Raw genomic sequence first — 72,089 nt, forward strand, 5'->3', positions numbered from 1 at the left:
TGTGGCTAACAATGCACTTACGTACCAGTGAGAGTAGACGGAATGGTCAAATCAAGGTTGCACGAACACCTTTCTTTTTCTATAATAGACTACTTGACAGATCTGCCTATTTCACTACATTGAAGTGCGGCTGATACGTAGCGCTACATGTTGGGGTCCACAAGCTTTATTGAAAAGGGGCACATACCTCGTGGCCCATCTCCAGTGACGCAAATGCTCGTCACGGAAGTTCATTTCAGCTTCGCACACACCTAGTTTTGTATACGCAGTTATGCATGTGGAAATGAGCTTGGTTGAAGAGAAGCACATGGCAGTGACACCTATGCGGTGACCGAGATTTACGTCAAAGAGTTACAATAATCTGGAACTAGCCTGCTTTCATCTATTCCCTGATGCAAGCCTGGCGGAGCCCGTCTTTTGAAGAAAAGCACATGAAAACTGTCTCCTTTTCAGTTACACTGATTGCCGTTACATACGTTCACGAAATTGTGGCACGTACCGTCTCGGCAACGCATTTAAATGAGGTAACATTGACTTTATGAAAGATCTACATGTAATCAGCGAAATACAGCCATAAAGCAGGTTCGTGTGAATGGGTCAGCTAAGAGAGGCGCATATGCATGTCACATACCTAGGACACAACCTGTTCCGCCTATAGGCTAGTAATGCCGTTTCGCCACGAAAACAGCCCCTCATTACTGATATAGTGAGGGGATAGTGGATGGCCCGATGGTACATGTAGGCGAGAAAGCAGAGAAAATCCACGAACTGCCCATAATGATGTCAAACCGTCGCTTTCGTGACGACCCCCAGATATTCAGCTAATAGCTCTACAACCTGGGCCAAGCACACATTAAACCCGCAGTGCTGGAGAAACGCTGCCCACCTACCTGGACTCATCACATTCATATGCCTGTATAACCTTACTCTGTCACCCTTCGGGGTAGCCGAGTACCTAAGGCGCTAGTATACTCGGCTCGAAATTGCGGGCTAATCCCCGGCTCCGGAGATTGCAGTTTGAATGGAGGCACACTGCGAAGACGCCCGTGTGCATCGTAGCGCACGTTAAAGATCCCCAGTTGGGCAAAATTCTCCGTAGACCTCCACTGCGGCGTCCCTGTGACGTAAAACCACCCCCCCCCCCCTATTGGCGATAAAACTATCGTTACTCTACCCCGTTTTTTCCGAAACTATACTTTTCTCGAGCTTGTTAAAAAAACGCCTATTTTTTTGCCACAGCGATCGGCCCATGCGGCTAACAATGACCTTACGTACCAGTGAGAGTAGACGGAATGGTCAAATCAAGGTTGCACGAACACCTTTCTTTTTTTATAATAGACTACTTGACAGATCTGCCTATTTCACTACATTGAAGTGCGGCTGATACGTAGCGCTACATGTTGGGGTCCACAAGCTTTATTGAAAAGGGGCACATACCTCGTGGCCCATCTCCAGTGACGCAAATGCTCGTCACGGAAGTTCATTTCAGCTTCGCACACACCTAGTTTTGTATACGCAGTTATGCATGTGGAAATGAGCTTGGTTGAAGAGAAGCACATGGCAGTGACACCTATGCGGTGACCGAGATTTACGTCAAAGAGTTACAATAATCTGGAACTAGCCTGCTTTCATCTATTCCCTGATGCAAGCCTGGCGGAGCCCGTCTTTTGAAGAAAAGCACATGAAAACTGTCTCCTTTTCAGTTACACTGATTGCCGTTACATACGTTCACGAAATTGTGGCACGTACCGTCTCGGCAACGCATTTAAATGAGGTAACATTGACTTTATGAAAGATCTACATGTAATCAGCGAAATACAGCCATAAAGCAGGTTCGTGTGAATGGGTCAGCTAAGAGAGGCGCATATGCATGTCACATACCTAGGACACAACCTGTTCCGCCTATAGGCTAGTAATGCCGTTTCGCCACGAAAACAGCCCCTCATTACTGATATAGTGAGGGGATAGTGGATGGCCCGATGGTACATGTAGGCGAGAAAGCAGAGAAAATCCACGAACTGCCCATAATGATGTCAAACCGTCGCTTTCGTGACGACCCCCAGATATTCAGCTAATAGCTCTACAACCTGGGCCAAGCACACATTAAACCCGCAGTGCTGGAGAAACGCTGCCCACCTACCTGGACTCATCACATTCATATGCCTGTATAACCTTACTCTGTCACCCTTCGGGGTAGCCGAGTACCTAAGGCGCTAGTATACTCGGCTCGAAATTGCGGGCTAATCCCCGGCTCCGGAGATTGCAGTTTGAATGGAGGCACACTGCGAAGACGCCCGTGTGCATCGTAGCGCACGTTAAAGATCCCCAGTTGGGCAAAATTCTCCGTAGACCTCCACTACGGCGTCCCTGTGACGTAAAACCACCCCCCCCCCCTATTGGCGATAAAACTATCGTTACTCTACCCCGTTTTTTCCGAAACTATACTTTTCTCGAGCTTGTTAAAAAAACGCCTATTTTTTTGCCACAGCGATCGGCCCATGCGGCTAACAATGACCTTACGTACCAGTGAGAGTAGACGGAATGGTCAAATCAAGGTTGCACGAACACCTTTCTTTTTCTATAATAGACTACTTGACAGATCTGCCTATTTCACTACATTGAAGTGCGGCTGATACGTAGCGTTACATGTTGGGGTCCACAAGCTTTATTGAAAAGGGGCACATACCTCGTGGCCCATCTCCAGTGACGCAAATGCTCGTCACGGAAGTTCGTTTCAGCTTCGCACACACCTAGTTTTGTATACCCAGTTGTGCATGTGGAAATGAGCTTGGTTGAAGAGAAGCACATGGCAGTGACACCTATGCGGTGACCGAGATTTACGTCAAAGACGTACAATAATATGGAACTAACCTGCTTTCATCTATTCCCTGATGCAAGCCTGGCGGAGCCCGTCTTTTGAAGAAAAGCACATGAAAACTGTCTCCTTTTCAGTTACACTGATTGCCGTTACATACGTTCACTAAATTGTGGCACGTACCGTCTCGGCAACGCATTTAAATGAGGTCACATTGACTTTATGAAAGATCTACATGTAATCAGCGAAATATAGCCATAAAGCAGGTATCTTGTCAAATGGGTCAGCTAAGAGATGCGCCTATGCATGTCACATACCTAGGACAGAACCTGTTCCGCCTATAGGCTAGTAATGCCGTTTCGCCATGAAAACAGCCCCTCATTACTGATATAGTGAGGGGATAGTGGATGGCCCGATGGTACATGTAGGCCAGAAAGCAGAGAAAATCCACGAACTGCCCATAATGATGTCAAACCGTCGCTTTCGTGACGACCCCCAGATATTCAGCTAATAGCTCTACAACCTGGGCCAAGCACACATTAAACCCGCAGTGCTGGAGAAACGCTGCCCACCTACCTGGACTCATCACATTCATATGCCTGTATAACCTTACTCTGTCACCCTTCGGGGTAGCCGAGTACCTAAGGCGCTAGTATACTCGGCTCGAAATTGCGGGCTAATCCCCGGCTCCGGAGATTGCAGTTTGAATGGAGGCACACTGCGAAGACGCGCGTGTGCATCGTAGCGCACGTTAAAGATCCCCAGTTGTGCAAAATTCTCCGTAGACCTCCACTACGGCGTCCCTGTGACGTAAAACCACCCCCCCCCCTCTATTGGCGACAAAACTATCGTTACTCTACCCCGTTTTTTCCGAAACTATACTTTTCTCGAGCTTGTTAAAAAAACGCCTATTTTTTTGCCACAGCGATCGGCCCATGCGGCTAACAATGACCTTAGGTACCAGTGAGAGTAGACGGAATGGTCAAATCAAGGTTGCACGAACACCTTTCTTTTTCTATAATAGACTACTTGACTGATCTGCCTATTTCACTACATTGAAGTGCGGCTGATACGTAGCGCTACATGTTGGGATCCACAAGCTTTATTCAAAAGGGGCACATACCTCGTGGCCCATCTCCAGTGACGCAAATGCTCGTCACGGAAGTTCATTTCAGCTTCGTACACACCTAGTTTTGTATACCCATTTATGCATGTGGAAATGAGCTTGGTTGAAGAGAAGCACATGGCAGTGACACATATGCGGTGACCGAGATTTACGTCAAAGAGTTACAATAATCTGGAACTAGCCTGCTTTCATCTATTCCCTGATGCAAGCCTGGCGGAGCCCGTCTTTTGAAGAAAAGCACATGAAAACTGTCTCCTTTTCAGTTACACTGATTGCCGTTACATACGTTCACTAAATTGTGGCACGTACCGTATCGGCAACGCATTTAAATGAGGTCACATTGACTTTATGAAAGATCTACATGTAATCAGCGAAATATAGCCATAAAGCAGGTATCGTGTCAAATGGGTCAGCTAAGAGAGGCGCATATGCATGTCACATACCTAGGACACAACCTGTTCCGCCTATAGGCTAGTAATGCCGTTTCACCACGAAAACAGCCCCTCATTACTGATATAGTGAGGGGATAGTGGATGGCCCGATGGTACATGTAGGCGAGAAAGCAGAGAAAATCCACGAACTGCCCATAATGATGTAAAACCGTCGCTTTCGTGACGACCCCCAGATATTCAGCTAATAGCTCTACAACCTGGGCCAAGCACACATTAAACCCGCAGTGCTGGAGAAACGCTGCCCACCTACCTGTACTCATCACATTCATATGCCTGTATAACCTTACTCTGTCACCCTTCGGGGTAGCCGAGTACCTAAGGCGCTAGTATACTCGGCTCGAAATTGCGGGCTAATCCCCGGCTCCGGAGATTGCAGTTTGAATGGAGGCACACTGCGAAGACGCCCGTGTGCATCGTAGGGCACGTTAAAGATCCCCAGTTGGGCAAAATTCTCCGTAGACCTCCACTACGGCGTCCATGTGACGTAACCCACCCCCCCCTATTGGCGATAAAACTATCGTTACTCTACCCCGTTTTTTCCGAAACCATACTTTTCTCGAGCTTGTTAAAAAAACGCCAATTTTTTTGCCACTGCGATCAGCCCATGTGGCTAACAATGCACTTACGTACCAGTGAGAGTAGACGGAATGGTCAAATCAAGGTTGCACGAGCACCTTTCTTTTTCTATAATAGACCACTTGACTGATCTGCCTATTTCACTACATTGAAGTGCGGCTGATACGTAGCGCTACATGTTGGGGTCCACAAGCTTTATTCAAAAGGGGCACATACCTCGTGGCCCATCTCCATTGACGCAAATGCTCGTCACGGAAGTTCATTTCAGCTTCGCACACACCTAGTTTTGTATACCCAGTTATGCATGTGGAAATGAGCTTGGTTGAAGAGAAGCACATGGCAGTGACACATATGCGGTGGCCGAGATTTACGTCAAAGAGTTACAATAATCTGGAACTAGCCTGCTTTCATCTATTCCCTGATGCAAGCCTGGCGGAGCTCCTCTTTTGAAGAAAAGCACATGAAAACTGACTCCTTTTCAGTTACACTGATTGCCGTTACATACGTTCACTGAATTGTGGCACGTACCGTCTCGGCAACGCATTTAAATGAGGTTACATTGACTTTATGAAAGATCTACATGTAATCAGCGAAATATAGCCATAAAGCAGGTTCGTGTCAAATGGGTCAGCTAAGAGAGGCGCATATGCATGTCACATACCTAGGACACAACCTGTTCCGCCTATAGGCTAGTAATGCCGTTTCACCACGAAAACAGCCCCTCATTACTGATATAGTGAGGGGATAGTGGATGGCCCGATGGTACATGTAGGCGAGAAAGCAGAGAAAATCCACGAACTGCCCATAATGATGTCAAACCGTCGCTTTCGTGACGACCCCCAGATATTCAGCTAATAGCTCTACAACCTGGGCCAAGCACACATTAAACCCGCAGTGCTGGAGAAACGCTGCCCACCTACCTGGACTCATCACATTCATATGCCTGTATAACCTTACTCTGTCACGCTTCGGGGTAGCCGAGTACCTAAGGCGCTAGTATACTCGGCTCGAAATTGCGGGCTAATCCCCGGCTCCGGAGATTGCAGTTTGAATGGAGGCACACTGCGAAGACGCCCGTGTGCATCGTAGCGCACGTTAAAGATCCCCAGTTGGGCAAAATTCTCCGTAGACCTCCACTACGGCGTCCCTGTGACGTAAAACCACCCCCCCCCCTATTGGCGATAAAACTACCGTTACTCTACCCCGTTTTTTCCGAAACTATACTTTTCTCGAGCTTGTTAAAAAAACGCCTATTTTTTTGCCACAGCGATCGGCCCATGCGGCTAACAAGGACCTTACGTACCAGTGAGAGTAGACGGAATGGTCAAATCAAGGTTGCACGAACACCTTTCTTTTTCTATAATAGACTACTTGACAGATCTTCCTATTTCACTACATTGAAGTGCGGCTGATACGTAGCGCTACATGTTGGGGTCCACAAGCTTTATTGAAAAGGAGCACATACCTCGTGGCCCATCTCAAGTGACACAAATGCTCGTCACGGAAGCTCATTTCAGCTTCGCACACACCTAGTTTTGTATACCCAGTTGTGCATGTGGAAATGAGCTTGGTTGAAGAGAAGCACATGGCAGTGACACCTATGCGGTGACCGAGATTTACGTCAAAGACGTACAATAATATGGAACTAGCCTGCTTTCATCTATTCCCTGATGCAAGCCTGGCGGAGCCCGTCTTTTGAAGAAAAGCACATGAAAACTGTCTCCTTTTCAGTTACACTGATTGCCGTTACATACATTCACTAAATTGTGGCACGTACCGTCTCGGCAACGCATTTAAATGAGGTCACATTGACTTTATGAAAGATCTACATGTAATCAGCGAAATATAGCCATAAAGCAGGTATCGTGTCAAATGGGTCAGCTAAGAGATGCGCATATGCATGTCACATACCTAGGACACAACCTGTTCCGCCTATAGGCTAGTAATGCCGTTTCGCCATGAAAACAGCCCCTCATTACTGATATAGTGAGGGGATAGTGGATGGCCCGATGGTACATGTAGGCCAGAAAGCAGAGAAAATCCACGAACTGCCCATAATGATGTCAAACCGTCGCTTTCGTGACGACCCCCAGATATTCAGCTAATAGCTCTACAACCTGGGCCAAGCACACATTAAACCCGCAGTGCTGGAGAAACGCTGCCCACCTACCTGGACTCATCACATTCATATGCCTGTATAACCTTACTCTGTCACCCTTCGGGGTAGCCGAGTACCTAAGGCGCTAGTATACTCGGCTCGAAATTGCTGGCTAATCCCCGGCTCCGGAGATTGCAGTTTGAATGGAGGCACACTGCGAAGACGCCCGTGTGCATCGTAGCGCACGTTAAAGATGCCCAGTTGTGCAAAATTCTCCGTAGACCTCCACTACGGCGTCCCTGTGACGTAAAACCACCCCCCCCCCCTCTATTGGCGACAAAACTATCGTTACTCTACCCCGTTTTTTCCGAAACTATACTTTTCTCGAGCTTGTTAAAAAACGCCTATTTTTTTGCCACAGCGATCGGCCCGTGCGGCTAACAATGACCTTACGTACCAGTGAGAGTAGACGGAATGGTCAAATCAAGGTTGCACGAACACCTTTCTTTTTCTATAATAGACTACTTGACTGATCTGCCTATTTCACTACATTGAAGTGCGGCTGATACGTAGCGTTACATGTTGGGATCCACAAGCTTTATTCAAAAGGGGCACATACCTCGTGGCCCATCTCCAGTGACGCAAATGCTCGTCACGGAAGTTCATTTCAGCTTCGTACACACCTAGTTTTGTATACCCATTTATGCATGTGGAAATGAGCTTGGTTGAAGAGAAGCACATGGCAGTGACACATATGCGGTGACCGAGATTTACGTCAAAGAGTTACAATAATCTGGAACTAGCCTGCTTTCATCTATTCCCTGATGCAAGCCTGGCGGAGCCCGTCTTTTGAAGAAAAGCACATTAAAACTGTCTCCTTTTCAGTTACACTGATTGCCGTTACATACGTTCACTAAATTGTGGCACGTACCGTCTCGGCAACGCATTTAAATGAGGTCACATTGACTTTATGAAAGATCTACATGTAATCAGCGAAATATAGCCATAAAGCAGGTATCGTGTCAAATGGGTCAGCTAAGAGAGGCGCATATGCATGTCACATACCTAGGACACAACCTGTTCCGCCTATAGGCTAGTAATGCCGTTTCACCACGAAAACAGCCCCTCATTACTGATATAGTGAGGGGATAGTGGATGGCCCGATGGTACATGTAGGCGAGAAAGCAGAGAAAATCCACGAACTGCCCATAATGATGTCAAACCGTCGCTTTCGTGACGACCCCCAGATATTCAGCTAATAGCTCTACAACCTGGGCCAAGCACACATTAAACCCGCAGTGCTGGAGAAACGCTGCCCACCTACCTGGACTCATCACATTCATATGCCTGTATAACCTTACTCTGTCACCCTTCGGGGTAGCCGAGTACCTAAGGCGCTAGTATACTCGGCTCGAAATTGCGGGCTAATCCCCGGCTCCGGAGATTGCAGTTTGAATGGAGGCACACTGCGAAGACGCCCGTGTGCATCGTAGGGCACGTTAAAGATCCCCAGTTGGGCAAAATTCTCCGTAGACCTCCACTACGGCGTCCATGTGACGTAACCCACCCCCCCCTATTGGCGATAAAACTATCGTTACTCTACCTCGTTTTTTCCGAAACCATACTTTTCTCGAGCTTGTTAAAAAACGCCAATTTTTTTGCCACAGCGATCAGCCCATGTGGCTAACAATGCACTTACGTACCAGTGAGAGTAGACGGAATGGTCAAATCAAGGTTGCACGAGCACCTTTCTTTTTCTATAATAGACCACTTGACTGATCTGCCTATTTCACTACATTGAAGTGCGGCTGATACGTAGCGCTACATGTTGGGGTCCACAAGCTTTATTCAAAAGGGGCACATACCTCGTGGCCCATCTCCATTGACGCAAATGCTCGTCACGGAAGTTCATTTCAGCTTCGCACACACCTAGTTTTGTATACCCAGTTATGCATGTGGAAATGAGCTTGGTTGAAGAGAAGCACATGGCAGTGACACATATGCGGTGGCCGAGATTTACGTCAAAGAGTTACAATAATCTGGAACTAGCCTGCTTTCATCTATTCCCTGATGCAAGCCTGGCGGAGCCCCTCTTTTGAAGAAAAGCACATGAAAACTGTCTCCTTTTCAGTTACACTGATTGCCGTTACATACGTTCACTAAATTGTGGCACGTACCGTCTCGGCAACGCATTTAAATGAGGTTACATTGACTTTATGAAAGATCTACATGTAATCAGCGAAATATAGCCATAAAGCAGGTTCGTGTCAAATGGGTCAGCTAAGAGAGGCGCATATGCATGTCACATACCTAGGACACAACCTGTTCCGCCTATAGGCTAGTAATGCCGTTTCACCACGAAAACAGCCCCTCATTACTGATATAGTGAGGGGATAGTGGATGGCCCGATGGTACATGTAGGCGAGAAAGCAGAGAAAATCCACGAACTGCCCATAATGATGTCAAACCGTCGCTTTCGTGACGACCCCCAGATATTCAGCTAATAGCTCTACAACCTGGGCCAAGCACACATTAAACCCGCAGTGCTGGAGAAACGCTGCCCACCTACCTGGACTCATCACATTCATATGCCTGTATAACCTTACTCTGTCACCCTTCGGGGTAGCCGAGTACCTAAGGCGCTAGTATACTCGGCTCGAAATTGCGGGCTAATCCCCGGCTCCGGAGATTGCAGTTTGAATGGAGGCACACTGCGAAGACGCCCGTGTGCATCGTAGCGCACGTTAAAGATCCCCAGTTGGGCAAAATTCTCCGTAGACCTCCACTACGGCGTCCCTGTGACGTAAAACCACCCCCCCCCTATTGGCGATAAAACTATCGTTACTCTACCCCGTTTTTTCCGAAACTATACTTTTCTCGAGCTTGTTAAAAAAACGCCTATTTTTTTGCCACAGCGATCGGCCCATGCGGCTAACAATGACCTTACGTACCAGTGAGAGTAGACGGAATGGTCAAATCAAGGTTGCACGAACACCTTTCTTTTTCTATAATAGGCTACTTGACAGATCTGCCTATTTCACTACATTGAAGTGCGGCTGATACGTAGCGCTACATGTTGGGGTCCACAAGCTTTATTGAAAAGGGGCACATACCTCGTGGCCCATCTCCAGTGATGCAAATGCTCGTCACGGAAGTTCATTTCAGCTTCGCACATGCCTAGTTTTGTATACCTAGTTATGCATGTGGAAATGAGCTTGGTTGAAGAGAAGCACATGGCAGTGACACCTATGCGGTGACCGAGGTTTACGTCAAAGACGTACAATAATCTGGAACTAGCCTGCTTTCATCTATTCCCTGATGCTAGTCTGGCGGAGCCCGTCTTTTGAAGAAAAGCACATGAAAACTGTCTCCATTTCAGTTACACTGATTGCCGTTACATACGTTCACTAAATTGTGGCACGTACCGTCTCGGCAACGCATTTAAATGAGGTTACATTGACTTTATGAAAGATCTACATGTAATCAGCGAAATATAGCCATAAAGCAGGTTCGTGTCAAATGGGTCAGCTAAGAGAGGCGCATATGCATGTCACATACCTAGGACACAACCTGTTCCGCCTATAGGCTAGTAATGCCGTTTCACCACGAAAACAGCCCCTCATTACTGATATAGTGAGGGGATAGTGGATGGCCCGATGGTACATGTAGGCGAGAAAGCAGAGAAAATCCACGAACTGCCCATAATGATGTCAAACCGTCGCTTTCGTGACGACCCCCAGATATTCAGCTAATAGCTCTACAACCTGGGCCAAGCACACATTAAACCCGCAGTGCTGGAGAAACGCTGCCCACCTACCTGGACTCATCACATTCATATGCCTGTATAACCTTACTCTGTCACCCTTCGGGGTAGCCGAGTACCTAAGGCGCTAGTATACTCGGCTCGAAATTGCGGGCTAATCCCCGGCTCCGGAGATTGCAGTTTGAATGGAGGCACACTGCGAAGACGCCCGTGTGCATCGTAGCGCACGTTAAAGATCCCCAGTTGGGCAAAATTCTCCGTAGACCTCCACTACGGCGTCCCTGTGACGTAAAACCACCCCCCCCCCCTATTGGCGATAAAACTATCGTTACTCTACCCCGTTTTTTCCGCAACTATACTTTTCTCGAGCTTGTTAAAAAAACGCCTATTTTTTTGCCACAGCGATCGGCCCATGCGGCTAACAATGACCTTACGTACCAGTGAGAGTAGACGGAATGGTCAAATCAAGGTTGCACGAACACCTTTCTTTTTCTATAATAGACTACTTGACAGATCTTCCTATTTCACTACATTGAAGTGCGGCTGATACGTAGCGCTACATGTTGGGGTCCACAAGCTTTATTGAAAAGGGGCACATACCTCGTGGCCCATCTCCAGTGACACAAATGCTCGTCACGGAAGCTCATTTCAGCTTCGCACACACCTAGTTTTGTATACCCAGTTGTGCATGTGGAAATGAGCTTGGTTGAAGAGAAGCACATGGTAGTGACACCTATGCGGTGACCGAGATTTACGTCAAAGACGTCTGGAACTAGCCTGCTTTCATCTATTCCCTGATGCTAGTCTGGCGGAGCCCGTCTTTTGAAGAAAAGCACATGAAAACTGTCTCCTTTTCAGTTACACTGATTGCCGTTACATACGTTCACTAAATTGTGGCACGTACCGTCTCGGCAACGCATTTAAATGAGGTCACATTGACTTTATGAAAGATCTACATGTAATCAGCGAAATATAGCCATAAAGCAGGTATCGTGTCAAATGGATCAGCTAAGAGAGGCGCATATGCATGTCACATACCTAGGACACAACCTGTTCCGCCTATAGGCTAGTAATGCCGTTTCACCACGAAAACAGCCCCTCATTACTGATAAAGTGAGGGGATAGTGGATGGCCCGATGGTACATGTAGGCGAGAAAGCAGAGAAAATCCACGAACTGCCCATAATGATGTAAAACCGTCGCTTTCGTGACGACCCCCAGATATTCAGCTAATAGCTCTACAACCTGGGCCAAGCACACATTAAACCCGCAGTGCTGGAGAAACGCTGCCCACCTACCTGGACTCATCACATTCATATGCCTGTATAACCTTACTCTGTCACCCTTCGGGGTAGCCGAGTACCTAAGGCGCTAGTATACTCGGCTCGAAATTGCGGGCTAATCCCCGGCTCCGGAGATTGCAGTTTGAATGGAGGCACACTGCGAAGACGCCCGTGTGCATCGTAGCGCACGTTAAAGATCCCCAGTTGGGCAAAATTCTCCGTAGACCTCCACTACGGCGTCCCTGTGACGTAAAACCACCCCCCCCCTATTGGCGATAAAACTATCGTTACTCTACCCCGTTTTTTCCGAAACTATACTTTTCTCGAGCTTGTTAAAAAAACGCCTATTTTTTTGCCACAGCGATCGGCCCATGCGGCTAACAATGACCTTACGTACCAGTGAGAGTAGACGGAATGGTCAAATCAAGGTTGCACGAACACCTTTCTTTTTCTATAATAGACTACTTGACAGATCTTCCTATTTCACTACATTGAAGTGCGGCTGATACGTAGCGCTACATGTTGGGGTCCACAAGCTTTATTGAAAACGGGCACATACCTCGTGGCCCATCTCCAGTGACACAAATGCTCGTCACGGAAGCTCATTTCAGCTTCGCACACACCTAGTTTTGTATACCCAGTTGTGGATGTGGAAATGAGCTTGGTTGAAGAGAAGCACATGGTAGTGACACCTATGCGGTGACCGAGATTTACGTCAAAGACGTCTGGAACTAGCCTGCTTTCATCTATTCCCTGATGCTAGTCTGGCGGAGCCCGTCTTTTGAAGAAAAGCACATGAAAACTGTCTCCTTTTCAGTTACACTGATTGCCGTTACATACGTTCACTAAATTGTGGCACGTACCGTCTCGGCAACGCATTTAAATGAGGTTACATTGACTTTATGAAAGATCTACATGTAATCAGCGAAATATAGCCATAAAGCAGGTTCGTGTCAAATGGGTCAGCTAAGAGGGGCGCATATGCATGTCACATACCTAGGACACAACGTGTTCCGCCTATAGGCTAGTAATGCCGTTTCGCCATGAAAACAGACCCTCATTATTGATATAGTGAGGGGATAGTGGATGGCCCGATGGTACATGTAGGCGAGAAAGCAGAGAAAATCCACGAACTGCCCATAATGATGTCAAACCGTCGCTTTCGTGACGACCCCCAGATATTCAGCTAATAGCTCTACAACCTGGGCCAAGCACACATTAAACCCGCAGTGCTGGAGAAACGCTGCCCACCTACCTGGACTCATCACATTCATATGCCTGTATAACCTTACTCTGTCACCCTTCGGGGTAGCCGAGTACCTAAGGCGCTAGCATACTCGGTTCGGAATTGCGGGCTAATCCCCGGCTCCGGAGATTGCAGTTTGAATGGAGGCACACTGCGAAGACGCCCGTGTGCATCGTTGCGCACGTTAAAGATCCCCAGTTGGGCAAAATTCTCCGTAGACCTCCACTACGGCGTCCCTGTGACGTAAAACCAACCCCCCCCCCTATTGGCGATAAAACTATCGTTACTCTACCCCGTTTTTTCCGAAACTATACTTTTCTCGAGCTTGTTAAAAAAACGCCTATTTTTTTGCCACAGCGATCGGCCCATGCGGCTAACAATGACCTTACGTACCAGTGAGAGTAGACGGAATGGTCAAATCAAGGTTGCACGAACACCTTTCTTTTTCTATAATAGACTACTTGACAGATCTGCCTATTTCACTACATTGAAGTGCGGCTGATACGTAGCGCTACATGTTGGGGTCCACAAGCTTTATTTAAAAGGGGCACATACCTCGTGGCCCATCTCCAGTGACGCAAATGCTCGTCACGGAAGTTCATTTCAGCTTCGCACATGCCTAGTTTTGTATACCTAGTTATGCATGTGGAAATGAGCTTGGTTGAAGAGAAGCACATGGCAGTGACACCTATGCGGTGACCGAGGTTTACGTCAAAGACGTACAATAATCTGGAACTAGCCTGCTTTCATCTATTCCCTGATGCTAGTCTGGCGGAGCCCGTCTTTTGAAGAAAAGCACATGAAAACTGTCTCCATTTCAGTTACACTGATTGCCGTTACATACGTTCACTAAATTGTGGCACGTACCGTCTCGGCAACGCATTTAAATGAGGTTACATTGACTTTATGAAAGATCTACATGTAATCAGCGAAATATAGCCATAAAGCAGGTTCGTGTCAAATGGGTCAGCTAAGAGAGGCGCATATGCATGTCACATACCTAGGACACAACCTGTTCCGCCTATAGGCTAGTAATGCCGTTTCGCCACGAAAACAGCCCCTCATTACTGATATAGTGAGGGGATAGTGGATGGCCCGATGGTACATGTAGGCGAGAAAGCAGAGAAAATCCACGAACTGCCCATAATGATGTCAAACCGTCGCTTTCGTGACGACCCCCAGATATTCAGCTAATAGCTCTACAACCTGGGCCAAGCACACATTAAACCCGCAGTGCTGGAGAAACGCTGCCCACCTACCTGGACTCATCACATTCATATGCCTGTATAACCTTACTCTGTCACCCTTCGGGGTAGCCGAGTACCTAAGGCGCTAGTATACTCGGCTCGAAATTGCGGGCTAATCCCCGGCTCCGGAGATTGCAGTTTGAATGGAGGCACAATGCGAAGACGCCCGTGTGCATCGTAGCGCACGTTAAAGATCCCCAGTTGGGCAAAATTCTCCGTAGACCTCCACTACGGCGTCCCTGTGACGTAAAACCACCCCCCCCCCCTATTGGCGATAAAACTATCGTTACTCTACCCCGTTTTTTCCGAAACTATACTTTTCTCGAGCTTGTTAAAAAAACGCCTATTTTTTTGCCACAGCGATCGGCCCATGCGGCTAACAATCACATTACGTACCAGTGAGAGTAGGCGGAATGGTCAAATCAAGGTTGCACGAACACCTTTCTTTTTCTATAATAGGCTACTTGACAGATCTGCCTATTTCACTACATTGAAGTGCGGCTGATACGTAGCGCTACATGTTGGGGTCCACAAGCTTTATTGAAAAGGGGCACATACCTCGTGGCCCATCTCCAGTGACGCAAATGCTCGTCACGGAAGTTCATTTCAGCTTCGCACATGCCTAGTTTTGTATACCTAGTTATGCATGTGGAAATGAGCTTGGTTGAAGAGAAGCACATGGCAGTGACACCTATGCGGTGACCGAGGTTTACGTCAAAGACGTACAATAATCTGGAACTAGCCTGCTTTCATCTAATGCCTGATGCTAGTCTGGCGGAGCCCGTCTTTTGAAGAAAAGCACATGAAAACTGTCTCCATTTCAGTTACACTGATGGCCGTTACATACGTTCACTAAATTGTGGCACGTACCGTCTCGGCAACGCATTTAAATGAGGTTACATTGACTTTATGAAAGATCTACATGTAATCAGCGAAATATAGCCATAAAGCAGGTTCGTGTCAAATGGGTCAGCTAAGAGAGGCGCATATGCATGTCACATACCTAGGACACAACCTGTTCCGCCTATAGGCTAGTAATGCCGTTTCACCACGAAAACAGCCCCTCATTACTGATATAGTGAGGGGATAGTGGATGGCCCGATGGTACATGTAGGCGAGAAAGCAGAGAAAATCCACGAACTGCCCATAATGATGTCAAACCGTCGCTTTCGTGACGACCCCCAGATATTCAGCTAATAGCTCTACAACCTGGGCCAAACACATTAAACCCGCAGTGCTGGAGAAACGCTGCCCACCTACCTGGACTCATCACATTCATATGCCTGTATAACCTTACTCTGTCACCCTTCGGGGTAGCCGAGTACCTAAGGCGCTAGCATACTTGGTTCGAAATTGCGGGCTAATCCCCGGCTCCGGAGATTGCAGTTTGAATGGAGGCACACTGCGAAGACGCCCGTGTGCATCGTAGCGCACGTTAAAGATCCCCAGTAGGGCAAAATTCTCCGTAGACCTCCACTACGGCGTCCCTGTGACGTAAAACCAACCCCCCCCCCCCCCTATTGGCGATAAAACTATCGTTACTCTACCCCGTTTTTTCCGAAACTATACTTTTCTCGAGCTTGTTAAAAAAACGCCTATTTTTTTGCCACAGCGATCGGCCCATGCGGCTAACAATGACCTTACGTACCAGTGAGAGTAGACGGAATGGTCAAATCAAGGTTGCACGAACACCTTTCTTTTTCTATAATAGACTACTTGACAGATCTGCCTATTTCACTACATTGAAGTGCGGCTGATACGTAGCGCTACATGTTGGGGTCCACAAGCTTTATTGAAAAGGGGCACATACCTCGTGGCCCATCTGCAGTGACGCAAATGCTCGTCACGGAAGTTCATTTCAGCTTCGCACACACCTAGTTTTGTATACCCAGTTGTGCATGTGGAAATGAGCTTGGTTGAAGAGAAGCACATGGTAGTGACACCTATGCGGTGACCGAGATTTACGTCAAAGACGTCTGGAACTAGCCTGCTTTCATCTATTCCCTGATGCTAGTCTGGCGGAGCCCGTCTTTTGAAGAAAAGCACATGAAAACTGTCTCCTTTTCAGTTACACTGATTGCCGTTACATACGTTCACTAAATTGTGGCACGTACCGTCTCGGCAACGCATTTAAATGAGGTTACATTGACTTTATGAAAGATCTACATGTAATCAGCGAAATATAGCCATAAAGCAGGTTCGTGTCAAATGGGTCAGCTAAGAGGGGCGCATATGCATGTCACATACCTAGGACACAACGTGTTCCGCCTATAGGCTAGTAATGCCGTTTCGCCATGAAAACAGACCCTCATTATTGATATAGTGAGGGGATAGTGGATGGCCCGATGGTACATGTAGGCGAGAAAGCAGAGAAAATCCACGAACTGCCCATAATGATGTCAAACCGTCGCTTTCGTGACGACCCCCAGATATTCAGCTAATAGCTCTACAACCTGGGCCAAGCACACATTAAACCCGCAGTGCTGGAGAAACGCTGCCCACCTACCTGGACTCATCACATTCATATGCCTGTATAACCTTACTCTGTCACCCTTCGGGGTAGCCGAGTACCTAAGGCGCTAGCATACTCGGTTCGAAATTGCGGGCTAATCCCCGGCTCCGGAGATTGCAGTTTGAATGGAGGCACACTGCGAAGACGCCCGTGTGCATCGTAGCGCACGTTAAAGACCCCCAGTTGGGCAAAATTCTCCGTAGACCTCCACTACGGCGTCCCTGTGACGTAAAACCAACCCCCCCCCCCCTATTGGCGATAAAACTATCGTTACTCTACCCCGTTTTTTCCGAAACTATACTTTTCTCGAGCTTGTTAAAAAAACGCCGATTTTTTTGCCACAGCGATCGGCCCATGCGGCTAACAATGACCTTACGTACCAGTGAGAGTAGACGGAATGGTCAAATCAAGGTTGCACGAACACCTTTCTTTTTCTATAATACACTACTTGACAGATCTGCCTATTTCACTACATTGAAGTGCGGCTGATACGTAGCGCTACATGTTGGGGTCCACAAGCTTTACTGAAAAGGGGCACATACCTCGTGGCCCATCTCCAGTGACGCAAATGCTCGTCACGGAAGTTCATTTCAGCTTCGCACATGCCTAGTTTTGTATACCTAGTTATGCATGTGGAAATGAGCTTGATTGAAGAGAAGCACATGGCAGTGACACCTATGCGGTGACCGAGGTTTACGTCAAAGACGTACAATAATCTGGAGCTAGCCTGCTTTCATCTATTCCCTGATGCTAGTCTGGCGGAGCCCGTCTTTTGAAGAAAAGCACATGAAAACTGTCTCCATTTCAGTTACACTGATTGCCGTTACATACGTTCACTAAATTGTGGCACGTACCGTCTCGGCAACGCATTTAAATGAGGTCACATTGACTTTATGAAAGATCTACATGTAATCAGCGAAATACAGCCATAAAGCAGGTTCGTGTGAATGGGTCAGCTAAGAGAGGCGCATATGCATGTCACATACCTAGGACACAACCTGTTCCGCCTATAGGCTAGTAATGCCGTTTCGCCACGAAAACAGCCCCTCATTACTGATATAGTGAGGGGATAGTGGATGGCCCGATGGTACATGTAGGCGAGAAAGCAGAGAAAATCCACGAACTGCCCATAATGATGTCAAACCGTCGCTTTCGTGACGACCCCCAGATATTCAGCTAATAGCTCTACAACCTGGGCCAAGCACACATTAAACCCGCAGTGCTGGAGAAACGCTGCCCACCTACCTGGACTCATCACATTCATATGCCTGTATAACCTTACTCTGTCACCCTTCGGGGTAGCCGAGTACCTAAGGCGCTAGCATACTCGGTTCGGAATTGCGGGCTAATCCCCGGCTCCGGAGATTGCAGTTTGAATGGAGGCACACTGCGAAGACGCCCGTGTGCATCGTAGCGCACGGTAAAGATCCCCAGTTGGGCAAAATTCTCCGTAGACCTCCACTACGGCGTCCCTGTGACGTAAAACCAACCCCCCCCCTATTGGCGATAAAACTATCGTTACTCTACCCCGTTTTTTCCGAAACTATACTTTTCTCGAGCTTGTTAAAAAAACGCCTATTTTTTTGCCACAGCGATCGGCCCATGCGGCTAACAATGACCTTACGTACCAGTGAGAGTAGACGGAATGGTCAAATCAAGGTTGCACGAACACCTTTCTTTTTCTATAATAGACTACTTGACAGATCTGCCTATTTCACTACATTGAAGTGCGGCTGATACGTAGCGCTACATGTTGGGGTCCACAAGCTTTATTGAAAAGGGGCACATACCTCGTGGCCCATCTCCAGTGACGCAAATGCTCGTCACGGAAGTTCATTTCAGCTTCGCACATGCCTAGTTTTGTATACCTAGTTATGCATGTGGAAATGAGCTTGGTTGAAGAGAAGCACATGGCAGTGACACCTATGCGGTGACCGAGGTTTACGTCAAAGACGTACAATAATCTGGAACTAGCCTGCTTTCATCTATTCCCTGATGCTAGTCTGGCGGAGCCCGTCTTTTGAAGAAAAGCACATGAAAACTGTCTCCATTTCAGTTACACTGATTGCCGTTACATACGTTCACGAAATTGTGGCACGTACCGTCTCGGCAACGCATTTAAATGAGGTTACATTGACTTTATGAAAGATCTACATGTAATCAGCGAAATATAGCCATAAAGCAGGTTCGTGTCAAATGGGTCAGCTATGAGAGGCGCATATGCATGTCACATACCTAGGACACAACCTGTTCCGCCTATAGGCTAGTAATGCCGTTTCACCACGAAAACAGCCCCTCATTACTGATATAGTGAGGGGATAGTGGATGGCCCGATGGTACATGTAGGCGAGAAAGCAGAGAAAATCCACGAACTGCCCATAATGATGTCAAACCGTCGCTTTCGTGACGACCCCCAGATATTCAGCTAATAGCTCTACAACCTGGGCCAAGCACACATTAAACCCGCAGTGCTGGAGAAACGCTGCCCACCTACCTGGACTCATCACATTCATATGCCTGTATAACCTTACTCTGTCACCCTTCGGGGTAGCCGAGTACCTAAGGCGCTAGTATACTCGGCTCGAAATTGCGGGCTAATCCCCGGCTCCGGAGATTGCAGTTTGAATGGAGGCACAATGCGAAGACGCCCGTGTGCATCGTAGCGCACGTTAAAGATCCCCAGTTGGGCAAAATTCTCCGTAGACCTCCACTACGGCGTCCCTGTGACGTAAAACCACCCCCCCCCCCCCCCTATTGGCGATAAAACTATCGTTACTCTACCCCGTTTTTTCCGAAACTATACTTTTCTCGAGCTTGTTAAAAAAACGCCTATTTTTTTGCCACAGCGATCGGCCCATGCGGCTAACAATCACCTTACGTACCAGTGAGAGTAGACGGAATGGTCAAATCAAGGTTGCACGAACACCTTTCTTTTTCTATAATAGACTACTTGACAGATCTTCCTATTTCACTACATTGAAGTGCGGCTGATACGTAGCGCTACATGTTGGGGTCCACAAGCTTTATTGAAAAGGGGCACATACCTCGTGGCCCATCTCCAGTGACACAAATGCTCGTCACGGAAGCTCATTTCAGCTTCGCACACACCTAGTTTTGTATACCCAGTTGTGCATGTGGAAATGAGCTTGGTTGAAGAGAAGCACATGGTAGTGACACCTATGCGGTGACCGAGATTTACGTCAAAGACGTCTGGAACTAGCCTGCTTTCATCTATTCCCTGATGCTAGTCTGGCGGAGCCCGTCTTTTGAAGAAAAGCACATGAAAACTGTCTCCTTTTCAGTTACACTGATTGCCGTTACATACGTTCACTAAATTGTGGCACGTACCGTCTCGGCAACGCATTTAAATGAGGTTACATTGACTTTATGAAAGATCTACATGTAATCAGCGAAATATAGCCATAAAGCAGGTTCGTGTCAAATGGGTCAGCTAAGAGGGGCGCATATGCATGTCACATACCTAGGACACAACGTGTTCCGCCTATAGGCTAGTAATGCCGTTTCGCCATGAAAACAGACCCTCATTATTGATATAGTGAGGGGATAGTGGATGGCCCGATGGTACATGTAGGCGAGAAAGCAGAGAAAATCCACGAACTGCCCATAATGATGTCAAACCGTCGCTTTCGTGACGACCCCCAGATATTCAGCTAATAGCTCTACAACCTGGGCCAAGCACACATTAAACCCGCAGTGCTGGAGAAACGCTGCCCACCTACCTGGACTCATCACATTCATATGCCTGTATAACCTTACTCTGTCACCCTTCGGGGTAGCCGAGTACCTAAGGCGCTAGCATACTCGGTTCGAAATTGCGGGCTAATCCCCGGCTCCGGAGATTGCAGTTTGAATGGAGGCACACTGCGAAGACGCCCGTGTGCATCGTAGCGCACGTTAAAGATCCCCAGTTGGGCAAAATTCTCCGTAGACCTCCACTACGGCGTCCCTGTGACGTAAAACCAACCCGCCCCCCCCCTATTGGCGATAAAACTATCGTTACTCTACCCCGTTTTTTCCGAAACTATACTTTTCTCGAGCTTGTTAAAAAAACGCCTATTTTTTTGCCACAGCGATCGGCCCATGCGGCTAACAATGACCTTACGTACCAGTGAGAGTAGACGGAATGGTCAAATCAAGGTTGCACGAACACCTTTCTTTTTCTATAATAGACTACTTGACAGATCTGCCTATTTCACTACATTGAAGTGCGGCTGATACGTAGCGCTACATGTTGGGGTCCACAAGCTTTATTGAAAAGGGGCACATACCTCGTGGCCCATCTCCAGTGACGCAAATGCTCGTCACGGAAGTTCATTTCAGCTTCGCACACGCCTAGTTTTGTATACCTAGTTATGCATGTGGAAATGAGCTTGGTTGAAGAGAAGCACATGGTAGTGACACCTATGCGGTGACCGAGATTTACGTCAAAGACGTCTGGAACTAGCCTGCTTTCATCTATTCCCTGATGCAAGCCTGGCGGAGCCCGTCTTTTGAAGAAAAGCACATGAAAACTGTCTCCTTTTCAGTTACACTGATTGCCGTTATATACGTTCACGAAATTGTGGCACGTACGGTCTCGGCAACGCATTTCAATGAGGTAACATTGACTTTATGAAAGATCTACATGTAATCAGCGAAATATAGCCATAAAGCAGGTTCGTGTGAATGGGTCAGCTAAGAGAGGCGCATATGCATGTCACATACCTAGGACACAACCTGTTCCGCCTATAGGCTAGTAATGCCGTTTCGCCACGAAAACAGCCCCTCATTACTGATATAGTGAGGGGATAGTGGATGGCCCGATGGTACATGTAGGCGAGAAAGCAGAGAAAATCCACGAACTGCCCATAATGATGTCAAACCGTCGCTTTCGTGACGACCCCCAGATATTCAGGTAATAGCTCTACAACCTGGGCCAAGCACACATTAAACCCGCAGTGCTGGAGAAACGCTGCCCAACTACCTGGACTCATCACATTCATATGCCTGTATAACCTTACTCTGTCACCCTTCGGGGTAGCCGAGTACATAAGGCGCTAGTATACTCGGATCGAAATTGCGGGCTAATCCCCGGCTCCGGAGATTGCAGTTTGAATGGAGGCACACTGCGAAGACGCCCGTGTGCATCGTAGCGCACGTTAAAGATCCCCAGTTGTGCAAAATTCTCCGTAGACCTCCACTACGGCGTCCCTGTGACGTAAAACCACCCCCCCCCCCCCTCTATTGGCGACAAAACTATCGTTACTCTACCCCGTTTTTTCCGAAACTATACTTTTCTCGAGCTTGTTAAAAAAACGCCTATTTTTTTGCCACAGCGATCGGCCCATGCGGCTAACAATGACCTTACGTACCAGTGAGAGTAGACGGAATGGTCAAATCAAGGTTGCACGAACACCTTTCTTTTTCTATAATAGACTACTTGACAGATCTGCCTATTTCACTACATTGAAGTGCGGCTGATACGTAGCGCTACATGTTGGGGTCCACAAGCTTTATTGAAAAGGGGCACATACCTCGTGGCCCATCTCCAGTGACGCAAATGCTCGTCACGGAAGTTCATTTCAGCTTCGCACACACCTAGTTTTGTATACCCAGTTATGCATGTGGAAATGAGCTTGGTTGAAGAGAAGCACATGGCAGTGACACCTATGCGGTGACCGAGATTTACGTCAAAGATTTACAATAATCTGGAACTAGCCTGCTTTCATCTATTCCCTGATGCAAGCCTGGCGGAGCCCGTCTTTTGAAGAAAAGCACATGAAAACTGTCTCCTTTTCAGTTACACTGATTGCCGTTACATACGTTCACTAAATTGTGGCACGTACCGTCTCGGCAACGCATTTAAATGAGGTCACATTGACTTTATGAAAGATCTACATGTAATCAGCGAAATACAGCCATAAAGCAGGTTCGTGTGAATGGGTCAGCTAAGAGAGGCGCATATGCATGTCACATACCTAGGACACAACGTGTTCCGCCTATAGGCTAGTAATGCCGTTTCGCCATGAAAACAGACCCTCATTATTGATATAGTGAGGGGATAGTGGATGGCCCGATGGTACATGTAGGCGAGAAAGCAGAGAAAATCCACGAACTGCCCATAATGATGTCAAACCGTCGCTTTCGTGACGACCCCCAGATATTCAGCTAATAGCTCTACAACCTGGGCCAAGCACACATTAAACCCGCAGTGCTGGAGAAACGCTGCCCACCTACCTGGACTCATCACATTCATATGCCTGTATAACCTTACTCTGTCACCCTTCGGGGTAGCCGAGTACCTAAGGCGCTAGCATACTCGGTTCGAAATTGCGGGCTAATCCCCGGCTCCGGAGATTGCAGTTTGAATGGAGGCACACTGCGAAGACGCCCGTGTGCATCGTAGCGCACGTTAAAGATCCCCAGTTGGGCAAAATTCTCCGTAGACCTCCACTACGGCGTCCCTGTGACGTAAAACCAACCCCCCCCCCCTATTGGCGATAAAACTATCGTTACTCTACCCCGTTTTTTCCGAAACTATACTTTTCTCGAGCTTGTTAAAAAAACGCCTATTTTTTTGCCACAGCGATCGGCCCATGCGGCTAACAATGACCTTACGTACCAGTGAGAGTAGACGGAATGGTCAAATCAAGGTTGCACGAACACCTTTCTTTTTCTATAATAGACTACTTGACAGATCTGCCTATTTCACTACATTGAAGTGCGGCTGATACGTAGCGCTACATGTTGGGGTACACAAGCTTTATTGAAAAGGGGCACATACCTCGTGGCCCATCTCCAGTGACGCAAATGCTCGTCACGGAAGTTCATTTCAGCTTCGCACATGCCTAGTTTTGTATACCTAGTTATGCATGTGGAAATGAGCTTGGTTGAAGAGAAGCACATGGCAGTGACACCTATGCGGTGACCGAGGTTTACGTCAAAGACGTACAATAATCTGGAGCTAGCCTGCTTTCATCTATTCCCTGATGCTAGTCTGGCGGAGCCCGTCTTTTGAAGAAAAGCACATGAAAACTGTCTCCATTTCAGTTACACTGATTGCCGTTACATACGTTCACTAAATTGTGGCACGTACCGTCTCGGCAACGCATTTAAATGAGGTTACATTGACTTTATGAAAGATCTACATGTAATCAGCGAAATATAGCCATAAAGCAGGTTCGTGTCAAATGGGTCAGCAAAGAGAGGCGCATATGCATGTCACATACCTAGGACACAACGTGTTCCGCCTATAGGCTAGTAATGCCGTTTCGCCATGAAAACAGACCCTCATTATTGATATAGTGAGGGGATAGTGGATGGCCCGATGGTACATGTAGGCGAGAAAGCAGAGAAAATCCACGAACTGCCCATAATGATGTCAAACCGTCGCTTTCGTGACGACCCCCAGATATTCAGCTAATAGCTCTACAACCTGGGCCAAGCACACATTAAACCCGCAGTGCTGGAGAAACGCTGCCCACCTACCTGGACTCATCACATTCATATGCCTGTATAACCTTACTCTGTCACCCTTCGGGGTAGCCGAGTACCTAAGGCGCTAGCATACTCGGTTCGAAATTGCGGGCTAATCCCCGGCTCCGGAGATTGCAGTTTGAATGGAGGCACACTGCGAAGACGCCCGTGTGCATCGTAGCGCACGTTAAAGATCCCCAGTTGGGCAAAATTCTCCGTAGACCTCCACTACGGCGTCCCTGTGACGTAAAACCAACCCCCCCCCCCCTATTGGCGATAAAACTATCGTTACTCTACCCCGTTTTTTCCGAAACTATACTTTTCTCGAGCTTGTTAAAAAAACGCCTATTTTTTTGCCACAGCGATCGGCCCATGCGGCTAACAATGACCTTACGTACCAGTGAGAGTAGACGGAATGGTCAAATCAAGGTTGCACGAACACCTTTCTTTTTCTATAATAGACTACTTGACAGATCTGCCTATTTCACTACATTGAAGTGCGGCTGATACGTAGCGCTACGTGTTGGGGTCCACAAGCTTTATTGAAAAGGGGCACATACCTCGTGGCCCATCTCCAGTGACGCAAATGCTCGTCACGGAAGTTCATTTCAGCTTCGCACACGCCTAGTTTTGTATACCTAGTTATGCATGTGGAAATGAGCTTGGTTGAAGAGAAGCACATGGTAGTGACACCTATGCGGTGACCGAGATTTACGTCAAAGACGTCTGGAACTAGCCTGCTTTCATCTATTCCCTGATGCAAGCCTGGCGGAGCCCGTCTTTTGAAGAAAAGCACATGAAAACTGTCTCCTTTTCAGTTACACTGATTGCCGTTATATACGTTCACGAAATTGTGGCACGTACGGTCTCGGCAACGCATTTCAATGAGGTAACATTGACTTTATGAAAGATCTACATGTAATCAGCGAAATATAGCCATAAAGCAGGTTCGTGTGAATGGGTCAGCTAAGAGAGGCGCATATGCATGTCACATACCTAGGACACAACCTGTTCCGCCTATAGGCTAGTAATGCCGTTTCGCCACGAAAACAGCCCCTCATTACTGATATAGTGAGGGGATAGTGGATGGCCCGATGGTACATGTAGGCGAGAAAGCAGAGAAAATCCACGAACTGCCCATAATGATGTCAAACCGTCGCTTTCGTGACGACCCCCAGATATTCAGGTAATAGCTCTACAACCTGGGCCAAGCACACATTAAACCCGCAGTGCTGGAGAAACGCTGCCCAACTACCTGGACTCATCACATTCATATGCCTGTATAACCTTACTCTGTCACCCTTCGGGGTAGCCGAGTACATAAGGCGCTAGTATACTCGGATCGAAATTGCGGGCTAATCCCCGGCTCCGGAGATTGCAGTTTGAATGGAGGCACACTGCGAAGACGCCCGTGTGCATCGTAGCGCACGTTAAAGATCCCCAGTTGTGCAAAATTCTCCGTAGACCTCCACTACGGCGTCCCTGTGACGTAAAACCACCCCCCCCCCCTCTATTGGCGACAAAACTATCGTTACTCTACCCCGTTTTTTCCGAAACTATACTTTTCTCGAGCTTGTTAAAAAAACGCCTATTTTTTTGCCACAGCGATCGGCCCATGCGGCTAACTGACCTTACGTACCAGTGAGAGTAGACGGAATGGTCAAATCAAGGTTGCACGAACACCTTTCTTTTTCTATAATAGACTACTTGACAGATCTGCCTATTTCACTACATTGAAGTGCGGCTGATACGTAGCGCTACATGTTGGGGTCCACAAGCTTTATTGAAAAGGGGCACATACCTCGTGGCCCATCTCCAGTGACGCAAATGCTCGTCACGGAAGTTCATTTCAGCTTCGCACACGCCTAGTTTTGTATACCTAGTTATGCATGTGGAAATGAGCTTGGTTGAAGAGAAGCACATGGTAGTGACACCTATGCGGTGACCGAGATTTACGTCAAAGACGTCTGGAACTAGCCTGCTTTCATCTATTCCCTGATGCAAGCCTGGCGGAGCCCGTCTTTTGAAGAAAAGCACATGAAAACTGTCTCCTTTTCAGTTACACCAATTGCCGTTATATACGTTCACTAAATTGTGGCACGTACCGTCTCGGCAACGCATTTAAATGAGGTCACATTGACTTTATGAAAGATGTACATGTAATCAGCGAAATACAGCCATAAAGCAGGTTCGTGTGAATGGGTCAGCTAAGAGAGGCGCATATGCATGTCACATACCTAGGACACAACCTGTGCCGCCTATAGGCTAGTAATGCCGTTTCGCCACGAAAACAGCCCCTCATTACTGATATAGTGAGGGGATAGTGGATGGCCCGATGGTACATGTAGGCGAGAAAGCAGAGAAAATCCACGAACTGCCCATAATGATGTCAAACCGTCGCTTTCGTGACGACCCCCAGATATTCAGCTAATAGCTCTACAACCTGGGCCAAGCACACATTAAACCCGCAGTGCTGGAGAAACGCTGCCCACCTACCTGGACTCATCACATTCATATGCCTGTATAACCTTACTCTGTCACCCTTCGGGGTAGCCGAGTACCTAAGGCGCTAGTATACTCGGCTCGAAATTGCGGGCTAATCCCCGGCTCCGGAGAATGCAGTTGGAATGGAGGCACACTGCGAAGACGCCCGTGTGCATCGTAGCGCACGTTAAAGATCCTCAGTTGGGCAAAATTCTCCGTAGACCTCCACTACGGCGTCCCTGTGACGTAAAACCACCCCCCCCCCCCTATTGGCGATAAAACTATCGTTACTCTACCCCGTTTTTTCTGAAACTATACTTACTCGAGGTTGTTAAAAAAACGCCAATTTTTTTGCCACAGCGATCAGCCCATGTGGCTAACAATGCACTTACGTACCAGTGAGAGTAGACGGAATGGTCAAATCAAGGTTGCACAAACACCTTTCTTTTTCTATAATAGACTACTTGACAGATCTTCCTATTTCACTACATTGAAGTGCGGCTGATACGTAGCGCTACATGTTGGGGTCCACAAGCTTTATTGAAAAGGGGCACATACCTCGTGGCCCATCTCCAGTGACGCAAATGCTCGTCACGGAAGTTCATTTCAGCTTCGCACACACCTAGTTTTGTATACCCAGTTGTGCATGTGGAAATGAGCTTGGTTGAAGAGAAGCACATGGCAGTGACAGCTATGCGGTGACCGAGATTTACGTCAAAGAGTTACAATAATCTGGAACTAGCCTGCTTTCATCTATTCCCTGATGCAAGCCTGGCGGAGCCCGTCTTTTGAAGAAAAGCACATGAAAACTGTCTCCTCTTCAGTTACACTGATTGCCGTTACATACGTTCACGAAATTGTGGCACGTACCGTCTCGGCAACGCATTTAAATGAGGTAACATTGACTTTATGAAAGATCTACATGTAATCAGCGAAATATAGCCATAAAGCAGGTTCGTGTGAATGGGTCAGCTAAGAGAGGCGCATATGCATGTCACATACCTAGGACACAACCTGTTCCGCCTATAGGCTAGTAATGCCGTTTCGCCACGAAAACAGCCCCTCATTACTGATATAGTGAGGGGATAGTGGATGGCCCGATGGTACATGTAGGCAAGAAAGCAGAGAAAATCCACGAACTGCCCATAATGATGTCAAACCGTCGCTTTCGTGACGACCCCCAGATATTCAGCTAATAGCTCTACAACCTGGGCCAAGCACACATTAAACCCGCAGTGCTGGAGAAACGCTGCCCACCTACCTGGACTCATCCCATTCATATGCCTGTATAACCTTACTCTGTCACCCTTCGGGGTAGCCGAGTACCAAAGGCGCTAGTATACTCGGTTCGAAATTGCGGGCTAATCCCCGGCTCCGGAGATTGCAGTTTGAATGGAGGCACACTGCGAAGACGCCCGTGTGCATCGTAGCGCACGTTAAAGATCCCCAGTTGGGCAAAATTCTCCGTAGACCTCCACTACGGCGTCCCTGTGACGTAAAACCACCCCCCCCCCCTATTGGCGATAAAACTATCGTTACTCTACCCCGTTTTTTCCGAAACTATACTTTTCTCGAGCTTGTTAAAAAAACGCCTATTTTTTTGCCACAGCGATCGGCCCATGCGGCTAATAATGACCTTACGTACCAGTGAGAGTAGACGGAATGGTCAAATCAAGGTTGCACGAACACCTTTCTTTTTCTATAATAGACTACTTGACAGATCTGCCTATTTCACTACATTGAAGTGCGGCTGATACGTAGCGCTACATGTTGGGGTCCACAAGCTTTATTGAAAAGGGGCACATACCTCGTGGCCCATCTCCAGTGACGCAAATGCTCGTCACGGAAGTTCATTTCAGCTTCGCACACGCCTAGTTTTGTATACCTAGTTATGCATGTGGAAATGAGCTTGGTTGAAGAGAAGCACATGGTAGTGACACCTATGCGGTGACCGAGATTTACGTCAAAGACGTCTGGAACTAGCCTGCTTTCATCTATTCCCTGATGCAAGCCTGGCGGAGCCCGTCTTTTGAAGTAAAGCACATGAAAACTGTCTCCTTTTCAGTTACACTGATTGCCGTTATATACGTTCACGAAATTGTGGCACGTACGGTCTCGGCAACGCATTTCAATGAGGTAACATTGACTTTATGAAAGATCTACATGTAATCAGCGAAATATAGCCATAAAGCAGGTTCGTGTGAATGGGTCAGCTAAGAGAGGCGCATATGCATGTCACATACCTAGGACACAACCTGTTCCGCCTATAGGCTAGTAATGCCGTTTCGCCACGAAAACAGCCCCTCATTACTGATATAGTGAGGGGATAGTGGATGGCCCGATGGTACATGTAGGCGAGAAAGCAGAGAAAATCCACGAACTGCCCATAATGATGTCAAACCGTCGCTTTCGTGACGACCCCCAGATATTCAGGTAATAGCTCTACAACCTGGGCCAAGCACACATTAAACCCGCAGTGCTGGAGAAACGCTGCCCAACTACCTGGACTCATCACATTCATATGCCTGTATAACCTTACTCTGTCACCCTTCGGGGTAGCCGAGTACATAAGGCGCTAGTATACTCGGCTCGAAATTGCGGGCTAATCCCCGGCTCCGGAGATTGCAGTTTGAATGGAGGCACACTGCGAAGACGCCCGTGTGCATCGTAGCGCACGTTAAAGATCCCCAGTTGTGCAAAATTCTCCGTAGACCTCCACTACGACGTCCCTGTGACGTAAAACCACCCCCCCCCTCTATTGGCGACAAAACTATCGTTACTCTACCCCGTTTTTTCCGAAACTATACTTTTCTCGAGCTTGTTAAAAAAACGCCTATTTTTTTTGCCACAGCGATCGGCCCATGCGGCTAACAATGACCTTACGTACCAGTGAGATTAGACGGAATGGTCAAATCAAGGTTGCACGAACACCTTTCTTTTTCTATAATAGACTACTTGACAGATCTTCCTATTTCACTACATTGAAGTGCGGCTGATACGTAGCGCTACATGTTGGGGTCCACAAGCTTTACTGAAAAGGGGCACATACCTCGTGGCCCATCTCCAGTGACGCAAATGCTCGTCACGGAAGTTCATTTCAGCTTCGCACACACCTAGTTTTGTATACCCAGTTGTGCATGTGGAAATGAGCTTGGTTGAAGAGAAGCACATGGCAGTGACACCTATGCGGTGACCGAGATTTACGTCAAAGAGTTACAATAATCTGGAACTAGCCTGCTTTCATCTATTCCCTGATGTAAGCCTGGCGGAGCCCGTCTTTTGAAGAAAAGCACATGAAAACTTTCTTCTTTTCAGTTACACTGATTGCCGTTACATACGTTCACGAAATTGTGGCACGTACCGTCTCGGCAACGCATTTAAATGAGGTAACATTGACTTTATGAAAGATCTACATGTAATCAGCGAAATATAGCCAAAAAGCAGGTTCGTGTGAATGGGTCAGCTAAGAGAGGCGCATATGCATGTCACATACCTAGGACACAACCTGTTCCGCCTATAGGCTAGTAATGCCGTTTCGCCACGAAAACAGCCCCTCATTACTGATATAATGAGGGGATAGTGGATGGCCCGATGGTACATGTAGGCGAGAAAGCAGAGAAAATCCACGAACTGCCCATAATGATGTCAAACCGTCGCTTTCGTGACGACCCCCAGATATTCAGCTAATAGCTCTACAACCTGGGCCAAGCACACATTAAACCCGCAGTGCTGGAGAAACGCTGCCCACCTACCTGGACTCATCACATTCATATGCCTGTATAACCTTACTCTGTCACCCTTCGGGGTAGCCGAGTACCTAAGGCGCTAGTATACTCGGCTCGAAATTGCGGGCTAATCCCCGGCTCCGGAGATTGCAGTTGGAATGGAGGCACACTGCGAAGACGCCCGTGTGCATCGTAGCGCACGTTAAAGATCCCCAGTTGGGCAAAATTCTCCGTAGACCTCCACTACGGCGTCCCTGTGACGTAAACCCCCCCCCCCCCCTATTGGCGATAAAACTATCGTTACTCTACCCCGTTCTTTCCGAAACTATACTTACTCGAGCTTGTTAAAAAAACGCCAATTGTTTTGCCACAGCGATCAGCCCATGTGGCTAACAATGCACTTACGTACCAGTGAGAGTAGACGGAATGGTCAAATCAAGGTTGCACAAACACCTTTCTTTTTCTATAATAGACTACTTGACTGATCTGCCTATTTCACTACATTGAAGTGCGGCTGATACGTAGCGCTACATGTTGGGATCCACAAGCTTTATTCAAAAGGGGCACATACCTCGTGGCCCATCTCCAGTGACGCAAATGCTCGTCACGGAAGTTCATTTCAGCTTCGCACACACCTAGTTTTGTATACCCAGTTATGCATGTGGAAATGAGCTTGGTTGAAGAGAAGCACATGGCAGTGACACATATGCGGTGACCGAGATTTACGTCAAAGAGTTACAATAATCTGGAACTAGCCTGCTTTCCTCTATTCCCTGATGCAAGCCTGGCGGAGCCCGTCTTTTGAAGAAAAGCACATGAAAACTGTCTCCTTTTCAGTTACACTGATTGCCGTTACATACGTTCACTAAATTGTGGCACCTACCGTCTCGGCAACGCATTTAAATGAGGTTACATTGACTTTATGAAAGATCTACATGTAATCAGCGAAATATAGCCATAAAGCAGGTTCGTGTCAAATGGGTCAGCTAAGAGAGGCGCATATGCATGTCACATACCTAGGACACAACCTGTTCCGCCTATAGGCTAGTAATGCCGTTTCGCCACGAAAACAGCCCCTCATTACTGATATAGTGAGGGGATAGTGGATGGCCCGATGGTACATGTAGGCGAGAAAGCAGAGAAAATCCACGAACTGCCCATAATGATGTCAAACCGTCGCTTTCGTGACGACCGCCAGATATTCAGCTAATAGCTCTACAACCTGGGCCAAGCACACATTAAACCCGCAGTGCTGGAGAAACGCTGCCCACCTACCTGGACTCATCACATTCATATGCCTGTATAACCTTACTCTGTCACCCTTCGGGGTAGCCGAGTACCTAAGGCGCTAGTATACTCGGTTCGAAATTGCGGGCTAATCCCCGGCTCCGGAGATTGCAGTTGGAATGGAGGCACACTGCGAAGACGCCCGTGTGCATCGTAGCGCACGTTAAAGATCCCCAGTTGGGCAAAATTCTCCGTAGACCTCCACTACGGCGTCCCTGTGACGTAAAACCACCCCCCCTATTGGCGATAAAACTATCGTTACTCTACCCCGTTTTTTCCGAAACTATACTTACTCGAGCTTGTTAAAAAAACGCCAATTTTTTTGCCACAGCGATCAGCCCATGTGGCTAACAATGCACTTACGTACCAGTGAGAGTAGACGGAATGGTCAAATCAAGGTTGCACAAACACCTCTCTTTTTCTATAATAGACTACTTGACTGATCTGCCTATTTCACTACATTGAAGTGCGGCTGATACGTAGCGCTACATGTTGGGATCCACAAGCTTTATTCAAAAGGGGCACATACCTCGTGGCCCATCTCCAGTGACGCAAATGCTCGTCACGGAAGTTCATTTCAGCTTCGCACACACCTAGTTTTGTATACCCAGTTATGCATGTGGAAATGAGCTTGGTTGAAGAGAAGCACATGGCAGTGACACATATGCGGCGACCGAGATTTACGTCAAAGAGTTACAATAATCTGGAACTAGCCTGCTTTCATCTATTCCCTGATGCAAGCCTGGCGGAGCCCGTCTTTTGAAGAAAAGCACATGAAAACTGTCTCCTTTTCAGTTACACTGATTGCCGTTACATACGTTCACTAAATTGTGGCACGTACCGTCTCGGCAACGCATTTAAATGAGGTTACATTGACTTTATGAAAGATCTACATGTAATCAGCGAAATATAGCCATAAAGCAGGTTCGTGTCAAATGGGTCAGCTAAGAGAGGCGCATATGCATGTCACATACCTAGGACACAACCTGTTCCGCCTATAGGCTAGTAATGCCGTTTCGCCACGAAAACAGCCCCTCATTACTGATATAGTGAGGGGATAGTGGATGGCCCGATGGTACATGTAGGCGAGAAAGCAGAGAAAATCCACGAACTGCCCATAATGATGTCAAACCGTCGCTTTCGTGACGACCGCCAGATATTCAGCTAATAGCTCTACAACCTGGGCCAAGCACACATTAAACCCGCAGTGCTGGAGAAACGCTGCCCACCTACCTGGACTCATCACATTCATATGCCTGTATAACCTTACTCTGTCACCCTTCGGGGTAGCCGAGTACCTAAGGCGCTAGTATACTCGGCTCGAAATTGCGGGCTAATCCCCGGCTCCGGAGATTGCAGTTGGAATGGAGGCACACTGCGAAGACGCCCGTGTGCATCGTAGCGCACGTTAAAGATCCCCAGTTGGGCAAAATTCTCCGTAGACCTCCACTACGGCGTCCCTGTGACGTAAACCCCCCCCCCCCCCCTATTGGCGATAAAACTATCGTTACTCTACCCCGTTTTTTCCGAAACTATACTTACTCGAGCTTGTTAAAAAAACGCCAATTTTTTTGCCACAGCGATCAGCCCATGTGGCTAACAATGCACTTACGTACCAGTGAGAGTAGACGGAATGGTCAAATCAAGGTTGCACAAACACCTTTCTTTTTCTATAATAGACTACTTGACAGATCTTCCTATTTCACTACATTGAAGTGCGGCTGATACGTAGCGCTACATGTTGGGGTCCACAAGCTTTATTGAAAAGGGGCACATACCTCGTGGCCCATCTCCAGTGACGCAAATGCTCGTCACGGAAGTTCATTTCAGCTTCGCACACACCTAGTTTTGTATACCCAGTTGTGCATGTGGAAATGAGCTTGGTTGAAGAGAAGCACATGGCAGTGACACCTATGCGGTGACCGAGATTTACGTCAAAGAGTTACAATAATCTGGAACTAGCCTGCTTTCATCTATTCCCTGATGCAAGCCTGGCGGAGCCCGTCTTTTGAAGAAAAGCACATGAAAACTGTCTCCTTTTCAGTTACACTGATTGCCGTTACATACGTTCACGAAATTGTGGCACGTACCGTCTCGGCAACGCATTTAAATGAGGTAACATTGACTTTATGAAAGATCTACATGTAATCAGCGAAATATAGCCATAAAGCAGGTTCGTGTGAATGGGTCAGCTAAGAGAGGCGCATATGCATGTCACATACCTAGGACACAACCTGTTCCGCCTATAGGCTAGTAATGCCGTTTCGCCACGAAAACAGCCCCTCATTACTGATATAGTGAGGGGATAGTGGATGGCCCGATGGTACATGTAGGCGAGAAAGCAGAGAAAATCCACGAACTGCCCATAATGATGTCAAACCGTCGCTTTCGTGACGACCCCCAGATATTCAGCTAATAGCTCTACAACCTGGGCCAAGCACACATTAAACCCGCAGTGCTGGAGAAACGCTGCCCACCTACCTGGACTCATCACATTCATATGCCTGTATAACCTTACGCTGTCACCCTTCGGGGTAGCCGAGTACATAAGGCGCTAGTATACTCGGCTCGAAATTGCGGGCTAATCCCCGGCTCCGGAGATTGCAGTTTGAATGGAGGCACACTGCGAAGACGCCCGTGTGCATCGTAGCGCACGTTAAAGATCCCCAGTTGTGCAAAATTCTCCGTAGACCTCCACTACGGCGTCCCTGTGACGTAAACCCCCCCCCCCCCCTATTGGCGATAAAACTATCGTTACTCTACCCCGTTCTTTCCGAAACTATACTTACTCGAGCTTGTTAAAAAAACGCCAATTGTTTTGCCACAGCGATCAGCCCATGTGGCTAACAATGCACTTACGTACCAGTGAGAGTAGACGGAATGGTCAAATCAAGGTTGCACAAACACCTTTCTTTTTCTATAATAGACTACTTGACTGATCTGCCTATTTCACTACATTGAAGTGCGGCTGATACGTAGCGCTACATGTTGGGATCCACAAGCTTTATTCAAAAGGGGCACATACCTCGTGGCCCATCTCCAGTGACGCAAATGCTCGTCACGGAAGTTCATTTCAGCTTCGCACACACCTAGTTTTGTATACCCAGTTATGCATGTGGAAATGAGCTTGGTTGAAGAGAAGCACATGGCAGTGACACATATGCGGTGACCGAGATTTACGTCAAAGAGTTACAATAATCTGGAACTAGCCTGCTTTCCTCTATTCCCTGATGCAAGCCTGGCGGAGCCCGTCTTTTGAAGAAAAGCACATGAAAACTGTCTCCTTTTCAGTTACACTGATTGCCGTTACATACGTTCACTAAATTGTGGCACCTACCGTCTCGGCAACGCATTTAAATGAGGTTACATTGACTTTATGAAAGATCTACATGTAATCAGCGAAATATAGCCATAAAGCAGGTTCGTGTCAAATGGGTCAGCTAAGAGAGGCGCATATGCATGTCACATACCTAGGACACAACCTGTTCCGCCTATAGGCTAGTAATGCCGTTTCGCCACGAAAACAGCCCCTCATTACTGATATAGTGAGGGGATAGTGGATGGCCCGATGGTACATGTAGGCGAGAAAGCAGAGAAAATCCACGAACTGCCCATAATGATGTCAAACCGTCGCTTTCGTGACGACCGCCAGATATTCAGCTAATAGCTCTACAACCTGGGCCAAGCACACATTAAACCCGCAGTGCTGGAGAAACGCTGCCCACCTACCTGGACTCATCACATTCATATGCCTGTATAACCTTACTCTGTCACCCTTCGGGGTAGCCGAGTACCTAAGGCGCTAGTATACTCGGTTCGAAATTGCGGGCTAATCCCCGGCTCCGGAGATTGCAGTTGGAATGGAGGCACACTGCGAAGACGCCCGTGTGCATCGTAGCGCACGTTAAAGATCCCCAGTTGGGCAAAATTCTCCGTAGACCTCCACTACGGCGTCCCTGTGACGTAAAACCACCCCCCCTATTGGCGATAAAACTATCGTTACTCTACCCCGTTTTTTCCGAAACTATACTTACTCGAGCTTGTTAAAAAAACGCCAATTTTTTTGCCACAGCGATCAGCCCATGTGGCTAACAATGCACTTACGTACCAGTGAGAGTAGACGGAATGGTCAAATCAAGGTTGCACAAACACCTCTCTTTTTCTATAATAGACTACTTGACTGATCTGCCTATTTCACTACATTGAAGTGCGGCTGATACGTAGCGCTACATGTTGGGATCCACAAGCTTTATTCAAAAGGGGCACATACCTCGTGGCCCATCTCCAGTGACGCAAATGCTCGTCACGGAAGTTCATTTCAGCTTCGCACACACCTAGTTTTGTATACCCAGTTATGCATGTGGAAATGAGCTTGGTTGAAGAGAAGCACATGGCAGTGACACATATGCGGCGACCGAGATTTACGTCAAAGAGTTACAATAATCTGGAACTAGCCTGCTTTCATCTATTCCCTGATGCAAGCCTGGCGGAGCCCGTCTTTTGAAGAAAAGCACATGAAAACTGTCTCCTTTTCAGTTACACTGATTGCCGTTACATACGTTCACTAAATTGTGGCACGTACCGTCTCGGCAACGCATTTAAATGAGGTTACATTGACTTTATGAAAGATCTACATGTAATCAGCGAAATATAGCCATAAAGCAGGTTCGTGTCAAATGGGTCAGCTAAGAGAGGCGCATATGCATGTCACATACCTAGGACACAACCTGTTCCGCCTATAGGCTAGTAATGCCGTTTCGCCACGAAAACAGCCCCTCATTACTGATATAGTGAGGGGATAGTGGATGGCCCGATGGTACATGTAGGCGAGAAAGCAGAGAAAATCCACGAACTGCCCATAATGATGTCAAACCGTCGCTTTCGTGACGACCGCCAGATATTCAGCTAATAGCTCTACAACCTGGGCCAAGCACACATTAAACCCGCAGTGCTGGAGAAACGCTGCCCACCTACCTGGACTCATCACATTCATATGCCTGTATAACCTTACTCTGTCACCCTTCGGGGTAGCCGAGTACCTAAGGCGCTAGTATACTCGGCTCGAAATTGCGGGCTAATCCCCGGCTCCGGAGATTGCAGTTGGAATGGAGGCACACTGCGAAGACGCCCGTGTGCATCGTAGCGCACGTTAAAGATCCCCAGTTGGGCAAAATTCTCCGTAGACCTCCACTACGGCGTCCCTGTGACGTAAACCCCCCCCCCCCCCTATTGGCGATAAAACTATCGTTACTCTACCCCGTTCTTTCCGAAACTATACTTACTCGAGCTTGTTAAAAAAACGCCAATTGTTTTGCCACAGCGATCAGCCCATGTGGCTAACAATGCACTTACGTACCAGTGAGAGTAGACGGAATGGTCAAATCAAGGTTGCACAAACACATTTCTTTTTCTATAATAGACTACTTGACTGATCTGCCTATTTCACTACATTGAAGTGCGGCTGATACGTAGCGCTACATGTTGGGATCCACAAGCTTTATTCAAAAGGGGCACATACCTCGTGGCCCATCTCCAGTGACGCAAATGCTCGTCACGGAAGTTCATTTCAGCTTCGCACACACCTAGTTTTGTATACCCAGTTATGCATGTGGAAATGAGCTTGGTTGAAGAGAAGCACATGGCAGTGACACATATGCGGTGACCGAGATTTACGTCAAAGAGTTACAATAATCTGGAACTAGCCTGCTTTCCTCTATTCCCTGATGCAAGCCTGGCGGAGCCCGTCTTTTGAAGAAAAGCACATGAAAACTGTCTCCTTTTCAGTTACACTGATTGCCGTTACATACGTTCACTAAATTGTGGCACGTACCGTCTCGGCAACGCATTTAAATGAGGTTACGTTGACTTTATGAAAGATCTACATGTAATCAGCGAAATATAGCCATAAAGCAGGTTCGTGTCAAATGGGTCAGCTAAGAGAGGCGCATATGCATGTCACATACCTAGGACACAACCTGTTCCGCCTATAGGCTAGTAATGCCGTTTCGCCACGAAAACAGCCCCTCATTACTGATATAGTGACTGGATAGTGGATGGCCCGATGGTACATGTAGGCGAGAAAGCAGAGAAAATCCACGAACTGCCCATAATGATGTCAAACCGTCGCTTTCGTGACGACCGCCAGATATTCAGCTAATAGCTCTACAACCTGGGCCAAGCACACATTAAACCCGCAGTGCTGGAGAAACGCTGCCCACCTACCTGGACTCATCACATTCATATGCCTGTATAACCTTACTCTGTCACCCTTCGGGGTAGCCGAGTACCTAAGGCGCTAGTATACTCGGTTCGAAATTGCGGGCTAATCCCCGGCTCCGGAGATTGCAGTTGGAATGGAGGCACACTGCGAAGACGCCCGTGTGCATCGTAGCGCACGTTAAAGATCCCCAGTTGGGCAAAATTCTCCGTAGACCTCCACTACGGCGTCCCTGTGACGTAAAACCACCCCCCCTATTGGCGATAAAACTATCGTTACTCTACCCCGTTTTTTCCGAAACTATACTTACTCGAGCTTGTTAAAAAAACGCCAATTTTTTTGCCACAGCGATCAGCCCATGTGGCTAACAATGCACTTACGTACCAGTGAGAGTAGACGGAATGGTCAAATCAAGGTTGCACAAACACCTTTCTTTTTCTATAATAGACTACTTGACAGATCTTCCTATTTCACTACATTGAAGTGCGGCTGATACGTAGCGCTACATGTTGGGGTCCACAAGCTTTATTGAAAAGGGGCACATACCTCGTGGCCCATCTCCAGTGACGCAAATGCTCGTCACGGAAGTTCATTTCAGCTTCGCACACACCTAGTTTTGTATACCCAGTTGTGCATGTGGAAATGAGCTTGGTTGAAGAGAAGCACATGGCAGTGACACCTATGCGGTGACCGAGATTTACGTCAAAGAGTTACAATAATCTGGAACTAGCCTGCTTTCATCTATTCCCTGATGCAAGCCTGGCGGAGCCCGTCTTTTGAAGAAAAGCACATGAAAACTGTCTCCTTTTCAGTTACACTGATTGCCGTTACATACGTTCACGAAATTGTGGCACGTACCGTCTCGGCAACGCATTTAAATGAGGTAACATTGACTTTATGAAAGATCTACATGTAATCAGCGAAATATAGCCATAAAGCAGGTTCGTGTGAATGGGTCAGCTAAGAGAGGCGCATATGCATGTCACATACCTAGGACACAACCTGTTCCGCCTATAGGCTAGTAATGCCGTTTCGCCACGAAAACAGCCCCTCATTACTGATATAGTGAGGGGATAGTGGATGGCCCGATGGTACATGTAGGCGAGAAAGCAGAGAAAATCCACGAACTGCCCATAATGATGTCAAACCGTCGCTTTCGTGACGACCCCCAGATATTCAGCTAATAGCTCTACAACCTGGGCCAAGCACACATTAAACCCGCAGTGCTGGAGAAACGCTGCCCACCTACCTGGACTCATCACATTCATATGCCTGTATAAGCTTATTCTGTCACCCTTCGGGGTAGCCGAGTACCTAAGGCGCTAGTATACTCGGCTCGAAATTGCGGGCTAATCCCCGGCTCCGGAGATTGCAGTTTGAATGGAGGCACACTGCGAAGACGCCCGTGTGCATCGTAGCGCACGTTAAAGATCCCCAGTTGGGCAAAATTCTCCGTAGACCTCCACTACGGCGTCCCTGTGACGTAAACCCCCCCCCCCCCCCCCTATTGGCGATAAAACTATCGTTACTCTACCCCGTTTTTTCCGAAACTATACTTACTCGAGCTTGTTAAAAAAACGCCAATTTTTTTGCCACAGCGATCAGCCCATGTGGCTAACAATGCACTTACGTACCAGTGAGAGTAGACGGAATGGTCAAATCAAGGTTGCACAAACACCTTTCTTTTTCTATAATAGACTACTTGACTGATCTGCCTATTTCACTACATTAAAGTGCGGCTGATACGTAGCGCTACATGTTGGGATCCACAAGCTTTATTCAAAAGGGGCACATACCTCGTGGCCCATCTCCAGTGACGCAAATGCTCGTCACGGAAGTTCATTTCAGCTTCGCACACACCTAGTTTTGTATACCCAGTTATGCATGTGGAAATGAGCTTGGTTGAAGAGAAGCACATGGCAGTGACACATATGCGGCGACCGAGATTTACGTCAAAGAGTTACAATAATCTGGAACTAGCCTGCTTTCATCTATTCCCTGATGCAAGCCTGGCGGAGCCCGTCTTTTGAAGAAAAGCACATGAAAACTGTCTCCTTTTCAGTTACACTGATTGCCGTTACATACGTTCACTAAATTGTGGCACGTACCGTCTCGGCAACGCATTTAAATGAGGTTACATTGACTTTATGAAAGATCTACATGTAATCAGCGAAATATAGCCATAAAGCAGGTTCGTGTGAATGGGTCAGCTAAGAGAGGCGCATATGCATGTCACATACCTAGGACACAACCTGTTCCGCCTATAGGCTAGTAATGCCGTTTCGCCACGAAAACAGCCCCTCATTACTGATATAGTGAGGGGATAGTGGATGGCCCGATGGTACATGTAGGCGAGAAAGCAGAGAAAATCCACGAACTGCCCATAATGATGTCAAACCGTCGCTTTCGTGACGACCGCCAGATATTCAGCTAATAGCTCTACAACCTGGGCCAAGCACACATTAAACCCGCAGTGCTGGAGAAACGCTGCCCACCTACCTGGACTCATCACATTCATATGCCTGTATAACCTTACTCTGTCACCCTTCGGGGTAGCCGAGTACATAAGGCGCTAGTATACTCGGCTCGAAATTGCGGGCTAATCCCCGGCTCCGGAGATTGCAGTTGGAATGGAGGCACACTGCGAAGACGCCCGTGTGCATCGTAGCGCACGTTAAAGATCCCCAGTTGGGCAAAATTCTCCGTAGACCTCCACTACGGCGTCCCTGTGACGTAAAACCACCCCCCCTATTGGCGATAAAACTATCGTTACTCTACCCCGTTTTTTCCGAAACTATACTTTTCTCGAGCTTGTTAAAAAAACGCCAATTTTTTTGCCACAGCGATCAGCCCATGCGGCTAACAATGCACTTACGTACCAGTGAGAGTAGACGGAATGGTCAAATCAAGGTTGCACAAACACCTTTCTTTTTCTATAATAGACTACTTGACAGATCTTCCTATTTCACTACATTGAAGTGCGGCTGATACGTAGCGCTACATGTTGGGGTCCACAAGCTTTATTGAAAAGGGGCACATACCTCGTGGCCCATCTCCAGTGACGCAAATGCTCGTCACGGAAGTTCATTTCAGCTTCGCACACACCTAGTTTTGTATACCCAGTTATGCATGTGGAAATGAGCTTGGTTGAAGAGAAGCACATGGCAGTGACACCTATGCGGTGACCGAGATTTACGTCAAAGAGTTACAATAATCTGGAACTAGCCTGCTTTCATCTATTCCCTGATGCAAGCCTGGCGGAGCCCGTCTTTTGAAGAAAAGCACATGAAAACTGTCTCCTTTTCAGTTACACTGATTGCCGTTACATACGTTCACGAAATTGTGGCACGTACCGTCTCGGCAACGCATTTAAATGAGGTAACATTGACTTTATGAAAGATGTACATGTAATCAGCGAAATACAGCCATAAAGCAGGTTCGTGTGAATGGGTCAGCTAAGAGAGGCGCATATGCATGTCACATACCTAGGACACAACCTGTTCCGCCTATAGGCTAGTAATGCCGTTTCGCCACGAAAACAGCCCCTCATTACTGATATAGTGAGGGGATAGTGGATGGCCCGATGGTACATGTAGGCGAGAAAGCAGAGAAAATCCACGAACTGCCCATAATGATGTCAAACCGTCGCTTTCGTGACGACCCCCAGATATTCAGCTAATAGCTCTACACCCTGGGCCAAGCACACATTAAACCCGCAGTGCTGGAGAAACGCTGCCCACCTACCTGGACTCATCACATTCATATGCCTGTATAACCTTACTCTGTCACCCTTCGGGGTAGCCGAGTACCTAAGGCGCTAGTATACTCGGCTCGAAATTGCGGGCTAATCCCCGGCTCCGGAGATTGCAGTTGGAATGGAGGCACACTGCGAAGACGCCCGTGTGCATCGTAGCGCACGTTAAAGTTCCCCAGTTGGGCAAAATTCTCCGTAGACCTCCACTACGGCGTCCCTGTGACGTAAAACCACCCCCCCCCCCCTATTGGCGATAAAACTATCGTTACTCTACCCCGTTTTTTCCGAAACTATACTTACTCGAGCTTGTTAAAAAAACGCCAATTTTTTTGCCACAGCGATCAGCCCATGTGGCTAACAATGCACTAACGTACCAGTGAGAGTAGACGGAATGGTCAAATCAAGGTTGCACAAACACCTTTCTTTTTCTATAATAGACTACTTGACAGATCTTACTATTTCACTACATTGAAGTGCGGCTGATACGTAGCGCTACATGTTGGGGTCCACAAGCTTTATTGAAAAGGGGCACATACCTCGTGGCCCATCTCCAGTGACGCAAATGCTCGTCACGGAAGTTCATTTCAGCTTCGCACACACCTAGTTTTGTATACCCAGTTGTGCATGTGGAAATGAGCTTGGTTGAAGAGAAGCACATGGCAGTGACACCTATGCGGTGACCGAGATTTACGTCAAAGACGTACAATAATATCGAACTAGCCTGCTTTCATCTATTCCCTGATGCAAGCCTGGCGGAGCCCGTCTTTTGAAGAAAAGCACATGAAAACTGTCTCCTTTTCAGTTACACTGATTGCCGTTACATACGTTCACTAAATTGTGGCACGTACCGTCTCGGCAACGCATTTAAATGAGGTCACATTGACTTTATGAAAGATCTACATGTAATCAGCGAAATATAGCCATAAAGCAGGTATCGTGTCAAATGGGTCAGCTAAGAGAGGCGCATATGCACGTCACATACCTAGGACACAACCTGTTCCGCCTATAGGCTAGTAATGCCGTTTCGCCATGAAAACAGCCCCTCATTACTGATATAGTGAGGGGATAGTGGATGGCCCGATGGTACATGTAGGCCAGAAAGCAGAGAAAATCCACGAACTGCCCAAAATGATGTCAAACCGTCGCTTTCGTGACGACCCCCAGATATTCAGCTAATAGCTCTACAACCTGGGCCAAGCACACCTTAAACCCGCAGTGCTGGAGAAACGCTGCCCACCTACCTGGACTCATCACATTCATATGCCTGTATAACCTTACTCTGTCACCCTTCGGGGTAGCCGAGTACCTAAGGCGCTAGTATACTCGGCTCGAAATTGCGGGCTAATCCCCGGCTCCGGAGATTGCAGTTTGAATGGAGGCACACTGCGAAGACGCCCGTGTGCATCGTAGCGCACGTTAAAGATCCCCAGTTGGGCAAAATTCTCCGTAGACCTCCACTACGGCGTCCCTGTGACGTAAAACCACCCCCCCCCCCTATTGGCGATAAAACTATCGTTACTCTACCCCGTTTTTTCCGAAACTATACTTTTCTCGAGCTTGTTAAAAAAACGCCTATTTTTTTGCCACAGCGATCGGCCCATGCGGCTAACAATGACCTTACGTACCAGTGAGAGTAGACGGAATGGTCAAATCAAGGTTGCACGAACACCTTTCTTTTTCTATAATAGACTACTTGACAGATCTGCCTATTTCACTACATTGAAGTGCGGCTGATACGTAGCGCTACATGTTGGGGTCCACAAGCTTTATTGAAAAGGGGCACATACCTCGTGGCCCATCTCCAGTGACGCAAATGCTCGTCACGGAAGTTCATTTCAGCTTCGCAAACACCTAGTTTTGTATACCCAGTTATGCATGTGGAAATGAGCTTGGTTGAAGAGAAGCACATGGCAGTGACACCTATGCGGTGACCGAGATTTACGTCAAAGAGTTACAATAATCTGGAACTAGCCTGCTTTCATCTATTCCCTGATGCAAGCCTGGCGGAGCCCGTCTTTTGAAGAAAAGCACATGAAAACTGTCTCCTTTTCAGTTACACTGATTGCCGTTACATACGTTCACGAAATTGTGGCACGTACCGTCTCGGCAACGCATTTAAATGAGGTAACATTGACTTTATGAAAGATCTACATGTAATCAGCGAAATATAGCCATAAAGCAGGTTCGTGTGAATGGGTCAGCTAAGAGAGGCGCATATGCATGTCACATACCTAGGACACAACCTGTTCCGCCTATAGGCTAGTAATGCCGTTTCGCCACGAAAACAGCCCCTCATTACTGATATAGTGAGGGGATAGTGGATGGCCCGATGGTACATGTAGGCGAGAAAGCAGAGAAAATCCACGAACTGCCCATAATGATGTCAAACCGTCGCTTTCGTGATGACCCCCAGATATTCAGCTAATAGCTCTACAACCTGGGCCAAGCACACATTAAACCCGCAGTGCTGGAGAAACGCTGCCCACCTACCTGGACTCATCACATTCATATGCCTGTATAACCTTACTCTGTCACCCTTCGGGGTAGCCGAGTACCTAAGGCGCTAGTATACTCGGCTCGAAATTGCGGGCTAATCCCCGGCTCCGGAGATTGCAGTTGGAATGGAGGCACACTGCGAAGACGCCCGTGTGCATCGTAGCGCACGTTAAAGATCCCCAGTTGGGCAAAATTCTCCGTAGACCTCCACTACGGCGTCCCTGTGACGTAAACCCCCCCCCCCCCCTATTGGCGATAAAACTATCGTTACTCTACCCCGTTTTTTCCGAAACTATACTTACTCGAGGTTGTTAAAAAAACGCCAATTTTTTTGCCACAGCGATCAGCCCATGTGGCTAACAATGCACTTACGTACCAGTGAGAGTAGACGGAATGGTCAAATCAAGGTTGCACAAACACCTTTCTTTTTCTATAATAGCCTACTTGACAGATCTTCCTATTTCACTACATTGAAGTGCGGCTGATACGTAGCGCTACATGTTGGGGTCCACAAGCTTTATTGAAAAGGGCACATACCTCGTGGCCCATCTCCAGTGACGCAAATGCTCGTCACGGAAGTTCATTTCAGCTTCGCACACACCTAGTTTTGTATACCCAGTTGTGCATGTGGAAATGAGCTTGGTTGAAGAGAAGCACATGGCAGTGACACCTATGCGGTGACCGAGATTTACGTCAAAGACGTACAATAATATGGAACTAGCCTGCTTTCATCTATTCCCTGATGCAAGCCTGGCGGAGCCCGTCTTTTGAAGAAAAGCACATGAAAACTGTCTCCTTTTCAGTTACACTGATTACCGTTACATACGTTCACTAAATTGTGGCACGTACCGTCTCGGCAACGCATTTAAATGAGGTCACATTGACTTTATGAAAGATCTACATGTAATCAGCGAAATATAGCCATAAAGCAGGTATCGTGTCAAATGGGTCAGCTAAGAGAGGCGCATATGCATGTCACATACCTAGGACACAACCTGTTCCGCCTATAGGCTAGTAATGCCGTTTCGCCATGAAAACAGCCCCTCATTGCTGATGTAGTGAGGGGATAGTGGATGGCCCGATGGTACATGTAGGCCAGAAAGCAGAGAAAATCCACGAACTGCCCATAATGATGTCAAACCGTCGCTTTCGTGACGACCCCCAGATATTCAGCTAATAGCTCTACAACCTGGGCCAAGCACACATTAAACCCGCAGTGCTGGAGAAACGCTGCCCACCTACCTGGACTCATCACATTCATATGCCTGTATAACCTTACTCTGTCACCCTTCGGGGTAGCCGAGTACCTAAGGCGCTAGTATACTCGGCTCGAAATTGCGGGCTAATCCCCGGCTCCGGAGATTGCAGTTTGAATGGAGGCACACTGCGAAGACGCCCGTGTGCATCGTAGGGCACGTTAAAGATCCCCAGTTGGGCAAAATTCTCCGTAGACCTCCACTACAGCGTCCATGTGACGTAACCCCCCCCCCCCCCCTATTGGCGATAAAACTATCGTTACTCTACCCCGTTTTTTCCGAAACCATACTTTTCTCGAGCTTGTTAAAAAAACGCCAATTTTTTTGCCACAGCGATCAGCCCATGTGGCTAACAATGCACTTACGTACCAGTGAGAGTAGACGGAATGGTCAAATCAAGGTTGCACGAGCACCTTTCTTTTTCTATAATAGACTACTTGACAGATCTTCCTATTTCACTACATTGAAGTGCGGCTGATACGTAGCGCTACATGTTGGGGTCCACAAGCTTTATTCAAAAGGGGCACATACCTCGTGGCCCATCTCCATTGACGCAAATGCTCGTCACGGAAGCTCATTTCAGCTTCGCACACACCTAGTTTTGTATACCCAGTTGTGCATGTGGAAATGAGCTTGGTTGAAGAGAAGCACATGGCAGTGACATCTATGCGGTGGCCGAGATTTACGTCAAAGACGTACAATAATATGGAACTAGCCTGCTTTCATCTATTCCCTGATGCAAGCCTGGCGGAGCCCGTCTTTTGAAGAAAAGCACACGAAAACTGTCTCCTTTTCAGTTACACTGATTGCCGTTACATACGTTCACTAAATTGTGGCACGTACCGTCTCGGCAACGCATTTAAATGAGGTTACATTGACTTTATGAAAGATCTACATGTAATCAGCGAAATATAGCCATAAAGCAGGTTCGTGTCAAATGGGTCAGCTAAGAGAGGCGCATATGCATGTCACATACCTAGGACACAACCTGTTCCGCCTATAGGCTAGTAATGCCGTTTCACCACGAAAACAGCCCCTCATTACTGATATAGTGAGGGGATAGTGGATGGCCCGATGGTACATGTAGGCGAGAAAGCAGAGAAAATCCACGAACTGCCCATAATGATGTCAAACCGTCGCTTTCGTGACGACCCCCAGATATTCAGCTAATAGCTCTACAACCTGGTCCAAGCACACATTAAACCTGCAGTGCTGGAGAAACGCTGCCCACCTACCTGGACTCATCACATTCATATGCCTGTATAACCTTACTCTGTCACCCTTCGGGGTAGCCGAGTACCTAAGGCGCTAGCATACTCGGTTCGAAATTGCGGGCTAATCCCCGGCTCCGGAGATTGCAGTTTGAATGGAGGCACACTGCGAAGACGCCCGTGTGCATCGTAGCGCACGTTAAAGATCCCCAGTTGGGCAAAATTCTCCGTAGACCTCCACTACGGCGTCCCTGTGACGTAAAACCAACCCCCCCCCTATTGGCGATAAAACTATCGTTACTCTACCCCGTTTTTTCCGAAACTATACTTTTCTCGAGCTTGTTAAAAAAACGCCTATTTTTTTGCCACAGCGATCGGCCCATGCGGCTAACAATGACCTTACGTACCAGTGAGAGTAGACGGAATGGTCAAATCAAGGTTGCACGAACACCTTTCTTTTTCTATAATAGACTACTTGACAGATCTTCCTATTTCACTACATTGAAGTGCGGCTGATACGTAGCGCTACATGTTGGGGTCCACAAGCTTTATTGAAAAGGAGCACATACCTCGTGGCCCATCTCAAGTGACACAAATGCTCGTCACGGAAGCTCATTTCAGCTTCGCACACACCTAGTTTTGTATACCCAGTTGTGCATGTGGAAATGAGCTTGGTTGAAGAGAAGCACATGGCAGTGACACCTATGCGGTGACCGAGATTTACGTCAAAGACGTACAATAATATGGAACTAGCCTACTTTCATCTATTCCCTGATGCAAGCCTGGCGGAGCCCGTCTTTTGAAGAAAAGCACACGAAAACTGTCTCCTTTTCAGTTACACTGATTGCCGTTACATACGTTCACTAAATTGTGGCACGTACCGTCTCGGCAACGCATTTAAATGAGGTTACATTGACTTTATGAAAGATCTACATGTAATCAGCGAAATATAGCCATAAAGCAGGTTCGTGTCAAATGGGTCAGCTAAGAGGGGCGCATATGCATGTCACATACCTAGGACACAACGTGTTCCGCCTATAGGCTAGTAATGTCGTTTCGCCATGAAAACAGACCCTCATTATTGATATAGTGAGGGGATAGTGGATGGCCCGATGGTACATGTAGGCGAGAAAGCAGAGAAAATCCAAGAACTGCCCATAATGATGTCAAACCGTCGCTTTCGTGACGACCCCCAGATATTCAGCTAGTAGCTCTACAACCTGGGCCAAGCACACATTAAACCCGCAGTGCTGGAGAAATGCTGCCCACCTACCTGGACTCATCACATTCATATGCCTGTATAACCTTACTCTGTCACCCTTCGGGGTAGCCGAGTACCTAAGGCGCTAGCATACTCGGTTCGAAATTGCGGGCTAATCCCCGGCTCCGGAGATTGCAGTTTGAATGGAGGCACACTGCGAAGACGCCCGTGTGCATCGTAGCGCATGTTAAAGATCCCCAGTTGGGCAAAATTCTCCGTAGACCTCCACTACGGCGTCCCTGTGACGTAAAACCAACCCCCCCCCCTATTGGCGATAAAACTATCGTTACTCTACCCCGTTTTTTCCGAAACTATACTTTTCTCGAGCTTGTTAAAAAACGCCTATTTTTTTGCCACAGCGATCGGCCCATGCGGCTAACAATGACCTTACGTACCAGTGAGAGTAGACGGAATGGTCAAATCAAGGTTGCACGAACACCTTTCTTTTTCTATAATAGACTACTTGACAGATCTTCCTATTTCACTACATTGAAGTGCGGCTGATACGTAGCGCTACATGTTGGGGTCCACAAGCTTTATTGAAAAGGGGCACATACCTCGTGGCCCATCTCCAGTGACACAAATGCTCGTCACGGAAGCTCATTTCAGCTTCGCACACACCTAGTTTTGTATACCCAGTTGTGCACGTGGAAATGAGCTTGGTTGAAGAGAAGCACATGGTAGTGACACCTATGCGGTGACCGAGATTTACGTCAAAGACGTCTGGAACTAGCCTGCTTTCATCTATTCCCTGATGCTAGTCTGGCGGAGCCCGTCTTTTGAAGAAAAGCACATGAAAACTGTCTCCTTTTCAGTTACACTGATTGCCGTTACATACGTTCACTAAATTGTGGCACGTACCGTCTCGGCAACGCATTTAAATGAGGTTACATTGACTTTATGAAAGATCTACATGTAATCAGCGAAATATAGCCATAAAGCAGGTTCGTGTCAAATGGGTCAGCTAAGAGGGGCGCATATGCATGTCACATACCTAGGACACAACGTGTTCCGCCTATAGGCTAGTAATGCCGTTTCGCCATGAAAACAGACCCTCATTATTGATATAGTGAGGGGATAGTGGATGGCCCGATGGTACATGTAGGCGAGAAAGCAGAGAAAATCCACGAACTGCCCATAATGATGTCAAACCGTCGCTTTCGTGACGACCCCCAGATATTCAGCTAATAGCTCTACAACCTGGGCCAAGCACACATTAAACCCGCAGTGCTGGAGAAACGCTGCCCACCTACCTGGACTCATCACATTCATATGCCTGTATAACCTTTCTCTGTCACCCTTCGGGGTAGCAGAGTACCTAAGGCGCTAGCATACTCGGTTCGGAATTGCGGGCTAATCCCCGGCTCCGGAGATTGCAGTTTGAATGGAGGCACACTGCGAAGACGCCCGTGTGCATCGTAGCGCACGTTAAAGATCCCCAGTTGGGCAAAATTCTCCGTAGACCTCCACTACGGCGTCCCTGTGACGTAAAACCAACCCCCCCCCCTATTGGCGATAAAACTATCGTTACTCTACCCCGTTTTTTCCGAAACTATACTTTTCTCGAGCTTGTTAAAAAAACGCCTATTTTTTGCCACAGCGATCGGCCCATGCGGCTAACAATGACCTTACGTACCAGTGAGAGTAGACGGAATGGTCAAATCAAGGTTGCACGAACACCTTTCTTTTTCTATAATAGACTACTTGACAGATCTGCCTATTTCACTACATTGAAGTGCGGCTGATACGTAGCGCTACATGTTGGGGTCCACAAGCTTTATTGAAAAGGGGCACATACCTCGTGGCCCATCTCCAGGGACGCAAATGCTCGTCACGGAAGTTCATTTCAGCTTCGCACATGCCTAGTTTTGTATACCTAGTTATGCATGTGGAAATGAGCTTGGTTGAAGAGAAGCACATGGCAGTGACACCTATGCGGTGACCGAGGTTTACGTCAAAGACGTACAACAATCTGGAACTAGCCTGCTTTCATCTATTCCCTGATGCTAGTCTGGCGGAGCCCGTCTTTTGAAGAAAAGCACATGAAAACTGTCTCCATTTCAGTTACACTGATTGCCGTTACATACGTTCACTAAATTGTGGCACGTACCGTCTCGGCAACGCATTTAAATGAGGTTACATTGACTTTATGAAAGATCTACATGTAATCAGCGAAATATAGCCATAAAGCAGGTTCGTGTCAAATGGGTCAGCAAAGAGAGGCGCATATGCATGTCACATACCTAGGACACAACCTGTTCCGCCTATAGGCTAGTAATGCCGTTTCACCACGAAAACAGCCCCTCATTACTGATATAGTGAGGGGATAGTGGATGGCCCGATGGTACATGTAGGCGAGAAAGCAGAGAAAATCCATGAACTGCCCATAATGATGTCAAACCGTCGCTTTCGTGACGACCCCCAGATATTCAGCTAATAGCTCTACAACCTGGTCCAAGCACACATTAAACCTGCAGTGCTGGAGAAACGCTGCCCACCTACCTGGACTCATCACATTCATATGCCTGTATAACCTTACTCTGTCACCCTTCGGGGTAGCCGAGTACCTAAGGCGCTAGCATACTCGGTTCGAAATTGCGGGCTAATCCCCGGCTCCGGAGATTGCAGTTTGAATGGAGGCACACTGCGAAGACGCCCGTGTGCATCGTAGCGCACGTTAAAGATCCCCAGTTGGGCAAAATTCTCCGTAGACCTCCACTACGGCGTCCCTGTGACGTAAAACCAACCCCCCCCCTATTGGCGATAAAACTATCGTTACTCTACCCCGTTTTTTCCGAAACTATACTTTTCTCGAGCTTGTTAAAAAAACGCCTATTTTTTTGCCACAGCGATCGGCCCATGCGGCTAACAATGACCTTACGTACCAGTGAGAGTAGACGGAACGGTCAAATCAAGGTTGCACGAACACCTTTCTTTTTCTATAATAGACTACTTGACAGATCTGCCTATTTCACTACATTGAAGTGCGGCTGATACGTAGCGCTACATGTTGGGGTCCACAAGCTTTATTGAAAAGGGGCACATACCTCGTGGCCCATCTCCAGTGACGCAAATGCTCGTCACGGAAGTTCATTTCAGCTTCGCACATGCCTAGTTTTGTATACCTAGTTATGCATGTGGAAATGAGCTTGGTTGAAGAGAAGCACATGGCAGTGACACCTATGCGGTGACCGAGGTTTACGTCAAAGACGTACAATAATCTGGAACTAGCCTGCTTTCATCTATTCCCTGATGCTAGTCTGGCGGAGCCCGTCTTTTGAAGAAAAGCACATGAAAACTGTCTCCATTTCAGTTACACTGATTGCCGTTACATACGTTCACTAAATTGTGGCACGTACCGTCTCGGCAACGCATTTAAATGAGGTTACATTGATTTTATGAAAGATCTACATGTAATCAGCGAAATATAGCCATAAAGCAGGTTCGTGTCAAATGGGTCAGCAAAGAGAGGCGCATATGCATGTCACATACCTAGGACACAACGTGTTCCGCCTATAGGCTAGTAATGCCGTTTCGCCATGAAAACAGACCCTCATTATTGATATAGTGAGGGGATAGTGGATGGCGCGATGGTACATGTAGGCGAGAAAGCAGAGAAAATCCACGAACTGCCCATAATGATGTCAAACCGTCGCTTTCGTGACGACCCCCAGATATTCAGCTAATAGCTCTACAACCTGGGCCAAGCACACATTAAACCCGCAGTGCTGGAGAAACGCTGCCCACCTACCTGGACTCATCACATTCATATGCCTGTATAACCTTACGCTGTCACCCTTCGGGGTAGCCGAGTACATAAGGCGCTAGTATACTCGGCTCGAAATTGCGGGCTAATCCCCGGCTCCGGAGATTGCAGTTTGAATGGAGGCACACTGCGAAGACGCCCGTGTGCATCGTAGCGCACGTTAAAGATCCCCAGTTGTGCAAAATTCTCCGTAGACCTCCACTACGGCGTCCCTGTGACGTAAAACCACCCCCCCCCTCTATTGGCGACAAAACTATCGTTACTCTACCCCGTTTTTTCCGAAACTATACTTTTCTCGAGCTTGTTAAAAAAACGCCTATTTTTTTGCCACAGCGATCGGCCCATGCGGCTAACAATGACCTTACGTACCAGTGAGAGTAGACGGAATGGTCAAATCAAGGTTGCACGAACACCTTTCTTTTTCTATAATAGACTACTTGACTGATCTGCCTATTTCACTACATTGAAGTGCGGCTGATACGTAGCGCTACATGTTGGGATCCACAAGCTTTATTCAAAAGGGGGACATACCTCGTGGCCCATCTCCAGTGACGCAAATGCTCGTCACGGAAGTTCATTTCAGCTTCGCACACACCTAGTTTTGTATACCCAGTTATGCATGTGGAAATGAGCTTGGTTGAAGAGAAGCACATGGCAGTGACACCTATGCGGTGACCGAGATTTACGTCAAAGACGTACAATAATATGGAACTAGCCTGCTTTCATCTATTCCCTGATGCAAGCCTGGCGGAGCCCGTCTTTTGAAGAAAAGCACATGAAAACTGTCTCCTTTTCAGTTACACTGATTGCCGTTACATACGTTCACTAAATTGTGGCACGTACCGTCTCGGCAACGCATTTAAATGAGGTCACATTGACTTTATGAAAGATCTACATGTAATCAGCGAAATATAGCCATAAAGCAGGTATCGTGTCAAATGGGTCAGCTAAGAGAGGCGCATATGCATGTCACATACCTAGGACACAACCTGTTCCGCCTATAGGCTAGTAATGCCGTTTCGCCATGAAAACAGCCCCTCATTACTGATATAGTGAGGGGATAGTGGATGGCCCGATGGTACATGTAGGCCAGAAAGCAGAGAAAATCCACGAACTGCCCATAATGATGTCAAACCGTCGCTTTCGTGACGACCCCCAGATATTGAGCTAATAGCTCTACAACCTGGGCCAAGCACACATTAAACCCGCAGTGCTGGAGAAACGCTGCCCACCTACCTGGACTCATCACATTCATATGCCTGTATAACCTTACTCTGTCACCCTTCGGGGTAGCCGAGTACCTAAGGCGCTAGTATACTCGGCTCGAAATTGCGGGCTAATCCCCGGCTCCGGAGATTGCAGTTTGAATGGAGGCACACTGCGAAGACGCCCGTGTGCATCGTAGCGCACGTTAAAGATCCCCAGTTGGGCAAAATTCTCCGTAGACCTCCACTACGGCGTCCCTGTGACGTAAAACCACCCCCCCCCCTATTGGCGATAAAACTATCGTTACTCTACCCCGTTTTTTCCGAAACTATACTTTTCTCGAGCTTGTTAAAAAAACGCCTATTTTTTGCCACAGCGATCGGCCCAAGCGGCTAACAATGACCGTACGTACCAGTGAGAGTAGACGGAATGGTCAAATCAAGGTTGCACGAACACCTTTCTTTTTCTATAATAGACTACTTGACAGATCTGCCTATTTCACTACATTGAAGTGCGGGTGATACGTAGCGCTACATGTTGGGGTCCACAAGCTTTATTGAAAAGGGGCACATACCTCGTGGCCCATCTCCAGTGACGCAAATGCTCGTCACGGAAGTTCATTTCAGCTTCGCACACACCTAGTTTTGTATACCCAGTTATGCATGTGGAAATGAGCTTGGTTGAAGAGAAGCACATGGCAGTGACACCTATGCGGTGACCGAGATTTACGTCAAAGAGTTACAATAATCTGGAACTAGCCTGCTTTCATCTATTCCCTGATGCAAGCCTGGCGGAGCCCGTCTTTTGAAGAAAAGCACATGAAAACTGTCTCCTTTTCAGTTACACTGATTGCCGTTACATACGTTCACGAAATTGTGGCACGTACCGTCTCGGCAACGCATTTAAATGAGGTAACATTGACTTTATGAAAGATCTACATGTAATCAGCGAAGCATAGCCATAAAGCAGGTTCGTGTGAATGGGTCAGCTAAGAGAGGCGCATATGCATGTCACATACCTAGGACACAACCTGTTCCGCCTATAGGCTAGTAATGCCGTTTCGCCACGAAAACAGCCCCTCATTACTGATATAGTGAGGGGATAGTGGATGGCCCGATGGTACATGTAGGCGAGAAAGCAGAGAAAATCCACGAACTGCCCATAATGATGTCAAACCGTCGCTTTCGTGACGACCCCCAGATATTCAGCTAATAGCTCTACAACCTGGGCCAAGCACACATTAAACCCGCAGTGCTGGAGAAACGCTGCCCACCTACCTGGACTCATCACATTCATATGCCTGTATAACCTTACTCTGTCACCCTTCGGGGTAGCCGAGTACCTAAGGCGCTAGTATACTCGGCTCGAAATTGCGGGCTAATCCCCGGCTCCGGAGATTGCAGTTTGAATGGAGGCACACTGCGAAGACGCCCGTGTGCATCGTAGCGCACGTTAAAGATCCCCAGTTGGGCAAAATTCTCCGTAGACCTCCACTACGGCGTCCCTGTGACGTAAAACCACCCCCCCTCCCTATTGGCGATAAAACTATCGTTACTCTACCCCGTTTTTTCCGAAACTATACTTTTCTCGAGCTTGTTAAAAAAACGCCTATTTTTTTGCCACAGCGATCGGCCCATGCGGCTAACAATGACCTTACGTACCAGTGAGAGTAGACGGAATGGTGAAATCAAGGTTGCATGAACACCTTTCTTTTTCTATAATAGACTACTTGACAGATCTGCCTATTTCACTACATTGAAGTGCGGCTGATACGTAGCGCTACATGTTGGGGTCCACAAGCTTTATTGAAAAGGGGCACATATCTCGTGGCCCATCTCCAGTGACGCAAATGCTCGTCACGGAAGTTCATTTCAGCTTCGCACACACCTAGTTTTGTATACCCAGTTATGCATGTGGAAATGAGCTTGGTTGAAGAGAAGCACATGGCAGTGACACCTATGCGGTGACCGAGATTTACGTCAAAGAGTTACAATAATCTGGAACTAGCCTGCTTTCATCTATTCCCTGATGCAAGCCTGGCGGAGCCCGTCTTTTGAAGAAAAGCACATGAAAACTGTCTCCTTTTCAGTTACACTGATTGCCGTTACATACGTTCACGAAATTGTGGCACGTACCGTCTCGGCAATGCATTTAAATGAGGTAACATTGACTTTATGAAAGATCTACATGTAATCAGCGAAATATAGCCATAAAGCAGGTTCGTGTGAATGGGTCAGCTAAGAGAGGCGCATATGCATGTCACATACCTAAGACACAACCTGTTCCGCCTATAGGCTAGTAATGCCGTTTCGCCACGAAAACAGCCCCTCATTACTGATATAGTGAGGGGATAGTGGATGGCCCGATGGTACATGTAGGCGAGAAAGCAGAGAAAATCCACGAACTGCCCATAATGATGTCAAACCGTCGCTTTCGTGACGACCCCCAGATATTCAGCTAATAGCTCTACAACCTGGGCCAAGCACACATTAAACCCGCAGTGCTGGAGAAACGCTGCCCACCTACCTGGACTCATCACATTCATATGCCTGTATAAGCTTACTCTGTCACCCTTCGGGGTAGCCGAGTACCTAAGGCGCTAGTATACTCGGCTCGAAATTGCGGGCTAATCCCCGGCTCCGGAGATTGCAGTTGGAATGGAGGCACACTGCGAAGACGCCCGTGTGCATCGTAGCGCACGTTAAAGATCCCCAGTTGGGCAAAATTCTCCGTAGACCTCCACTACGGCGTCCCTGTGACGTAACCCCCCCCCCCCCCCTATTGGCGATAAAACTATCGTTACTCTACCCCGTTTTTTCCGAAACTATACTTACTCGAGCTTGTTAAAAAAACGCCAATTTTTTTGCCACAGCGATCAGCCCATGTGGCTAACAATGCACTTACGTACCAGTGAGAGTAGACGGAATGGTCAAATCAAGGTTGCACAAACACCTTTCTTTTTCTATAATAGACTACTTGACAGATCTTCCTATTTCACTACATTGAAGTGCGGCTGATACGTAGCGCTACATGTTGGGGTCCACAAGCTTTATTGAAAAGGGGCACATACCTCGTGGCCCATCTCCAGTGACGCAAATGCTCGTCACGGAAGTTCATTTCAGCTTCGCACACACCTAGTTTTGTATACCCAGTTGTGCATGTGGAAATGAGCTTGGTTGAAGAGAAGCACATGGCAGTGACACCTGTGCGGTGACCGAGATTTACGTCAGAGAGTTACAATAATCTGGAACTAGCCTGCTTTCATCTATTCCCTGATGCAAGCCTGGCGGAGCCCGTCTTTTGAAGAAAAGCACATGAAAACTGTCTCCTTTTCAGTTACACTGATTGCCGTTACATACGTTCACGAAATTGTGGCACGTACCGTCTCGGCAACGCATTTAAATGAGGTAACATTGACTTTATGAAAGATCTACATGTAATCAGCGAAATACAGCCATAAAGCAGGTTCGTGTGAATGGGTCAGCTAAGAGAGGCGCATATGCATGTCACATACCTAGCACACAACCTGTTCCGCCTATAGGCTAGTAATGCCGTTTCGCCACGAAAACAGCCCCTCATTACTGATATAGTGAGGGGATAGTGGATGGCCCGATGGTACATGTAGGCGAGAAAGCAGAGAAAATCCACGAACTGCCCATAATGATGTCAAACCGTCGCTTTCGTGACGACCCCCAGATATTCAGCTAATAGCTCTACAACCTGGGCCAAGCACACATTAACCCGCAGTGCTGGAGAAACGCTGCCCACCTACCTGGACTCATCACATTCATATGCCTGTATAACCTTACTCTGTCACCCTTCGGGGTAGCCGAGTACCTAAGGCGCTAGTATACTCGGCTCGAAATTGCGCGCTAATCCCCGGCTCCGGAGATTGCAGTTGGAATGGAGGCACACTGCGAAGACGCCCGTGTGCATCGTAGCGCACGTTAAAGATCCCCAGTTGGGCAAAATTCTCCGTAGACCTCCACTACGGCGTCCCTGTGACGTAAAACCACCCCCCCCCTATTGGCGATAAAACTATCGTTACTCTACCCCGTTTTTTCCGAAACTATACTTTTCTCGAGCTTGTTAAAAAAACGCCTATTTTTTTGCCACAGCGATCGGCCCATGCGGCTAACAATGACCTTACGTACCAGTGAGAGTAGACGGAATGGTCAAATCAAGGTTGCACGAACACCTTTCTTTTTCTATAATAGACTACTTGACAGATCTTCCTATTTCACTACATTGAAGTGCGGCTGATAAGTAGCGCTACATGTTGGGGTCCACAAGCTTTATTGAAAAGGGGCACATACCTCGTGGCCCATCTCCAGTGACGCAAATGCTCGTCACGGAAGTTCATTTCAGCTTCGCACACACCTAGTTTTGTATACCCAGTTGTGCATGTGGAAATGAGCTTGGTTGAAGAGAAGCACATGGCAGTGACACCTATGCGGTGACCGAGATTTACGTCAAAGAGTTACAATAATCTGGAACTAGCCTGCTTTCATCTATTCCCTGATGCAAGCCTGGCGGAGCCCGTCTTTTGAAGAAAAGCACATGAAAACTGTCTCCTTTTCAGTTACACTGATTGCCGTTACATACGTTCACGAAATTGTGGCACGTACCGTCTCGGCAACGCATTTAAATGAGGTAACATTGACTTTATGAAAGATCTACATGTAATCAGCGAAATATAGCCATAAAGCAGGTTCGTGTGAATGGGTCAGCTAAGAGAGGCGCATATGCATGTCACATACCTAGGACACAACCTGTTCCGCCTATAGGCTAGTAATGCCGTTTCGCCACGAAAACAGCCCCTCACTACTGATATAGTGAGGGGATAGTGGATGGCCCGATGGTACATGTAGGCGAGAAAGCAGAGAAAATCCACGAACTGCCCATAATGATGTCAAACCGTCGCTTTCGTGACGACCCCCAGATATTCAGCGAATAGCTCTACAACCTGGGCCAAGCACACATTAAACCCGCAGTGCTGGAGAAACGCTGCCCACCTACCTGGACTCATCACATTCATATGCCTGTATAACCTTACTCTGTCACCCTTCGGGGTAGCCGAGTACCTAAGGCGCTAGTATACTCGGCTCGAAATTGCGGGCTAATCCCCGGCTCCGGAGATTGCAGTTTGAATGGAGGCACACTGCGAAGACGCCCGTGTGCATCGTAGCGCACGTTAAAGATCCCCAGTTGGGCAAAATTCTCCGTAGACCTCCACTACGGCGTCCCTGTGACGTAAAACCACCCGCCCCCCTATTGGCGATAAAACTATCGTTACTCTACCCCGTTTTTTCCGAAACTATACTTTTCTCGAGCTTGTTAAAAAAATGCCTATTTTTTTGCCACAGCGATCGGCCCATGCGGCTAACAATGACCTTACGTACCAGTGAGAGCAGACGGAATGGTCAAATCAAGGTTGCACGAACACCTTTCTTTTTCTATAATAGACTACTTGACAGATCTGCCTATTTCACTACATTGAAGTGCGGCTGATACGTAGCGCTACATGTTGGGGTCCACAAGCTTTATTGAAAAGGGGCACATACCTCGTGGCCCATCTCCAGTGACGCAAATGCTCGTCACGGAAGTTCATTTCAGCTTCGCACACACCTAGTTTTGTATACCCAGTTATGCATGTGGAAATGAGCTTGGTTGAAGAGAAGCACATGGCAGTGACACCTATGCGGTGACCGAGATTTACGTCAAAGAGTTACAATAATCTGGAACTAGCCTGCTTTCATCTATTCCCTGATGCAAGCCTGGCGGAGCCCGTCTTTTGAAGAAAAGCACATGAAAACTGTCTCCTTTTCAGTTACACTGATTGCCGTTACATACGTTCACTAAATTGTGGCACGTACCGTCTCGGCAACGCATTTAAATGAGGTAACATTGACTTTATGAAAGATCTACATGTAATCAGCGAAATACAGCCATAAAGCAGGTTCGTGTGAATGGGTCAGCTAAGAGAGGCGCATATGCATGTCACATACCTAGGACACAACCTGTTCCGCCTATAGGCTAGTAATGCCGTTTCGCCACGAAAACAGCCCCTCATTACTGATATAGTGAGGGGATAGTGGATGGCCCGATGGTACATGTAGGCGAGAAAGCAGAGAAAATCCACGAACTGCCCATAATGATGTCAAACCGTCGCTTTCGTGACGACCCCCAGATATTCAGCTAATAGCTCTACAACCTGGGCCAAGCACACATTAAACCCGCAGTGCTGGAGAAACGCTGCCCACCTACCTGGACTCATCACATTCATATGCCTGTATAACCTTACTCTGTCACCCTTCGGGGTAGCCGAGTACCTAAGGCGCTAGTATACTCGGCTCGAAATTGCGGGCTAATCCCCGGCTCCGGAGATTGCAGTTGGAATGGAGGCACACTGCGAAGACGCCCGTGTGCATCGTAGCGCACGTTAAAGATCCCCAGTTGGGCAAAATTCTCCGTAGACCTCCACTACGGCGTCCCTGTGACGTAAAACCACCCCCCCCCCCTATTGGCGATAAAACTATCGTTACTCTACCCCGTTTTTTCCGAAACTATACTTACTCGAGCTTGTTAAAAAAACGCCAATTTTTTTGCCACAGCGATCAGCCCATGTGGCTAACAATGCACTAACGTACCAGTGAGAGTAGACGGAATGGTCAAATCAAGGTTGCACAAACACCTTTCTTTTTCTATAATAGACTACTTGACAGATCTTCCTATTTCACTACATTGAAGTGCGGCTGATACGTAGCGCTACATGTTGGGGTCCACAAGCTTTATTGAAAAGGGGCACATACCTCGTGGCCCATCTCCAGTGACGCAACTGCTCGTCACGGAAGTTCATTTCAGCTTCGCACACACCTAGTTTTGTATACCCAGTTGTGCATGTGGAAATGAGCTTGGTTGAAGAGAAGCACATGGCAGTGACACCTATGCGGTGACCGAGATTTACGTCAAAGACGTACAATAATATGGAACTAGCCTGCTTTCATCTATTCCCTGATGCAAGCCTGGCGGAGCCCGTCTTTTGAATAAAAGCACATGAAAACTGTCTCCTTTTCAGTTACACTGATTGCCGTTACATACGTTCACTAAATTGTGGCACGTACCGTCTCGGCAACGCATTTAAATGAGGTCACATTGACTTTATGAAAGATCTACATGTAATCAGCGAAATATAGCCATAAAGCAGGTATCGTGTCAAATGGGTCAGCTAAGAGAGGCGCATATGCATGTCACATACCTAGGACACAACCTGTTCCGCCTATAGGCTAGTAATGCCGTTTCGCCATGAAAACAGCCCCTCATTACTGATATAGTGAGGGGATAGTGGATGGCCCGATGGTACATGTAGGCCAGAAAGCAGAGAAAATCCACGAACTGCCCATAATGATGTCAAACCGTCGCTTTCGTGACGACCCCCAGATATTCAGCTAATAGCTCTACAACCTGGGCCAAGCACACCTTAAACCCGCAGTGCTGGAGAAACGCTGCCCACCTACCTGGACTCATCACATTCATATGCCTGTATAACCTTACTCTGTCACCCTTCGGGGTAGCCGAGTACCTAAGGCGCTAGTATACTCGGCTCGAAATTGCGGGCTAATCCCCGGCTCCGGAGATTGCAGTTTGAATGGAGGCACACTGCGAAGACGCCCGTGTGCATCGTAGCGCACATTAAAGATCCCCAGTTGGGCAAAATTCTCCGTAGACCTCCACTACGGCGTCCCTGTGACGTAAAACCGCCCCCCCCCCCCCTATTGGCGATAAAACTATCGTTACTCTACCCCGTTTTTTCCGAAACTATACTTTTCTCGAGCTTGTTAAAAAAACGCCTATTTTTGTGCCACAGCGATCGGCCCATGCGGCTAACAATGACCTTACGTACCAGTGAGAGTAGACGGAATGGTCAAATCAAGGTTGCACGAACACCTTTCTTTTTCTATAATAGACTACTTGACAGATCTGCCTATTTCACTACATTGAAGTGCGGCTGATACGTAGCGCTACATGTTGGGGTCCACAAGCTTTATTGAAAAGGGGCACATACCTCGTGGCCCATCTCCAGTGACGCAAATGCTCGTCACGGACGTTCATTTCAGCTTCGCACACACCTAGTTTTGTATACCCAGTTATGCATGTGGAAATGAGCTTGGTTGAAGAGAAGCACATGGCAGTGACACCTATGCGGTGACCGAGATTTACGTCAAAGAGTTACAATAATCTGGAACTAGCCTGCTTTCATCTATTCCCTGATGCAAGCCTGGCGGAGCCCGTCTTTTGAAGAAAAGCACATGAAAACTGTCTCCTTTTCAGTTACACTGATTGCCGTTACATACGTTCACGAAATTGTGGCACGTACCGTCTCGGCAACGCATTTAAATGAGGTAACATTGACTTTATGAAAGATCTACATGTAATCAGCGAAATATAGCCATAAAGCAGGTTCGTGTGAATGGGTCAGCTAAGAGAGGCGCATATGCATGTCACATACCTAGGACACAACCTGTTCCGCCTATAGGCTAGTAATGCCGTTTCGCCACGAAAACAGCCCCTCATTACTGATATAGTGAGGGGATAGTGGATGGCCCGATGGTACATGTAGGCGAGAAAGCAGAGAAAATCCACGAACTGCCCATAATGATGTCAAACCGTCGCTTTCGTGACGACCCCCAGATATTCAGCTAATAGCTCTACAACCTGGGCCAAGCACACATTAAACCCGCAGTGCTGGAGAAACGCTGCCCACCTACCTGGACTCATCACATTCATATGCCTGTATAACCTTACTCTGTCACCCTTCGGGGTAGCCGAGTACCTAAGGCGCTAGTATACTCGGCTCGAAATTGCGGGCTAATCCCCGGCTCCGGAGATTGCAGTTGGAATGGAGGCACACTGCGAAGACGCCCGTGTGCATCGTAGCGCACGTTAAAGATCCCCAGTTGGGCAAAATTCTCCGTAGACCTCCACTACGGCGTCCCTGTGACGTAAAACCACCCCCCCCCCCCTATTGGCGATAAAACTATCGTTACTCTACCCCGTTTTTTCCGAAACTATACTTACTCGAGCTTGTTAAAAAAACGCCAATTTTTTTGCCACAGCGATCAGCCCATGTGGATAACAATGCACTTACGTACCAGTGAGAGTAGACGGAATGGTCAAATCAAGGTTGCACAAACACCTTTCTTTTTCTATAATAGACTACGTGACAGATCTTCCTATTTCACTACATTGAAGTGCGGCTGATACGTAGCGCTACATGTTGGGGTCCACAAGCTTTATTGAAAAGGGGCACATACCTCGTGGCCCATCTCCAGTGACGCAAATGCTCGTCACGGAAGTTCATTTCAGCTTCGCACACACCTAGTTTTGTATACCCAGTTGTGCATGTGGAAATGAGCTTGGTTGAAGAGAAGCACATGGCAGTGACACCTATGCGGTGACCGAGATTTACGTCAAAGACGTACAATAATATGGAACTAGCCTGCTTTCATCTATTCCCTGATGCAAGCCTGGCGGAGCCCGTCTTTTGAAGAAAAGCACATGAAAACTGTCTCCTTTTCAGTTACAGTGATTGCCGTTACATACGTTCACTAAATTGTGGCACGTACCGTCTCGGCAACGCATTTAAATGAGGTCACATTGACTTTATGAAAGATCTACATGTAATCAGCGAAATATAGCCATAAAGCAGGTATCGTGTCAAATGGGTCAGCTAAGAGAGGCGCATATGCATGTCACATACCTAGGACACAACCTGTTCCGCCTATAAGCTAGTAATGCCGTTTCGCCATGAAAACAGCCCCTCATTACTGATATAGTGAGGGGATAGTGGATGGCCCGATGGTACATGTAGGCCAGAAAGCAGAGAAAATCCACGAACTGCCCATAATGATGTCAAACCGTCGCTTTCGTGACGACCCCCAGATATTCAGCTAATAGCTCTACAACCTGGGCCAAGCACACATTAAACCCGCAGTGCTGGAGAAACGCTGCCCACCTACCTGCACTCATCACATTCATATGCCTGTATAACCTTACTCTGTCACCCTTCGGGGTAGCCGAGTACCTAAGGCGCTAGTATACTCGGCTCGAAATTGCGGGCTAATCCCCGGCTCCGGAGATTGCAGTTTGAATGGAGCCACACTGCGAAGACGCCCGTGTGCATCGTAGCGCACGTTAAAGATCCCCAGTTCTGCAAAATTCTCCGTAGACCTCCACTACGGCGTCCCTGTGACGTAAAACCACCCCCCCCCCCCTCTATTGGCGACAAAACTATCGTTACTCTACCCCGTTTTTTCCGAAACTATACTTTTCTCGAGCTTGTTAAAAAAAACGCCTATTTTTTTGCCACAGCGATCGGCCCATGCGGCTAACAATGACCTTACGTACCAGTGAGAGTAGACGGAATGGTCAAATCAAGGTTGCACGAACACCTTTCTTTTTCTATAATAGACTACTTGACAGATCTTCCTATTTCACTACATTGAAGTGCGGCTGATACGTAGCGCTACATGTTGGGGTCCACAATCTTTATTGAAAAGGAGCACATACCTCGTGGCCCATCTCCAGTGACACAAATGCTCGTCACGGAAGCTCATTTCAGCTTCGCACACACCTAGTTTTGTATACCCAGTTGTGCATGTGGAAATGAGCTTGGTTGAAGAGAAGCACATGGCAGTGACGCCTATGCGGTGACCGAGATTTCCGTCAAAGACGTACAATAATATGGAACTAGCCTACTTTCATCTATTCCCTGATGCAAGCCTGGCGGAGCCCGTCTTTTGAAGAAAAGCACACGAAAACTGTCTCCTTTTCAGTTACACTGATTGCCGTTACATACGTTCACTAAATTGTGGCACGTACCGTCTCGGCAACGCATTTAAATGAGGTTACATTGACTTTATGAAAGATCTACATGTAATCAGCGAAATGTAGCCATAAAGCAGGTTCGTGTCAAATGGGTCAGCTAAGAGAGGCGCATATGCATGTCACATACCTAGGACACAACCTGTTCCGCCTATAGGCTAGTAATGCCGTTTCGCCACGAAAACAGCCCCTCATTACTGATATAGTGAGGGGATAGTGGATGGCCCGATGGTACATGTAGGCGAGAAAGCAGAGAAAATCCACGAACTGCCCATAATGATGTCAAACCGTCGCTTTCGTGACGACCCCCAGATATTCAGCTAATAGCTCTACAACCTGGGCCAAGCACACAATAAACCCGCAGTGCTGGAGAAACGCTGCCCACCTACCTGGACTCATCACATTCATATGCCTGTATAACCTTACTCTGTCACCCTTCGGGGTAGCCGAGTACCTAAGGCGCTAGTATACTCGGCTCGAAATTGCGGGCTAATCCCCGGCTCCGGAGATTGCAGTTGGAATGGAGGCACACTGCGAAGACGCCCGTGTGCATCGTAGCGCACGTTAAAGATCCCCAGTTGGGCAAAATTCTCCGTAGACCTCCACTACGGCGTCCCTGTGACGTAAAACCACCCCCCCTCCCCTATTGGCGATAAAACTATCGTTACTCTACCCCGTTTTTCCGAAACTATACTTACTCGAGCTTGTTAAAAAAACGCCAATTTTTTTGCCACAGCGATCAGCCCATGTGGCTAACAATGCACTTACGTACCAGTGAGAGTAGACGGAATGGTCAAATCAAGGTTGCACAAACACCTTTCTTTTTCTATAATAGACTACTTGACAGATCTTCCTATTTCACTACATTGAAGTGCGGCTGATACGTAGCGCTACATGTTGGGGTCCACAAGCTTTATTGAAAAGGGGCACATACCTCGTGGCCCATCTCCAGTGACGCAAATGCTCGTCACGGAAGTTCATTTCAGCTTCGCACACACCTAGTTTTGTATACCCAGTTGTGCATGTGGAAATGAGCTTGGTTGAAGAGAAGCACATGGCAGTGACACCTATGCGGTGACCGAGATTTACGTCAAAGAGTTACAATAATCTGGAACTAGCCTGCTTTCATCTATTCCCTGATGCAAGCCTGGCGGAGCCCGTATTTTGAAGAAAAGTACATGAAAACTGTCTCCTTTTCAGTTACACTGATTGCCGTTACATACGTTCACGAAATTGTGGCACGTACCGTCTCGGCAACGCATTTAAATGAGGTAACATTGACTTTATGAAAGATCTACATGTAATCAGCGAAATATAGCCATAAAGCAGGTTCGTTTGAATGGGTCAGCTAAGAGAGGCGCATATGCATGTCACATACCTAGGACACAACCTGTTCCGCCTATAGGCTAGTAATGCCGTTTCGCCACGAAAACAGCCCCTCATTACTGATATAGTGAGGGGATAGTGGATGGCCCGATGGTACATGTAGGCGAGAAAGCAGAGAAAATCCACGAACTGCCCATAATGATGTCAAACCGTCGCTTTCGTGACGACCCCCAGATATTCAGCTAATAGCTCTACAACCTGGGCCAAGCACACATTAAACCCGCAGTGCTGGAGAAACGCTGCCCACCTACCTGGACTCATCACATTCATATGCCTGTATAACCTTACTCTGTCACCCTTCGGGGTAGCCGAGTACATAAGGCGCTAGTATACTCGGCTCGAAATTGCGGGCTAATCCCCGGCTCCGGAGATTGCAGTTTGAATGGAGGCACACTGCGAAGACGCCCGTGTGCATCGTAGCGCACGTTAAAGATCCCCAGTTGTGCAAAATTCTCCGTAGACCTCCACTACGGCGTCCCTGTGACGTAAAACCACCCCCCCCCTCTATTGGCGACAAAGCTATCGTTACTCTACCCCGTTTTTTCCGAAACTATACTTTTCTCGAGCTTGTTAAAAAAACGCCTATTTTTTTGCCACAGCGATCGGCCCATGCGGCTAACAATGACCTTACGTACCAGTGAGAGTAGACGGAATGGTCAAATCAAGGTTGCACGAACACCTTTCTTTTTCTATAATAGACTACTTGACAGATCTGCCTATTTCACTACATTGAAGTGCGGCTGATACGTAGCGCTACATGTTGGGGTCCACAAGCTTTATTGAAAAGGGGCACATACCTCGTGGCCCATCTCCAGTGACGCAAATGCTCGTCACGGAAGTTCATTTCAGCTTCGCACACACCTAGTTTTGTATACCCAGGTATGCATGTGGAAATGAGCTTGGTTGAAGAGAAGCACATGGCAGTGACACCTATGCGGTGACCGAGATTTACGTCAAAGAGTTACAATAATCTGGAACTAGCCTGCTTTCATCTATTCCCTGATGCAAGCCTGGCGGAGCCCGTCTTTTGAAGAAAAGCACATGAAAACTGTCTCCTTTTCAGTTACACTGATTGCCGTTACATACGTTCACGAAATTGTGGCACGTACCGTCTCGGCAACGCATTTAAATGAGGTAACATTGACTTTATGAAAGATCTACATGTAATCAGCGAAATACAGCCATAAAGCAGGTTCGTGTGAATGGGTCAGCTAAGAGAGGCGCATATGCATGTCACATACCTAGGACACAACCTGTTCCGCCTATAGGCTAGTAATGCCGTTTCGCCACGAAAACAGCCCCTCATTACTGATATAGTGAGGGGATAGTGGATGGCCCGATGGTACATGTAGGCGAGAAAGCAGAGAAAATCCACGAACTGCCCATAATGATGTCAAACCGTCGCTTTCGTGACGACCCCCAGATATTCAGCTAATAGCTCTACAACCTGGGCCAAGCACACATTAAACCCGCAGTGCTGGAGAAACGCTGCCCACCTACCTGGACTCATCACATTCATATGCCTGTATAACCTTACTCTGTCACCCTTCGGGGTAGCCGAGTACCTAAGGCGCTAGTATACTCGGCTCGAAATTGCGGGCTAATCCCCGGCTCCGGAGATTGCAGTTGGAATGGAGGCACACTGCGAAGACGCCCGTGTGCATCGTAGCGCACGTTAAAGATCTCCAGTTGGGCAAAATTCTCCGTAGACCTCCACTACGGCGTCCCTGTGACGTAAAACCACCCCCCCCCCCTATTGGCGATAAAACTATCGTTACTCTACCCCGTTTTTTCCGAAACTATACTTACTCGAGCTTGTTAAAAAAACGCCAATTTTTTTGCCACAGCGATCAGCCCATGTGGCTAACAATGCACTTACGTACCAGTGAGAGTAGACGGAATGGTCAAATCAAGGTTGCACAAACACCTTTCTTTTTCTATAATAGACTACTTGACAGACCTTCCTATTTCACTACATTGAAGTGCGGCTGATACGTAGCGCTACATGTTGGGGTCCACAAGCTTTATTGAAAAGGGGCACATACCTCGTGGCCCATCTCCAGTGACGCAAATGCTCGTCACGGAAGTTCATTTCAGCTTCGCACACACCTAGTTTTGTATACCCAGTTGTGCATGTGGAAATGAGCTTGGTTGAAGAGAAGCACATGGCAGTGACACCTATGCGGTGACCGAGATTTACGTCAAAGACGTACAATAATATGGAACTAGCCTGCTTTCATCTATTCCCTGATGCAAGCCTGGCGGAGCCCGTCTTTTGAAGAAAAGCACATGAAAACTGTCTCCTTTTCAGTTACACTGATTGCCGTTACATACGTTCACTAAATTGTGGCACGTACCGTCTCGGCAACGCATTTAAATGAGGTCACATTGACTTTATGAAAGATCTACATGTAATCAGCGAAATATAGCCATAAAGCAGGTATCGTGTCAAATGGGTCCGCTAAGAGAGGCGCATATGCATGTCACATACCTAGGACACAACCTGTTCCGCCTATAGGCTAGTAATGCCGTTTCGCCATGAAAACAGCCCCTCATTACTGATATAGTGAGGGGATAGTGGATGGCCCGATGGTACATGTAGGCCAGAAAGCAGAGAAAATCCACGAACTGCCCATAATGATGTCAAACCGTCGCTTTCGTGACGACCCCCAGATATTCAGCTAATAGCTCTACAACCTGGGCCAAGCACACCTTAAACCCGCAGTGCTGGAGAAACGCTGCCCACCTACCTGGACTCATCACATTCATATGCCTGTATAACCTTACTCTGTCACCCTTCGGGGTAGCCGAGTACCTAAGGCGCTAGTATACTCGGCTCGAAATTGCGGGCTAATCCCCGGCTCCGGAGATTGCAGTTTGAATGGAGGCACACTGCGAAGACGCCCGTGTGCATCGTAGCGCACGTTAAAGATCCCCAGTTGGGCAAAATTCTCCGTAGACCTCCACTACGGCGTCCCTGTGACGTAAAACCACCCCCCCCCCCCTATTGGCGATAAAACTATCGTTACTCTACCCCGTTTTTTCCGAAACTATACTTTTCTCGAGCTTGTTAAAAAAACGCCTATTTTTTTGCCACAGCGATCGGCCCATGCGGCTAACAATGACCTTACGTACCAGTGAGAGTAGACGGAATGGTCAAATCAAGGTTGCACGAACACCTTTCTTTTTCTATAATAGACTACTTGACAGATCTGCCTATTTCACTACATTGAAGTGCGGCTGATACGTAGCGCTACATGTTGGGGTCCACAAGCTTTATTGAAAAGGAGCACATACCTCGTGGCCCATCTCCAGTGACACAAATGCTCGTCACGGAAGCTCATTTCAGCTTCGCACACACCTAGTTTTGTATACCCAGTTGTGCATGTGGAAATGAGCTTGGTTGAAGAGAAGCACATGGCAGTGACACCTATGCGGTGACCGAGATTTACGTCAAAGACGTACAATAATATGGAACTAGCCTACTTTCATCTATTCCCTGATGCAAGCCTGGCGGAGCCCGTCTTTTGAAGAAAAGCACACGAAAACTGTCTCCTTTTCAGTTACACTGATTGCCGTTACATACGTTCACTAAATTGTGGCACGTACCGTCTCGGCAACGCATTTAAATGAGGTTACATTGACTTTATGAAAGATCTACATGTAATCAGCGAAATATAGCCATAAAGCAGGTTCGTGTCAAATGGGTCAGCTAAGAGGGGCGCATATGCATGTCACATACCTAGGACACAACGTGTTCCGCCTATAGGCTAGTAATGCCGTTTCGCCATGAAAACAGACCCTCATTACTGATATAGTGAGGGGATAGTGGATGGCCCGATGGTACATGTAGGCCAGAAAGCAGAGAAAATCCACGAACTGCCCATAATGATGTCAAACCGTCGCTTTCGTGACGACCCCCAGATATTCAGCTAATAGCTCTACAACCTGGGCCAAGCACACCTTAAACCCGCAGTGCTGGAGAAACGCTGCCCACCTACCTGGACTCATCACATTCATATGCCTGTATAACCTTACTCTGTCACCCTTCGGGGTAGCCGAGTACCTAAGGCGCTAGTATACTCGGCTCGAAATTGCGGGCTAATCCCCGGCTCCGGAGATTGCAGTTTGAATGGAGGCACACTGCGAAGACGCCCGTGTGCATCGTAGCGCACGTTAAAGATCCCCGGTTGGGCAAAATTCTCCGTAGACCTCCACTACGGCGTCCCTGTGACGTAAAACCACCCCCCCCCCTATTGGCGATAAAACTATCGCTACTCTACCCCGTTTTTTCCGAAACAATACTTTTCTCGAGCTTGTTAAAAAAACGCCTATTTTTTTGCCACAGCGATCGGCCCATGCGGCTAACAATGACCTTACGTACCAGTGAGAGTAGACGGAATGGTCAAATCAAGGTTGCACGAACACCTTTCTTTTTCTATAATAGACTACTTGACAGATCTGCCTATTTCACTACATTGAAGTGCGGCTGATACGTAGCGCTACATGTTGGGGTCCACAAGCTTTATTGAAAAGGGGCACATACCTCGTGGCCCATCTCCAGTGACGCAAATGCTCGTCACGGAAGTTCATTTCAGCTTCGCACACACCTAGTTTTGTATACCCAGTTATGCATGTGGAAATGAGCTTGGTTGAAGAGAAGCACATGGCAGTGACACCTATGCGGTGACCGAGATTTACGCCAAAGAGTTACAATAATCTGGAACTAGCCTGCTTTCATCTATTCCCTGATGCAAGCCTGGCGGAGCCCGTCTTTTGAAGAAAAGCACATGAAAACTGTCTCCTTTTCACTTACACTGATTGCCGTTACATACGTTCACGAAATTGTGGCACGTACCGTCTCGGCAACGCATTTAAATGAGGTAACATTGACTTTATGAAAGATCTACATGTAATCAGCGAAATATAGCCATAAAGCAGGTTCGTGTGAATGGGTCAGCTAAGAGAGGCGCATATGCATGTCACATACCTAGGACACAACCTGTTCCGCCTATAGGCTAGTAATGCCGTTTCGCCACGAAAACAGCCCCTCATTACTGATATAGTGAGGGGATAGTGGATGGCCCGATGGTACATGTAGGCGAGAAAGCAGAGAAAATCCACGAACTGCCCATAATGATGTCAAACCGTCGCTTTCGTGACGACCCCCAGATATTCAGCTAATAGCTCTACAACCTGGGCCAAGCACACATTAAACCCGCAGTGCTGGAGAAACGCTGCCCACCTACCTGGACTCATCACATTCATATGCCTGTATAACCTTACTCTGTCACCCTTCGGGGTAGCCGAGTACCTAAGGCGCTAGTATACTCGGCTCGAAATTGCGGGCTAATCTCCGGCTCCGGAGATTGCAGTTTGAATGGAGGCACACTGCGAAGACGCCCGTGTGCATCGTACCGCACGTTAAAGATACCCAGTTGTGCAAAATTCTCCGTAGACCTCCACTACGGCGTCCCTGTGACGTAAAACCACCCCCCCCCTCTATTGGCGACAAAACTATCGTTACTCTACCCCGTTTTTTCCGAAACTATACTTTTCTCGAGCTTGTTAAAAAAACGCCTATTTTTTTGCCACAGCGATCGGCCCATGCGGCTAACAATGACCTTACGTACCAGTGAGAGTAGACGGAATGGTCAAATCAAGGTTGCACGAACACCTTTCTTTTTCTATAATAGACTACTTGACTGATCTGCCTATTTCACTACATTGAAGTGCGGCTGATACGTAGCGCTACATGTTGGGATCCACAAGCTTTATTCAAAAGGGGCACATACCTCGTGGCCCATCTCCAGTGACGCAAATGCTCGTCACGGAAGTTCATTTCAGCTTCGCACACACCTAGTTTTGTATACCCAGTTATGCATGTGGAAATGAGCTTGGTTGAAGAGAACACCTATGCGGTGACCGAGATTTACGTCAAAGACGTACAATAATATGGAACTAGCCTGCTTTCATCTATTCCCTGATGCAAGCCTGGCGGAGCCCGTCTTTTGAAGAAAAGCACATGAAAACTGTCTCCTTTTCAGTTACACTGATTGCCGTTACATACGTTCACTAAATTGTGGCACGTACCATCTCGGCAACGCATTTAAATGAGGTCACATTGACTTTATGAAAGATCTACATGTAATCAGCGAAATATAGCCATAAAGCAGGTATCGTGTCAAATGGGTCAGCTAAGAGAGGCGCATATGCATGTCACATACCTAGGACACAACCTGTTCCGCCTATAGGCTAGTAATGCCGTTTCGCCATGAAAACAGCCCCTCATTACTGATATAGTGAGGGGATAGTGGATGGCCCGATGGTACATGTAGGCCAGAAAGCAGAGAAAATCCACGAACTGCCCATAATGATGTCAAACCGTCGCTTTCGTGACGACCCCCAGATATTCAGCTAATAGCTCTACAACCTGGGCCAAGCACACATTAAACCCGCAGTGCTGGAGAAACGCTGCCCACCTACCTGGACTCATCACATTCATATGCCTGTATAACCTTACTCTGTCACCCTTCGGGGTAGCCGAGTACCTAAGGCGCTAG

The sequence above is a fragment of the Dermacentor andersoni genome, chromosome 2 (genome assembly GCF_023375885.2).
Source record: "Dermacentor andersoni chromosome 2, qqDerAnde1_hic_scaffold, whole genome shotgun sequence".
Classification (NCBI taxonomy): Eukaryota; Metazoa; Arthropoda; class Arachnida; order Ixodida; family Ixodidae; genus Dermacentor; species Dermacentor andersoni.